This window comes from Saccopteryx leptura, chromosome 13 (genome assembly GCF_036850995.1).
Source record: "Saccopteryx leptura isolate mSacLep1 chromosome 13, mSacLep1_pri_phased_curated, whole genome shotgun sequence".
Classification (NCBI taxonomy): domain Eukaryota; kingdom Metazoa; phylum Chordata; class Mammalia; order Chiroptera; family Emballonuridae; genus Saccopteryx; species Saccopteryx leptura.
This window is the reverse complement of record NC_089515.1, coordinates 3509709-3581611: the sequence shown is the minus strand read 5'-3', so window position 1 is coordinate 3581611 and position 71903 is coordinate 3509709.

The window sequence follows — 71903 nt, the reverse complement described above, 5'->3', positions numbered from 1 at the left end:
AAGGAGCCCCCCGCGCTGCCCACTCTTCTCTCCTTCCCCCGAGCCCCAGTGAGCACCGAGGCCAACTGTCTTCTTTGGAGTTTTTGGGTTTTTTAAACCCTGCCAAAGTGCTTTTATGATGGACTGAGGACATTCTGAGGCTCTTTGATTTGTTTGTCCAGTCTCAGAACAGGCGAGGGGGAAGCTCTGTTTCCAGTCCTTGTTTTGCAGAGAAGCAGCGTGCACAGAGTGTGGACTCGCCCGCGCTCACACAGCTGGTGGTGGGCTGAAGCGAGACTGCGGTCCGCCCCGAGTCCTGGCTCCTCCTGTCCCCCTGGAGGGGCAGACGTTGCGTTCAGCTTGGTGGCGCTGCGTCCTAGTGGGGCGCAGGCGGGGAAGGGGACCGGCCATCGCCACGCCCCTCCCGTGTTCGCGGCCAGAATGAAAGGTTAGCAGGTTAACATCTTTTGCATGAAGACTCTCCAAGGGCAGCTCCCACATGATCATGCCGACCGTCCATCAGCAGCTCCGTTCGTGAGAGGGGCCCCGTGTCGTGGTGTCGCAGACACGGCAAACATCTGCTGGGCACTCACGGCCTGGCAGCCTTCTCCTAGCTTCTGACCCACGTCCTGTGCCCCTCAGAGGCTGGCACTGCTGTCACCCCAGGCCCTGGAATGCTCCTGCCACTCTCCGAACCTGAAGGACTGGCCACTGGAGTGCTGGGACGAGACCCGGCACCGCCGCCCTGCGCCCCCGTGGCGGCCCCTGCGCTGTGTTATGTCGGTACGGAGCAGAGGGGGCGCCGTCCACAGGGCATCTCACAGGCCCTTTGTAACCTGGAGGGCAGCCCGGGGTCACACGGGGGCACATCACAGAGGGGTGGGCTACCCATCCTTCCAGCCAAGTGTTTACAGAGAACATACTTCCATCGGGCACGGAAAGGGGTTCTAAGCATCCAGTGATATGATGAAGCAAAGGGAACATGTGTGTGAAGAACCAGGATGTGACCTGTGTGACAAGGAACCATGGGCAAGGCGTGAAACGGAGAGACCGCCCCCCGTTCGTGCTGGCCGCTTCGCACACGCTCCAGCTTGGGTGATGGGGGTCGTCCAGGGTGTTCTACGAGCCACGGGCGTCCCGTAGCGCCGTGTAAGGGAGAGAAAGGCTCAGTGGACGGTGTGATCCTAGTGCAGGGCTCTGGAGCATTCGTATGGTGACATCGTTAAGGATCACCGAGATCCGCTGATGGGACCCCAGGCCTCGAGGCTCCCTTCTCAAAGGACGCGCCTGAGGATTGCTCCAGTCGCTCCCTCCATGCTGAGGGCACCGTCGGGTTTGACCCCACCCTCTGTGACGGCGTGGCCTGTCTCCGCCTCCTCACCCCCAGCTTCCCTGCAGAAGTCCTTCCTGTTTCCCAGGGTTCGGGGACAGACACCCCCCAGCCCGTGGGCTCAGAGAGACCCCTGTGCCCTTCAGGCCCCGGGATCATGCCTGCGGACGGACGGCTCCAGGTTCCGCGTGGAGGGCTAGGACACCACCTCCTCGTCCCCCTTCCTGATCTGTCACAGGAGGGTCCCGTTACAGCCTGCTCCACAGAACTGCTGTGCCGGCAAAACTCGGGGTGGCCCGCAGACACAGGGCACCCCGCGGAAAGGGGCCCGCCTCGCAGGGACGTGGCCAGGAGCACTGTTGTGGGAGCACGTTCGACGTAGCACGTGGGCCCTCAGAGGGGACTCTGTTTAATCAGATTGCTCTCTGCACCTGCTCAAGATAGCTGGACCCAGAAAGCCATCCATGTGACTGACCGGTCCAGAGCGCCACACAGGAGACGCACCCAAGGGCAGCCGTCTTCCAGGCTCGGGCGCGCGCACACACACACACACACACACACACACACGGCTCACTGCCTGGAACACATAGCTGTTTTGTGGGATTCGGACTTGATCCTTCCCCACGCAAGTGCAACCTCTGGAATAAAACTCCTAAAACCTCCCGTTGCTGCCTTTCAAACCCCCAAGGCTCCAGAAGTTGCCCCTGGGAGCCCCGTGCCTTCTACGTCGGTCCTCGTTCTTGGCATGTCAGAGGGGAGAGGTGAGCGACCCAGCAGCCCTTGGCATGCCAGGATGTCATTGCCCCCCGGGAGAATGCCCTCTTGCCCAGAGTGGGCAGAGCAGGGCTTGCTCCCGGGGGAGCCTGCAGAATGGAAGCTGTGTGCCGGCTGACCAGGCAAGAAGGAGCACAGAAATGGATCAGAACTGAGCTGGATGACCGAGTGTGACTCCCACACCACAGCATTGGAATGTGGTTAGTTCTTTCTTTTGAGTCTGAAACATGTGCAGTGAAGTCCCTCCCCACCAATTGAACAGCTATACCTCTCGTTTCTTACAAAAGGCATATTCCTGAGAAGCTACATGGGAAGGGAATTTTTTTTTAAAAAAGTCAAACTACATTTTTCCAAGTACTTGGGGAGCTTTCTATTTTTAAAAATTTCACCAGGACTTCCTCCCCCCTCCCCACCCCACTCCACCCCACCCCTCGCTTAGAATCTTAGAATGAAGGATCCTACTCGAACACCGGATGACCGCTGCTTTGTAATTCATCTGTTTTCTGAAGTCAGAGAGACTCCCGTGTATTCAGAAACTCAGAGAACGGAGTCTGCGGGAAATTGAATATTCATGTGAATTTGGAATGGTCGCACAGGCCCTGGGGTCTATCACCAATTTTCACAACAACATACTAGAATACAATAAGACACCCTTCCTAGAGCAGTTCCCCTGAACTCAGCCTGATCCTTTTACTTTGGTAGTCCAAAGACTTCTCAGACTCAGAGTGTCCTTCGGGCACCAGTCTGTTCAGCCCTTACCCTGGCTCAGACCTGAGCTCCCAGGAAGGAATTAGGCTAATAGATGATGTTCTTGATCCCAGGACATGACCTGGGAGTGTCATTTTTGACATCAGTCTTTTGAATCAACTTTTTTTTTTCTTTTGCATTCTTTTCTGTTTCAAAAAAATAAAAATAAAAATCGAGGTTTAGAGTATATATATATCATCCTAGATAATATATATATATATTAGAGTATGTATATATATATATATATGTATGTATTATATATATATATATTATCACCCTAGATGTACACGGTTGACAATGCCAGCACAGGTAGGTCCCCTTTGCCGAGAGAGCCTGTCCCGTTCAGACAAATAAAGCAAGATTTAGCTGTTCTTCTCTGCTTGCAGTCTAATGAGGTGTAGGAAGGGCCAACCATTGCGGAAGAGGCCGCACTTCCAGACAGTGCCGCCCCGGGAAGAGACGGTGATCCTGATTCCACATAATGATGAAGGAAATGATTCGTTTCAAAAGCAAAGGGCAGGGACTCCATCCCACCCCCGGAGCACAGTGGCTCCCACTGCTGCCTTCCAAACACCCCTCTCCCACGCTGCGCCGGCTCAAACTTGTTAAGTACACTTCAGCCCGAGTTCTCGGGGCTTTTAACGCGCGCTCCCCTCCCTGCGGTTCTTTAACAGGGCTCTTTTCCCGAGGAGTCCCGTGCCCATCTATCCCGATTTAAGCAGATAAGGGTGAGCTACCTTTGACCATTCACAACTCAAACCGTCCTCCTAAATTAATTTCCCCCAAAAGTGATTCAAATAAAAGCTGGGTTGCCACCACTTCCTTGCTGAGGCACAAGATTGAATCAGGCATCTGAATAAAAATGGGTATTACAGCCTTCTTTAATATTTAAGCATGACATTCATTGATTTGTTTCTTGTTTTCTGCAAACCTTGACAACATGATAAAATAAATCATAAGAACAAAATATAGTGGTAACATCTTTTATGGACTTCCCAGAGCCATCAATCTCAAGCTGGGAGTGAATTATCAGTACAGCGAAAAGATCTATGTTTTAAGAGCTCCAATCTCGCACGGGCTGCAGTTTTTTCACGAGCCGACTCAAGGCGAGTGACTGATAAGCATCATTATTACTTTCTGAGAGTCTGGTTTATGGCGTGTTGTGGAGGTGTTGGCATATGTGTTTCGGAAGCCAAGGTTTGATCAATTCTAAGCAGACGTCTACGAACATATAAAAAAACATAACAAGGCTTCCTGCTGCGCGGTGGCGTGTTCCCACTGCTCCGTGTGTCGTCGGGGCCACCGGTCCCCATATCGGTGGTTGGTTCTGATTATATTGGATGCGGAATTAACCTCCCTTCCCGGGGCGGGCGGTGCGCGAGAGGCGAGTGACCCCGCAGATATTTTTTTTTTGGACCCTTTCCCCGTTTCGTTGTGTGACTACAGACCTGGGCAGCAACGTCACTGTGACTACAGACATGAGACAAGAACAAAGACGGGAACCTTGAGTTGTCACTTCATCGTAACCTCTTGGATGTAGCCCCCCACCACCCCCCTAACTAAAAAGCCAAGGAAGAGCCTTCTGTGTGGAAGGGAGCCCCCCGTGGAGCTGATGGAGGGTAGGGCACCGGAGGGTCTGGAGCCTGGGACGCCAACCACAACAAAGTGGTATAAAAAACTATTGGTGCCTGAAAGGATGAGCTCGTGTCCACGGCACAGCCTCTCGGTGACACGCAGGAGTCCTTCGGCTGACGGCCCAGCTGGTTGTGACCTTGCCGTGGGGGATCCGAACCTTCGGAAGCGCCTGATCCAGCATAGTCCGCGTACTGCTCTCGCAAACGTTTAGAAATGTGTTTACGCAGCCTCAGAGCCATTTTCCTCCTATTTATTTATTTTTAAATAAAAGCCACAACCCCTTCCCTGTGACGGCTGGCCCTCCACGGGCTTTACAGTTTGAAGGGGAAATCAGAAACAGGGGATCTACGGGCAGCCTCGCATCCTATGTGGCCATCTATCTACAGGGAGAGTCTCCGCCAAGGGACCCCCATATTGTGAGCAGTACCCGCTCCCAAGCACGTCACGGCCACGGTCACGCAGAGGGGACATCGGTCGCCTATGCGTCGGAAGCCACACTCCAGATGCACGGCCGCCTTGGCGGGCTTCCCCGAGCTTTCTAACTGGAAAATGGGTGAATGCCAAGCTGTCGAAGTTTTGGGGCTCCGGGCTCGGAGGGCCGGGCAAACCTAGAGATGGTTTCTGTCAAGCAAGAAACTGTGGGGTCTCCCACAATGCTTTGTGCTCCATCCATATTGCCTCTAACTGGTCCTCCAGGAAACATGAGGCCATGGTCCACTGGAAGAAGCCCAAGCCCCTGTTCCGCTGGTCTCCAGTTTCAGCGCACCCTCATTGATGGGGGGGGGGGGCGGGGGCATGACACAATTCATCACTCTGGTCATTAATTCAAGTCCATTACACCATCTTAAAATATCTCCTCTCCCAGGTATGGCGCAATTATTACCACCGACTTCTAAGCAAGATTACATTCAGACTCCCCCTAGTTGAGTGTCACTGATGGAGCCTTTTGTTTTTTAATTTTTTTTTTTAATTTTTTCCCTCTCTCCTCTTTTCGTTATTCTACCCAATTAGAGTCACTATGATTTTCTTTACTCGGCCTAAGAGAAATGCCATCGTGTTACTGCTTGTCTGACATTTTGGGTTTCCATTTATTAAGTTTTATTAGCAGTAGTGGAAATGTGAATTGCTGTGTGTGCGCTGCCACGACGCACGTTGGAGGGGCTCACGGGGTGTGGGGGACGCTATCCATGTCCCCCCGCAAACCTTTCAGCTTCGGCATTTCAGAGGGGACATGGGGTCGGCTCAGGGGCCAGCGCGCAGGTAACTAGGGCAGAAATCACGGCTCGTGTAGAGAATGTGAAGTGAGGGGTGGCCCAGGGACCCCTCCCGCCCAGGGACCCCTCCCACCCGGTGGCTGCTATGTGAAGGTCCCTGGTTTTTAGAGGCTTAAGAAAATGGAGCCTGTGGCCATTGGGAGTCCACCCATATTGCAAAATGTCTGATGTCCAGGTGGGCACAGTCTTTACTGAATTGGCTGACAAACCAGTTACAGGTCATTTACCTACAGACACATTCCTTTTCAGTTTCCCAACCAGAAGTCAGGAGGTAGCAGGAGAGATCCCCTTGTGTGAATGGGCATAGGGGGGGTATGTCCACCAGCCCCCAGCACACAGCACCCGCACCACCACCAAGGGCCACCAGGCAGACCAGGAAGACCTTGAACTGGGCTCTACCGAGTCCCAGAGTGCCCCCTCCCACACACACACACAGACTTCTACCTCAGTCATGTATTTTCCTGGGATGCCTAATTAACCTCCTGGAGATGTAATTAATTGGCTGAGTTTGGCTAGGGTGGTGGTGATGTTAGTCATGTTATCCTAAGGACTAGATCATGAAAAATATGCTAGAATGTTGGCCCCATGACGTCATGGACTGACTCCACTGTGTTCACTGAGTGTCCCCAACACCTGGTACACAGTAGGTGCTCAGTAGATACCTACCACATGAATAAACCCACCAGTCACCTGACCCAGGTGTTCTCCCACACAAGGTCAATGTGCCTGGACCCTTGGCTGGCTTCCAGCCATTCTGCCTCAGTTTCCTCATCTGAAAAATGGAGACATGAGTCATGCCTGACTCAGAAGAAGCTTGCTCTTGGACTAAATAACCTATAGGTAGTGGGTTTAGGTTCACATGCGTGTGTGTGTGTGTGTGTGTGTGTGTGTGTGTGTGTGTGTGTGTGTGGATGTGTGGATGCAAGGAGAGACAGACAGATACCCAGAGAGGAGAGAGAAAATAGCATATAGCCCACTCTCGGGAAAAGGACACTATTATGGATTTTATTGGTGTTAGCATTCATCACAGCCAGCAAGCATGGCCTGCTGAGCTGCCCCAACCTTGAGGGCGCCTGGAGATCCTGATGGGCCCATTTTTTATTTCTGGAAATCTCATGCAGGTCTCAGCCAATGTGTCCCCTCCACGTCCGGTAGTCCCCTTGACTTCCCGCGCCACCGTGCCGTGAGACAAGTCCGAGCTGAGACGCACCTGCAAACCGCCACATGGTTTCGCAGCGGAAGGCATCGGTGAAGCCCTTTGATCCGCTGTGGAAATGATAGAGTGGGGATTTTTTTTTCCTTTCTGAATACTAATCAGTAATTCTTGCAGCTGGAGAACCATGTGCCCCTCCTTCTATCGGTGGGCTGAGCCATCACGGTTAATATCGCATCAATATTCACGTAATAAACGGAGGGCACGTGCGTTGCTAAGGGTCCTTCACTCCATTCGGCTCTCGGATAATGCGGAGGAGCAGGGGGTCCAGCAACATCACTGCCTTGTCAGTCATTTAGTTAAGAAAAAAAACAAAACGTGCGCTATTCATTTTATTTCTATGTTAATGTTAAAAAAAAAGAATAGAAAACAGCTAGTAAATTGTCCCCTGCATATATTGGACACAGCGACAATTACTCGGGCAGAGAAGATGTAATAAAGGAAAAAATTTTCATGGTAGCCTATCCCATTAATTCTCTTGGGTTTCCGTGTCAAGGTACTGTCGAAATGAACAATTACTTCTCCCCGTTGCTTTTCATGATCTTTTTCTGTTATGCTTCTACCTGACTTAAAATAAAAAAAAATAATAATAATTTAAAATTACATTTTTTTAATTCAATTTACATGGTGCCCTGAGAGTTTACACGGGTAAGCATGAGGAAGGACTCCGAAAACTTCAGAATATAAGCCAGAGCTTCCCTCCTTTGTGTGTCTGACAACGAGTGGTGAACACGCCAGCCATTTGTACAGCTGACGTGATCTCGATTTCAACGCACAGAGCCACAGAAAAAGAAGTTACTGTCCACATCACTGTGTGGACGCACGTCTGCCTGTACCGATGAGTGTCTGCGGCGGGGGGCCTCTAACTCGCTGATAACAACTCGACTCTAAAGCAGTGAACTCCGCGGATGTGGCAAACTTGTCTAAGGATTTTCCCAGAATGCTTGGGGGGACACCCAACAAAACTAAAGCATTCTCCCATCCGTTGACATGTGGCCACGTTGGAAAGAGTGGACTTTCGATGAACAGCTTCCGTGTAAACTCTGGGACCTCAGGATGCGTGTAGGGACTGTGAGGTCGCTGGCAGGGTCCTCAGGATGCGTGTAAGGACTGTGAGGTCGCTGGCTGGGACTCAGGATACGTGTAGGGACTGTGAGGTCGCTGGCTGGGACTCAGGATACGTGTAGGGACTGTGAGGTCGCTGGCTGGGACTCAGGATACGTGTAAGGACTGTGAGGTCGCTGGCTGGGACTCAGGATACGTGTAAGGACTGTGAGGTCGCTGGCAGGGTCCTCAGGATGCGTGTAAGGACTGTGAGGTCGCTGGCTGGGACTCAGGATGCGTGTAAGGACTGTGAGGTCGCTGGCTGGGACTCAGGATGCGTGTAGGGACTGTGAGGTCGCTGGCTGGGACTCAGGATACGTGTAAGGACTGTGAGGTCGCTGGCTGGGACTCAGGATACGTGTAAGGACTGCGAGGTCGCTGGCTGGGACTCAGGATGCGTGTAGGGACTGTGAGGTCGCTGGCTGGGACTCAGGATACGTGTAGGGACTGTGAGGTCGCTGGCTGGGACTCAGGATACGTGTAGGGACTGTGAGGTCGCTGGCTGGGACTCAGGATACGTGTAGGGACTGTGAGGTCGCTGGCTGGGACTCAGGATACGTGTAGGGACTGTGAGGTCGCTGGCTGGGACTCAGGATGCGTGTAGGGACTGTGAGGTCGCTGGCTGGGACTCAGGATACGTGTAGGGACTGTGAGGTCGCTGGCTGGGACTCAGGATACGTGTAAGGACTGTGAGGTCGCTGGCTGGGACTCAGGATACGTGTAAGGACTGCGAGGTCGCTGGCTGGGACTCAGGATACGTGTAAGGACTGTGAGGTCGCTGGCTGGGACTCAGGATGCGTGTAGGGACTGCGAGGTCGCTGGCTGGGACTCAGGATACGTGTAGGGACTGTGAGGTCGCTGGCTGGGACTCAGGATACGTGTAGGGACTGTGAGGTCGCTGGCTGGGACTCAGGATGCGTGTAGGGACTGTGAGGTCGCTGGCTGGGACTCAGGATACGTGTAGGGACTGTGAGGTCGCTGGCTGGGACTCAGGATACGTGTAGGGACTGTGAGGTCGCTGGCTGGGACTCAGGATACGTGTAGGGACTGTGAGGTCGCTGGCTGGGACTCAGGATACGTGTAGGGACTGACTGTGAGGTCGCTGGCTGGGACTCAGGATACGTGTAAGGACTGTGAGGTCGCTGGCTGGGACTCAGGATACGTGTAAGGACTGCGAGGTCGCTGGCTGGGACTCAGGATGCGTGTAAGGACTGTGAGGTCGCTGGCTGGGACTCAGGATGCGTGTAAGGACTGCGAGGTCGCTGGCTGGGACTCAGGATGCGTGTAGGGACTGTGAGGTCGCTGGCTGGGACTCAGGATACGTGTAGGGACTGTGAGGTCGCTGGCTGGGACTCAGGATACGTGTAAGGACTGCAAGGTCGCTGGCTGGGACTCAGGATACGTGTAAAGACTGCAAGGTCGCTGGCTGGGACTCAGGATGCGTGTAAGGACTGTGAGGTCGCTGGCTGGGACTCAGGATGCGTGTAAGGACTGCAAGGTCGCTGGCTGGGACTCAGGATGCGTGTAGGGACTGTGAGGTCGCTGGCTGGGACTCAGGATGCGTGTAAGGACTGTGAGGTCGCTGGCTGGGACTCAGGATACGTGTAAAGACTGCAAGGTCGCTGGCTGGGACTCAGGATACGTGTAAGGACTGTGAGGTCGCTCGCTGGGACTCAGGATACGTGTAAGGACTGTGAGGTCGCTGGCTGGGACTCAGGATACGTGTAAGGACTGTGAGGTCGCTGGCTGGGACTCAGGATACGTGTAAAGACTGCAAGGTCGCTGGCTGGGACTCAGGATACGTGTAGGGACTGTGAGGTCGCTCGCTGGGACTCAGGATACGTGTAAGGACTGTGAGGTCGCTGGCTGGGACTCAGGATGCGTGTAAGGACTGTGAGGTCGCTGGCTGGGACTCAGGATACATGTAGGGACTGTGAGGTCGCTGGCTGGGACTCAGGATGCGTGTAAGGACTGTGAGGTCGCTGGCTGGGACTCAGGATACGTGTAAGGACTGTGAGGTCGCTGGCTGGGACTCAGGATGCGTGTAGGGACTGTGAGGTCGCTGGCTGGGACTCAGGATGCGTGTAAGGACTGTGAGGTCGCTGGCTGGGACTCAGGATGCGTGTAAGGACTGTGAGGTCGCTGGCTGGGACTCAGGATGCGTGTAAGGACTGTGAGGTCGCTGGCTGGGACTCAGGATGCGTGTAGGGACTGTGAGGTCGCTGGCTGGGACTCAGGATACGTGTAAGGACTGTGAGGTCGCTGGCTGGGACTCAGGATGCGTGTAAGGACTGTGAGGTCGCTGGCTGGGACTCAGGATGCGTGTAGGGACTGTGAGGTCGCTGGCTGGGACTCAGGATACGTGTAAGGACTGTGAGGTCGCTGGCTGGGACTCAGGATACGTGTAGGGACTGTGAGGTCGCTGGCTGGGACTCAGGATACGTGTAAGGACTGTGAGGTCGCTGGCTGGGACTCAGGATGCGTGTAGGGACTGTGAGGTCGCTGGCTGGGACTCAGGATGCGTGTAGGGACTGTGAGGTCGCTGGCTGGGACTCAGGATACGTGTAGGGACTGTGAGGTCGCTGGCTGGGACTCAGGATGCGTGTAAGGACTGTGAGGTCGCTGGCTGGGACTCAGGATGCGTGTAGGGACTGTGAGGTCGCTGGCTGGGACTCAGGATGCGTGTAAGGACTGTGAGGTCGCTGGCTGGGACTCAGGATGCGTGTAGGGACTGTGAGGTCGCTGGCTGGGACTCAGGATGCGTGTAAGGACTGTGAGGTCGCTGGCTGGGACTCAGGATACATGTAGGGACTGTGAGGTCGCTGGCTGGGACTCAGGATACGTGTAGGGACTGTGAGGTCGCTGGCTGGGACTCAGGATACGTGTAAGGACTGTGAGGTCGCTGGCTGGGACTCAGGATGCGTGTAGGGACTGTGAGGTCGCTGGCTGGGACTCAGGATGCGTGTAGGGACTGTGAGGTCGCTGGCTGGGACTCAGGATACGTGTAGGGACTGACTGTGAGGTCACTCGCTGGGACTCAGGATGCGTGTAAGGACTGTGAGGTCGCTGGCTGGGACTCAGGATGCGTGTAGGGACTGTGAGGTCGCTGGCTGGGACTCAGGATACGTGTAGGGACTGACTGTGAGGTCACTCGCTGGGACTCAGGATGCGTGTAGGGACTGTGAGGTCGCTGGCTGGGACTCAGGATGCGTGTAGGGACTGCAAGGTCGCTGGCTGGGACTCAGGATGCGTGTAGGGACTGTGAGGTCGCTGGCTGGGACTCAGGATACGTGTAAGGACTGTGAGGTCGCTGGCAGGGACTCAGGATGCGTGTAGGGACTGTGAGGTCGCTGGCTGGGACTCAGGATGCGTGTAGGGACTGTGAGGTCGCTGGCTGGGACTCAGGATACGTGTAGGGACTGTGAGGTCGCTGGCTGGGACTCAGGATGCGTGTAGGGACTGTGAGGTCGCTGGCTGGGACTCAGGATGCGTGTAGGGACTGTGAGGTCGCTGGCTGGGACTCAGGATACGTGTAAGGACTGTGAGGTCGCTGGCTGGGACTCAGGATGCGTGTAGGGACTGTGAGGTCGCTGGCTGGGACTCAGGATACGTGTAGGGACTGACTGTGAGGTCGCTGGCTGGGACTCAGGATACGTGTAGGGACTGACTGTGAGGTCGCTGGCTGGGACTCAGGATACGTGTAGGGACTGACTGTGAGGTCGCTGGCTGGGACTCAGGATACGTGTAGGGACTGACTGTGAGGTCGCTGGCTGGGACTCAGGATACGTGTAGGGACTGACTGTGAGGTCGCTGGCTGGGACTCAGGATGCGTGTAGGGACTGTGAGGTCGCTGGCTGGGACTCAGGATACATGTAGGGACTGTGAGGTCGCTGGCTGGGACTCAGGATACGTGTAGGGACTGTGAGGTCGCTGGCTGGGACTCAGGATACGTGTAGGGACTGTGAGGTCGCTGGCTGGGACTCAGGATACGTGTAGGGACTGTGAGGTCGCTGGCTGGGACTCAGGATACGTGTAGGGACTGTGAGGTCGCTGGCTGGGACTCAGGATACGTGTAGGGACTGTGAGGTCGCTGGCTGGGACTCAGGATACGTGTAAGGACTGCAAGGTCGCTGGCTGGGACTCAGGATACGTGTAAAGACTGCAAGGTCGCTGGCTGGGACTCAGGATACGTGTAAGGACTGCAAGGTCGCTGGCTGGGACTCAGGATGCGTGTAAGGACTGCAAGGTCGCTGGCTGGGACTCAGGATGCGTGTAGGGACTGTGAGGTCGCTGGCTGGGACTCAGGATGCGTGTAAGGACTGTGAGGTCGCTGGCTGGGACTCAGGATACGTGTAAAGACTGCAAGGTCGCTGGCTGGGACTCAGGATACGTGTAAGGACTGTGAGGTCGCTCGCTGGGACTCAGGATACGTGTAAGGACTGTGAGGTCGCTGGCTGGGACTCAGGATACGTGTAAGGACTGTGAGGTCGCTGGCTGGGACTCAGGATACGTGTAAAGACTGCAAGGTCGCTGGCTGGGACTCAGGATACGTGTAGGGACTGTGAGGTCGCTCGCTGGGACTCAGGATACGTGTAAGGACTGTGAGGTCGCTGGCTGGGACTCAGGATGCGTGTAAGGACTGTGAGGTCGCTGGCTGGGACTCAGGATACATGTAGGGACTGTGAGGTCGCTGGCTGGGACTCAGGATGCGTGTAAGAACTGTGAGGTCGCTGGCTGGGACTCAGGATACGTGTAAGGACTGTGAGGTCGCTGGCTGGGACTCAGGATGCGTGTAAGGACTGTGAGGTCGCTGGCTGGGACTCAGGATGCGTGTAAGGACTGTGAGGTCGCTGGCTGGGACTCAGGATGCGTGTAGGGACTGTGAGGTCGCTGGCTGGGACTCAGGATACGTGTAAGGACTGTGAGGTCGCTGGCTGGGACTCAGGATGCGTGTAAGGACTGTGAGGTCGCTGGCTGGGACTCAGGATGCGTGTAGGGACTGTGAGGTCGCTGGCTGGGACTCAGGATACGTGTAAGGACTGTGAGGTCGCTGGCTGGGACTCAGGATACGTGTAGGGACTGTGAGGTCGCTGGCTGGGACTCAGGATACGTGTAAGGACTGTGAGGTCGCTGGCTGGGACTCAGGATGCGTGTAGGGACTGTGAGGTCGCTGGCTGGGACTCAGGATGCGTGTAGGGACTGTGAGGTCGCTGGCTGGGACTCAGGATACGTGTAGGGACTGTGAGGTCGCTGGCTGGGACTCAGGATGCGTGTAAGGACTGTGAGGTCGCTGGCTGGGACTCAGGATGCGTGTAGGGACTGTGAGGTCGCTGGCTGGGACTCAGGATGCGTGTAAGGACTGTGAGGTCGCTGGCTGGGACTCAGGATGCGTGTAGGGACTGTGAGGTCGCTGGCTGGGACTCAGGATGCGTGTAAGGACTGTGAGGTCGCTGGCTGGGACTCAGGATACATGTAGGGACTGTGAGGTCGCTGGCTGGGACTCAGGATACGTGTAGGGACTGTGAGGTCGCTGGCTGGGACTCAGGATACGTGTAAGGACTGTGAGGTCGCTGGCTGGGACTCAGGATGCGTGTAGGGACTGTGAGGTCGCTGGCTGGGACTCAGGATGCGTGTAGGGACTGTGAGGTCGCTGGCTGGGACTCAGGATACGTGTAGGGACTGACTGTGAGGTCACTCGCTGGGACTCAGGATGCGTGTAAGGACTGTGAGGTCGCTGGCTGGGACTCAGGATGCGTGTAGGGACTGTGAGGTCGCTGGCTGGGACTCAGGATACGTGTAGGGACTGACTGTGAGGTCACTCGCTGGGACTCAGGATGCGTGTAGGGACTGTGAGGTCGCTGGCTGGGACTCAGGATGCGTGTAGGGACTGCAAGGTCGCTGGCTGGGACTCAGGATGCGTGTAGGGACTGTGAGGTCGCTGGCTGGGACTCAGGATACGTGTAAGGACTGTGAGGTCGCTGGCAGGGACTCAGGATGCGTGTAGGGACTGTGAGGTCGCTGGCTGGGACTCAGGATGCGTGTAGGGACTGTGAGGTCGCTGGCTGGGACTCAGGATACGTGTAGGGACTGTGAGGTCGCTGGCTGGGACTCAGGATGCGTGTAGGGACTGTGAGGTCGCTGGCTGGGACTCAGGATGCGTGTAGGGACTGTGAGGTCGCTGGCTGGGACTCAGGATACGTGTAAGGACTGTGAGGTCGCTGGCTGGGACTCAGGATGCGTGTAGGGACTGTGAGGTCGCTGGCTGGGACTCAGGATACGTGTAGGGACTGACTGTGAGGTCGCTGGCTGGGACTCAGGATACGTGTAGGGACTGACTGTGAGGTCGCTGGCTGGGACTCAGGATACGTGTAGGGACTGACTGTGAGGTCGCTGGCTGGGACTCAGGATACGTGTAGGGACTGACTGTGAGGTCGCTGGCTGGGACTCAGGATACGTGTAGGGACTGACTGTGAGGTCGCTGGCTGGGACTCAGGATGCGTGTAGGGACTGTGAGGTCGCTGGCTGGGACTCAGGATACATGTAGGGACTGTGAGGTCGCTGGCTGGGACTCAGGATACGTGTAAAGACTGCAAGGTCGCTGGCTGGGACTCAGGATGCGTGTAGGGACTGTGAGGTCGCTGGCTGGGACTCAGGATACGTGTAAGGACTGTGAGGTCGCTGGCTGGGACTCAGGATGCGTGTAGGGACTGTGAGGTCGCTGGCTGGGACTCAGGATACGTGTAGGGACTGACTGTGAGGTCGCTGGCTGGGACTCAGGATACGTGTAGGGACTGACTGTGAGGTCGCTGGCTGGGACTCAGGATACGTGTAGGGACTGACTGTGAGGTCGCTGGCTGGGACTCAGGATACGTGTAGGGACTGACTGTGAGGTCGCTGGCTGGGACTCAGGATGCGTGTAGGGACTGTGAGGTCGCTGGCTGGGACTCAGGATACGTGTAGGGACTGACTGTGAGGTCGCTGGCAGGGACTCAGGATACGTGTAGGGACTGACTGTGAGGTCGCTGGCTGGGACTCAGGATACGTGTAGGGACTGTGAGGTCGCTGGCTGGGACTCAGGATACGTGTAGGGACTGTGAGGTCGCTGGCTGGGACTCAGGATACGTGTAAGGACTGTGAGGTCGCTGGCTGGGACTCAGGATGCGTGTAGGGACTGTGAGGTCGCTGGCTGGGACTCAGGATACGTGTAGGGACTGACTGTGAGGTCACTCGCTGGGACTCAGGATGCGTGTAAGGACTGTGAGGTCGCTGGCTGGGACTCAGGATGCGTGTAGGGACTGTGAGGTCGCTGGCTGGGACTCAGGATACGTGTAGGGACTGACTGTGAGGTCACTCGCTGGGACTCAGGATGCGTGTAGGGACTGTGAGGTCGCTGGCTGGGACTCAGGATGCGTGTAGGGACTGCAAGGTCGCTGGCTGGGACTCAGGATGCGTGTAGGGACTGTGAGGTCGCTGGCTGGGACTCAGGATACGTGTAAGGACTGTGAGGTCGCTGGCAGGGACTCAGGATGCGTGTAGGGACTGTGAGGTCGCTGGCTGGGACTCAGGATGCGTGTAGGGACTGTGAGGTCGCTGGCTGGGACTCAGGATACGTGTAAGGACTGTGAGGTCGCTGGCAGGGACTCAGGATACGTGTAGGGACTGTGAGGTCGCTGGCTGGGACTCAGGATGCGTGTAGGGACTGACTGTGAGGTCACTCGCTGGGACTCAGGATACGTGTAAAGACTGCAAGGTCGCTGGCTGGGACTCAGGATGCGTGTAGGGACTGTGAGGTCGCTGGCTGGGACTCAGGATACATGTAGGGACTGTGAGGTCGCTGGCTGGGACTCAGGATACGTGTAGGGACTGTGAGGTCGCTGGCTGGGACTCAGGATACATGTAGGGACTGTGAGGTCGCTGGCTGGGACTCAGGATACGTGTAGGGACTGCGAGGTCGCTGGCTGGGACTCAGGATGCGTGTAAGGACTGTGAGGTCGCTGGCTGGGACTCAGGATACGTGTAGGGACTGCAAGGTCGCTGGCTGGGACTCAGGATACGTGTAGGGACTGTGAGGTCGCTGGCTGGGACTCAGGATACGTGTAGGGACTGTGAGGTCGCTGGCTGGGACTCAGGATACGTGTAGGGACTGTGAGGTCGCTGGCTGGGACTCAGGATACGTGTAGGGACTGTGAGGTCGCTGGCTGGGACTCAGGATGCGTGTAGGGACTGTGAGGTCGCTGGCTGGGACTCAGGATACGTGTAGGGACTGTGAGGTCGCTGGCTGGGACTCAGGATGCGTGTAGGGACTGTGAGGTCGCTGGCTGGGACTCAGGATACGTGTAAGGACTGTGAGGTCGCTGGCAGGGACTCAGGATACGTGTAGGGACTGCGAGGTCGCTGGCTGGGACTCAGGATACGTGTAGGGACTGTGAGGTCGCTGGCTGGGACTCAGGATACGTGTAGGGACTGTGAGGTCGCTGGCTGGGACTCAGGATACGTGTAAGGACTGTGAGGTCGCTGGCTGGGACTCAGGATGCGTGTAAGGACTGTGAGGTCGCTGGCTGGGACTCAGGATGCGTGTAAGGACTGTGAGGTCGCTGGCTGGGACTCAGGATACGTGTAAGGACTGTGAGGTCGCTGGCTGGGACTCAGGATACGTGTAGGGACTGTGAGGTTGCTGGCTGGGACTCAGGATGCGTGTAGGGACTGCGAGGTCGCTGGCTGGGACTCAGGATACGTGTAGGGACTGTGAGGTCGCTGGCTGGGACTCAGGATACGTGTAGGGACTGTGAGGTCGCTGGCAGGGACTCAGGATGCGTGTAGGGACTGTGAGGTCGCTGGCTGGGACTCAGGATACGTGTAGGGACTGTGAGGTCGCTGGCTGGGACTCAGGATGCGTGTAGGGACTGTGAGGTCGCTGGCTGGGACTCAGGATACGTGTAGGGACTGTGAGGTCGCTGGCTGGGACTCAGGATGCGTGTAGGGACTGTGAGGTCGCTGCCTCGGCTGAAATGCAGGAGACTGGCTTTCTCTTGTGAAGAGTCACTTGGCCTTGGTTCGGCAGAGGGCAGTGTCACGAGGAATGCTCGTAAATGCTATCGAGACCATGTTACGTGACAATGGGGAGGTTGTCCCGGTAAAATCTCACAAGAACCACTTTGAGACACGGGGCTGTTTGGGTTCAGTCATCCTTGGTTTTTTGTTGTTTCCCTCAGAGTTCTCCTCGAGACCTGTCAGCCCCCCGGCCCGGAGAGGTGAGATGCACAGCGCGGGGGGCCCTCCTCTGACCTGACCGGTGATTTAATCCACAGGGCTCTATGTCCACCTAGTCTGGGGAAATATAATGACCTTGTGGACACACAGGTTGCTTTCCACAGGTCTGCTGTTTCCTAAGAGCACCGTTTTTCCATTGCTGCAGATCAAGTCACCACAAATTTAACTGCTGGAAACAACACACAGTCACGATCTCATGGTTTCCGTGAGTCCTAAGTCCAGCCATGGCTTATCTGGGTCCTCTGCTGGGGTCTCAGGCTGCAACCAGTGGGGCGGTGGGGCTGCACGTTTCCGGAGGTCAGGACCTCTCTCAGTTCCTTGGGGTTGTAGGACTGAGGTGCCCCTTTCTTGCTGGCTATCAGCCATGGGCTATTCTCAGGCCCTAGAACCCTCCCCCCCCATGGAGACCTCAGGGATCCTCAGATGTCACAGCATCTCACTTCCTTGAAGCCAGCGGGAAGGTCCCAGTCCCTCTCTGAAGGGCTTTCATCTGATTCGCTCAGGAACATCTCCCTTTGATGAACTCAGTGTTAAGCTGATCTGGGTCTTGTTCCATCGCTAAAAGCCTTCCCCTTCACCGAAGACTGTCACCCTCCTATGTCACCTCATCGTGGGAGTGACATCATATCACCTCACAGGTCCTGCCCACGTTCAGGGAGGGGATTATGCTGGGGGTGGACCTGAGGGAGGTGGGCATCTGAGGAGCCATCTTGGCATTCTGCTCGCCACCGTGAACGCATTCAGAACGTTAACACTTTCTATGGATGAAGAAGAGTCACCTGAGAACATACCTATAATTTGCCTTAAACGCCAGGAATTTTCAGAGAGAGAAGCAAGCGATGAGTGCTGGTCCCTATTGTTTCTGACACCACCTCAGGGAGTAAGTTTACACGGCTTCCTCTCCCATATTCCAAGTCCCCTGGAAGCAGGGCTCCCCTCCGATGATCATGGAGGGCTCTGGCGGAGCACATACACGTCACGGAGGGGACGGACGGGAGACTCTGCTCGCTAACCTGGAACACCTGCTTCCAGCTCGAGACCAGCAGGCTGAGCTCTCAGAGGGATGGACGTCGGCAGGTAGCTCGGCCCTGCCGGAATGGGGTCCCGGACGGACTGGTCTGTCCTCACGCTGCACCTGTCCCCTGTCACTTGTCAGGTCCCACCAACTCGGCCCCTTGCGTATCTAGGAACACTCCCCCTTCTTGGCCTGTACCAACGGGTGCAGATTGGAAACCTCACAGTGTGTGAAGCCCATCACTACGCTCCGCCCTGGCCTCCTTCCTTCCACCTCAGTCCCTGGAGTTGCCCACACTCTGTGCAGGCTGTGCCTCACCAGCACATGTCCTCCATTAGATCCCCCCAAGGTCCCGAGAATCCATGACGACGTCACTTTACATAATAAAACGGATTTTGGTGTTGTGACGAAATCCCAGGTCTGGAAGTGGGGGGAGTATCCTGGCTTATTAGGGTGGGGTCCTAACTGCCATCTCCAGGATGCTTAGAGGAGGGGGGCAGGGTCAGAATGAGGAGTTGGGGGCAGGGGGGTGGGACACAGAAGTTGGCGTGATAGGCAGAAGGGGACATGAGCCAAGGGATGTGGGTGCTTCTGGAAGCTGGAAAGGGGCAAAGAAACAGATTCTCCCCCGAAAGCATCTCCTTCCTTCTTCCAGAAGAAATCAGCCTTGATCATAGCCTGGTGAAATAGATTTGGGGCTCCTGATCTCCACAACTATCAGACAATCAATTTACCTCAGTTTGAGCCCCTAGCTGAGTGGGGAGCTGTTACAGCAGCAGCTGCAACCTTATACAGATGACGACAAGTGGCTCCTGACCCTTCCACGGCAGAGGGCAGACACCACAGAGCAGAGATCTCCGCCAGCACCACACCTTCTCCTGGTCCCCACCCCCTCAGCTGCGGGAATAATCTCACAGGCAGTTTAAGTGTATTTAAAGGGAAATGCACCTAGCCAAGTTCCGTCTGCCCTAAATCATGCATGAAAAATATCTGAAAAACTGAGGCACTAACATATTCATTTCATAAGCCGGTCAAGAGACCCTGTTAAGATAATGGAATGAAGAACAGACAATTAGATGCATTCGTTACATTAATATAGAACCAACAGGAACAAGGTTCACGGTGATTTCAAACACCGGGACCCACCAGGGAGACTGGCTGGTCCAGGGCTGACGTCTAACAGCCCCAAGGCTGTGATCACCGTTCAAGTATTTAAATAGTTCAACAGGAACTATTGGAAAATAGCCCAAAAGGCCCATGTCCCCCCTCTCCCCGCCGCCCCCCACCATGTACCTGTCTCCTTCCTCTGGACTGGGTTCCCCAACTTGAGCGCCTGAAAGGTTAGCACCTGGCACGGTGAGCAGCTGCAGAACCCTGCCCAGCACCTTGGCCAGCACCCTGCTGTGCCTGCTGCACACACTTGATCAACGCAAAACGATCTCTTTTATTTCCATCTTTCCTTTCCATTTTTTCTTTTTGTTTCTTCTTTATTCGAGCAAATAGACCCCAGTGGTCAGAGCAGGAGACAGGGCTGCCCAAGGCGAAGCCTCTCCCAGATGCAGGGCTGGGTTTGTCTTCATGGTCAACCCCGGTGAGCGTCACGCCTGTTTTTAAAGCATTCCGCTCAAAAGCATCGTTTCCTGTGGAAAGAGCAAGGTGTTGGAGGGCGGCGGACCCGTTGGTTTCCAAGAGCAAAACACCTTCTGTCTCTTGCTTGGCTCTCTGTTGTCCCCAAAGAACCCTACCTGCTCTTTATAGAAAAGAAATGGCACCAATCTCTACATCTGGCAGAAGTGACCTGGGTAAAGCCACCCACTGCCGTCTTCTGAGGAACCTTCTGGAACCTTCTGACATGGTGCCGCGGAGAGAGGAGAACGAGTGTGGGGAATGTGGCTGGGCCTGGGATGTGGCCGGGGGGCCAGTAGGTCACAAACAGGCAGTTCCAGCTCAGAGGTCTTCTCCCTGCCGGCTCGGGTAGAGGCTGCCCCGGCGGCAGCGTGGGGGGGGAGGCAGGGAGCAGAGCAAGCCCGCAGCTGAGCCCTGATCCGGGGGAGCTCAGTAGCTGTCACGGAGGCTCTGCCGCCCGAGGTTCTGCGGAGGGGGCTCTCCCTCCCTGTCTTTGGGGCGCGTCTCTGCTGAGAGGCCTGAGGCCACTTTTCATATATTTTTAATATTCTGGTTATCATGCAAAAAAAAAAAAGTCGTCGACGAGAAAGTTTAAGCAGTGTGCAAACAAGGCGCCTGCTGGGCCGTGTTAAGGTGCCTAGCGCACCATGTCAACATGACAAGCCCCACGTTGTGTTTCTGATTATATCTAATAATACGAAAATTAGCCTTTCCTCCATGGAACGCATTGCCGGCGACGCTGTTTGTTTGAAAAGGCCCCCTCCTATCCTCCCGTTGTAATGAAAGGACGCATGGAGTGACCAACATTTCCAGCCATGTCCACACATTCGGAAAGCAGTACGGAGCAGAGCAGCGCTTCTCTGAAGCCAGCCAGCGCCTGGCAGGCCACATGAGACCCTGCTGCCCCGGGCACGGCGGTGACCCCGCACATCTGTGGTTGGAAGGCTCAGCCTTTCCTCGCCGTGGGACCCAGGCCACTCCATCCCTAGGGTGGGGTTCCCAGTGCCTGTTATCCACACCCCAGTCTTATGACAGAGCCACAATACCGTCAGCGGGCAGCAGGTCACCCCTCACCTACTCTGGGCCACTCAGGAGCCGGGTTGGGGGGCCCTGGCCTTGGGCTGAGTCTACCCTGGCAGTACAGGGGACAATGAGAGGGACTGTGGGGTCCACCGAAGTCTAGGAGAGTGGCAGCCGCACAGTGAGAGCGCAGGACGCTTGGCCATCACACGGCTGGACTGTGGTCCGCTCTGACGCTGGACTTGGCCACCGTCCCGTGCTGCCTCAAACAACTGTGATTTCGTCTGTAAAGCAGACTTTCCTGCTTATTCTTGAGCAGCAAAGATCAGGGTACGGCAGACCCTGAGGTTGGGCAGGACGGGTGGACGGATTCCCGGTTCCTGTGTCCCTTTCACCTCTCGGCCTCTCCTTGTCAGCGGTTCTCGGCACACTTTGATCGAGCGGCCACACCCGAGAGGACCCTGTGGGTGATGTGGTTATGCAGGGAACAGCATCACAGAGGGCCCGAAGGCCCCACGTGCGGTGAAGAGGCACAGCTCTGAACCGGCGACAGCAGACAGGCCCCGTCCTCATCACAGATGCGCTCCGACAGGGCCTGGCCCTCCACCAGGTTTCGTCAGGATTAAAAGCTGTAAGGGGACAGGAAGTCAGAACCACGGATGGTGAGGATGAGGATGACAGTGAAGAAGGCGAAGGTATAAGGTCTTTTCAGGGATGGGCCCAGGGAACATTCTAGCATCACAGCTTTCGTATGAACAGAAGCATGAGCGTGTTTCCCGGAGCAGCCGACCCAGGAGGCCTTGTCAAGTGGTAATTCCACAAACCCTGACTCTCTCTATTTAATTATCTTCCTTCTAGGAAAAAGCTGGAGAAGTCAAAGCTATTGTGAGACACTGTGCTTCAAACACTGAAGGATGAAGGAGTTAGTGTCATGCAGTTGATAGAAGGAAATGTTGTGTTTCCCCTCCAAGGGGGGGGGGGAAGCAACAAGAAAACAGAAATAAGAGTGTTGGGGAAGAATTTTCCCCGTCTCATCTGCGAGGTGCGTGTCACAGGCAACAAACCGTGTAACTGCAGGGAATCCAGACAGCAGAGAGCAGACTAAGATACAAGCCCCTAGATGCTTAAGAAAATCACGGTGTGACTTCACGTATATAATGAGGGGTAGACTCTTTTTTTTTTTCAGTAGCTGGTACTACATTATGGGTTAACTATGTCTAAAAAATAAAGCTAGATCCTGATCTCCCGCTCACAACAAATAAATTCCAGTGCAGTCATCCTCCAAATGAAAAATAATCTATACAGGCAAATAATGAATACACAGGATTTTAAAAACATATATATATATGTGTGTGTGTGTGTGTGTGTGTGTATATATATATATATATATATATATATATATATATATTTACAATTTGTGTGAGAAAAGCCTTTCCAAGCATGGGAACTAAATAAGAAAAGAGATACTGTGCCGGACCAGGTGGTGGCGCAGTGGATAGCGCATTGGACTGGGACGCGGAGGACCCAGGTTTGAATCCCTGAGGTCACCAGCTTAAGTGCGGGGTTGCTGGCTTGAGCAGGGGATCATAAACATGACCCCATGGTCGCTGGCTTGAGCAAGGGGTCACTCACTCTGCTGTAGCCCTCCAGTCAAGGCACCTATGAGAAAGCAATCAATGAACAACTAAGCATCTGCAACGAAGAACTGATGCTTCTCATCCCTCTCCCTTCTTGTCTCTCTGTCCCTCTCTCTGTCTCTGTCTCTCTCTCTCTCTCTCTCTCTGTCTCTGAAAAAAGAAAAAGAAAAAGAAAAAAAGATATTGCTAGAATTTTGTCTGCACCAAAAAACAAAAACAAAAACAAAACCTTATACAAGAGGAAATGCCTAATAAAAATTAAAAATGAAAAACAGTGGGAAGAAAATGTTTGCTAAATATCCTCCAGCCTGTGGCTATTATCCTTAAGGTCATCGCAATCAATGAGAAAAGGATAAGAGTCGAGTGGACAAGGGCAGACAGCGCGGCGTGGGGAGTCAGGGACAGGAGGCAGGAGCGGTCAGTGCACTCAGCACGGAGCCGCACGCTCTCCGGGGCGGGGTTCCTGCGCCTCCTCCTCCCCCTGGTTGTTTCCTTGGGGTCTGCTTGTTTGTTCCCGGATGGACTGTCGGCTCTGCTTGGCTTTGTTTTTTAAAGACAGCAGGGTCCTCACTAACCAGGTAGATGGGGAGAGCATGCACCCATCTCTCTGGGTGAACCTTGAGCTCCGGCCGGAAAGTCTTTCCAGAGGGGGGACTGGACCAAGTGCACCCACACTATTTCAAACAGGCTCGGTCTTTGACCCTTATGATTCCATTTCTAGGAGTTTCTTTTTTTTCTGCAGGGAAATGATGACCAGTTCAAAAACAACAAAAATAACAAAATGATGTGTGACTCAAGTTGAACACAGTATTATTTATAACATCTGAACTTTAGAAGTGATCTGAACATGGGGCTCACCTCTCAGAAACACGGTGAAGGCTCAAGAGCCCCAGCTCAGCGCTGGTTTGTGCTCCGTCATGCTCCTCACTGTTGTCGCTGCTCAGTCAGACCGTGAAATACTGGGTGCCGTTAAGAGAGACGCTGGAGAAATACACGTATCCACCTGGGGACATTTGAGATACAGTAAATGTGGGGAAAGCAAGCTGCATAACAACAATTACAGGGGAAAAAAATCCTAGTTTTGAAAAGAAAAATATATATGAATATGTATCATAAACACTCTGAGAAGAAATATACAAAATGTTAATAGCCTCTATCTTGAGGGTTTGGGGAATATACAGTAATCCTTTTTATTCATAATTTCCTGCATTTTCTTATTTATCTACGGTGATTATATATTTCTGCGATGATAAAGCAAAAACAACAACAAAGAAATGTTTTCCCTGTAAAGACGATGTAGCTACAAGGGAAATGTTTGTGTTACACCAGGAAGGGAGGAAGGAACTGACCAGGCTTAGGCACCCACTCCCGCCACGGCCCCCCACCCACCACCCACCCCCGTGCGTGTGGAGCGGGCTCCCAGGGTCGGGGCAGCAAAGTGAGAGCAATTAGGCTCCATTAGGCTGCGTGACGCAGTGTCTCCTAAGATGGGGGCAGAGGGCCTCTCACCCTGCACCCGGAACTTGGTGAGGTCCTGCTCCCATCCCCCACCTGCTGATTGATGGTCATGAGGACCCCAAGGTATAAACCCACCTGGAGTTCATGGCCCCGGACTGACCCCGGAGCTCGCTGCCACAGTGGCCCCAGCCCTCTGTGGCCTTCTCTGTTAAAGGCAGGCCACCCAGAAGGCATGTCCACTCAGAGGCAGAAAGAGTCCCCCAGGGGTAACTGTTGGTGTGGGGGGCACCCCCCCCTGGCCTGGCGTCGAGGTCTGCCCCCCACTCCCACACCTGTGTGGACACGCCCGGATCAGGAGGTTTTTCCTGGCCTGGGCTCCGGGCTCTTCCCGGGTCCACGAGTGTCACCCCAACCCTCACCCAAAGGGCCAGCGGCGCCCAAACACCTTTGGCTGCTTCAGGTCAAGGCCCTGGAGGCTTTTCCTGCCAGACCTGCATTGCTATCCCGGGAAGACGGGCAGATGCTGGCTGTCACTCTCCGTTGAGCAACTGGGTCGTGGGCATAAACGGTCTGCCCCTGCCGCCCTTCTCCAGAGGTGGCCTCCAGATATAAGCCAGGCTGCAACTGGGTCCAGCTACTGTGTGGCCGCCCTTAGGCTAGTCCTCATCTTCTCTCGTGTGTCTGCACGTGTGTGTGCCTGTGTGTGTGTAGGGGTTCGCACACAGGCACACGCACATGCACACACAGGAGGGAATGAGATGCTGTCCCTGGTTTTCCATAGCGTGCCTGGCTTTCTCAGACTCGGGGTGGCGTCGATGCCGGGACTACTCGGGACAGTGACTGTGAGGGGGGGACCCTCAGTGACCCTGGCTGAAGCGGCAAGTGTGGTGGCTCGGACAACACTGAGCTCCCTGGACTGTGCAGAGCGGCCGGCCCGAGGGCCCAGGGAGCTCTGGGCACAGGGGCTGATGGGCTCAGGATGTAACATAGTGGCTGCTCCATAAATGCCAGATGGATGGCGCTTGCTCCGTGAGCTCAGGATGGGAGGCAACGACCGTTCCAATGTCCCCAGAGCAGCCCTGGCTGCCCGGATTCCGCAGGCAGACATGGACACCCCTCCTCGGGCAGGGCAGACATGGTCGTCCCTACTCAGGCTCCAGCCCAGAGGGCACTCAGAGGTCCATGGACCTGGGTGGGAAAAGTAACGATGTGGGACTCTTTCTGCCTCTGAGTGGACATGCCTTCTGGGTGGCCTGCCTTTAACAGAGAAGGCCACAGAGGGCTGGGGCCACTGTGGCAGTGAGCTCTGGGGTCAGTCCGGGGCCATGAACTCCAGGTGGGTTTATACCTTGGGGTCCTCATGACCATCAATCAGCAGGTGGGGGATGGGAGCAGGACCTCACCAAGTTCCGGGTGCAGGGTGAGAGGCCCTCTGCCCCCATCTTAGGAGACACTGCGTCACGCAGCCTTAATTCTGAGCGTAGGCAACACCCCAGCAGTGTCTGCAGGGGTGACAGGAATCAAGTGATGCTTTGAGCTACCGGCCACGACCGCAGTGTGACACGGAACGGCCGTGTTCTCACGTCCCCTGGGCAGAATGTGGTTATCGCCCGCTGGGCTAGCCCACGAATGTGCTGGAGGCGTCCATCACGAATTTACTATATTGTCCATCCATCAGTATGTTTGTTTCAAGATCGTATGACTCTATTTTAATAGTTGGTTTTATTTAATGGGTTTTAAAAAAAAAATTTTTTTTCTGTAAAGGGAATCCTGAGGCTACACCACGTGTCAAAGGTGACCAGGGCACAGAAAAATGTCACACACAGGGCCCTGTCCTGGGGTGCCGTGTGCTCAGCGCCCCAATATTAGTCAGCAAGCAGGCGGTGCGCTGGGCAAGATGAACGCCTTCCAGGGTAACCAGCCCTCGGTTTATACCTCCCAGCTTCCTACATTGAAGTGGCGACTTCAGCTTCGTTCCAGCACTGGGTGCCAGGCACGCGGGGTGAACGAGCACCAGGCAGTGAAGCCATCCGCAGCACGGCCTCCAGGCCAGGCAGAGAGGACGCAGAGCTGGAGAAGGAGCAGAGGGCTTGGCGATCAGGACGGGCACGTGGGCTGTGCAAGGGCACGTGGGCTAGAGACCGCTCGGGGTCACCCGGAAGCTCAGAGCTGGGACCCATTTGCTCGGGAGCCAGAGGCACAGGAGACATTGCCAGTGCAGTCATTCTGGCTGGCACCGCTGGGTAATGACCTGGGACCCGTTTGTTTGTTTGAACAGTTCAAGCCCAAGGCGGTTAGCTGAGATGCTGCACTGTTCACATCACACTGGCCCGCTGCCTGAGCCTCAAACCAAAGGCACCAGAGGTTGGAAGAGACACCTTTCTCTCCTTCTCTCCACGTGGGCCGCATTAGGCACAAAGGTTCACCCAGGAAGCAGCTGGGCCAATGGAAGGAAATGACCAGGTCACCAAGTTGCTGCTCAGGCTGGCACAGGAGTGACCGCAACCCTGCCAGACACACATCTGAGCCAGAGGCTGTGCTGGGGTCCCAAGATCTCCAAAATCAATTCTCCCAAGGGGAAACGTTTGCAACATGTCTTTCTCCATCTGACGTAGGGGTTGTGGGGCCCCGACATCTAGCCTCTATTTGAGGCTTGCATGTACCCCCCATGTGGCACTTTGAGGCTATCAAAAAAAAATGTATGTATGTATCTCAATCAGTAAAACAAAATCCACAGGAAAACAAACAGGATAGGACTCTTTCCAAAATATCACACCCCAGAGCCCATGTAGCTCATCCCCCCCACCGCCCAGGTCCATCCGACGACCAACTGCGGCTACTCGGATTCAGTCCAAAGCAAGATTTGAAAGAATTTTAGGGAAACTCTGAGGAAGAAGTAAACATTTCTGGCAAAAGCAAGGTTACCTATAGCAGAGTGATGTGAACTTGACATTGAGGTTGGATAAAAGCCGGATCGGAAAAAAAAAGAAAATCTGTGTAAAGACATTGGAAACCAATCAAGACAATTAGGGCTTAAGGGGATGAGATCTCAGAGGGAAGGAAGGAAAAGGCATTGGGGTGAGCTGAGGCTTCACCCCCGGGGGTATTTGCCATTGTACAGCTCAGAGAAGAGGGGCGAAAGAAGAAAAGGAACCTAGGAAAAGCACGGAGGGCCGAGAAGACAATAATCAGCATACGCCCCGGTCAGAAAACGAGGGGCCGAGATTCCAGTGCGACGGGAACCACAGAGAGGGAGCCCTGCAATCCTGCCCCCAGCACCCCCAGGACCGTTGTCAGAGCGGAGCAACGACAGGGAAGTGGGCAAAGGGGGGGAGATGAGCAGCTAAGAAGCTTAAAAGCTAATCGGGGATTTTGGCAGAGTCTCAGTGCTGGAGAGACAAAGATTGAGGTTCAGAGCCCACGGAGGAGGAGGGGGCCCTGGGAAGCACGGCAGAGTCTGTGCTGAAATTCCTGAAGGAGACAGCCTGGGAGTCGGAGGGAAGCATGGACGGTCGCCCCTCCCAAAGCGGGGACCCCAGCCCAGAGAGGGTCAAGGTCACCTTCCCATACTCCACCCGCCTCCCTGGGAGAAGAGAAGGACGCCTTGACCATTTGCATGCCAGGTTGGTCATGCAATTAAAGACGATCAGGGAAGATGTGGAATGGGGGGGGGGGGAATCATCAAACATCAAAAAGAAGAAAAAAAATACTTGATCATAAGAACAGGCTTCACTGGTGATTGAGGTATTGGGTAATCAGACCTGAACTTGAATCATAATGAGCAGTATATATATATAAGAAAAACAATAACAAATGGAGAATGGCACAAAAATAAACTAGAATCCATTAAGAAAGAATCAGTGGAAAAATACGATACAGAGCTTAAGAACTGAGTCCACAGATTTCACTGGGGATGGGTTCCAGCAGAAGAAAGGATAAGTGAACTGGTAGACAGGCCAGCCTGAGATACCCAGCACTGGCTCAGAGAGGGGACAAGGGAAAACAGCAGAGGAGGTGGAGAAACGGGGTGAAGAAGCCCAGCATTCAGCAACTGGAAAGGCCAGGATAGAGCACCTTTTGAAGAGATTTGGGGCGAGAATTATCCCACTCTGACTAGAAAACTTCAAAATGCTCTACAGGACCCCCAAAGGGGTAAATATAAAAACCATATTAAACTGAAACTGAGAATTAAGATGGAATAAAATCTTAGGATTAGAAGCAGCCAGAGAAAACACAGTAAGATCGGCAGCTATCATTTCCGAAAAAATGAAGACAACCAGAAGACAATGGGGAGAAATCTTCAAAACGCTAGAAGAAAATGAGCTCCTTTAGGGATTCCTGCCCATGGCGGTATCCCCTGAAAAGGAAGACGACATCAAGTTTGAAAATGAGAGTCTTTATTCCTGCTAGAACCCAACCTTAAAGGAGGTTTAGAGTAAATTATCCAGGGCAAAAGGAAAAAGGCCTGAAGTGTATTTACAACGACACAGAAAGAAAAACCAGCGTCAGACAGCAGAAGTAAAAAGATCAATCTACAGGAACCGTGTTTTGTTTAAAACAATCATGACAAAGTTCTAGAATTCAAAACATCAGCACAGAAGAGGGGAATGGTGGCAGGGGTCTCCAAACTTTTTACACAGGGGGCCAGTTCACTGTCCCTCAGACCATTGGAGGGCTGCCAAATACAGTGGTCCTCTCACTGACCACCAATGAAAGAGGTGCCCCTTCCAGAAGTGCAGTGGGGGCTGGATAAATGGCCTCAGGGGCCCGCATTGAGGCCCGCGGGCCATAGTTTGGGGACGCCTGGGTAAGGTGTGAGGATGATGAAATCCTGGTCTGGGGAGGGAAATGGCATCAGACCAAATTGGAGGTGGGCTCTCCGAAGTGGAGAATGTGTCTGTCACCCAGGTCCACCGACAATCTCAACAGGAACCATGCAAAGAAAAATAGAATTAACAACCTCATCGACGGTAAAAATTCAAAAGATGAAGACTATGTCATGAAATTCACTGTCATCGTGATAGGGGGAAAAGAAATAGAAGAAGCCAATAAAAACCACAGTGTAAGTGGTCAGATATAACCCCTACCTATCAAAGTGTTTACTCCATGTACACGGGTAGTTATACCCAGAAGGGACTAAGATTTCCTCTGAAATGAATTGTTGAACACCTAACTACCAGCTGATCCTCATCTGGATCTGGTACTCATTGTATTTATAGGAACCCCATCGAGTGGAGAGTAGAAGAATGGAAAAAAGATCCCACGCCAACAGTAACCCAAAGAAGTCGTTGACCTATTTCCAATCAGACCAAGTAGACTTTAAGACATAGCACATTATTGGAGCTAAACAAAAGAGAGCTGGTGCATGAAGCTGAAGAACGCAACAGTGAGACAACGCCATCCCAAATTTCTTCCACTGAATGAAGGGGCAAACTAGACAGGAGTAAAAATAAAAACATAGAAGTCTCCCAATTTAGGATGGGATTTTAATATCGATGTCCCGGTGGAAGAAAGAATAAGCAGAAAAAAATAAAATCAGTGTATAGAGAATTTAAAAACCACAATCAAATAATTTGACCTATTTGACATACGGACAAACACCACACCCAACAAGTGTAGAGTGCATGTTCCTTACAGGTGCACAGAAAACATTTTTTAAATAGGAAGTATGTTGGATGACAAAGCACGTCTCAGCAAATGTCAAAGGACTGAAATTAAATAAACTGTGTTCCGTGACCAGAGTAGAATTAACCTGAAAATCTGTAACAGAAAGACAACCAGAAATTCCTTTGTTAAGTGTGTGTGGAAATGCATCAGTACAATTCTAAATAATACATGATCAAAGGGAAAAAAATCATCATAAAAATTAGAAAATATTTTGAACTGAATAATAAATGAAAGCAAGATATACCGGAATTTTACAAGTCAGGCAGCACCGAGGAAGAAAAATGCAGTCTTACGTGCATATATTGTAAATATATAAAACATCTGAAAAATTACGGTCTAGATCAAAGGCACCTAAACTTTTTAGTCTCAGGGACCCCTTTTGGTCTTAAAAATTATCGATGATCCCAAAGCATGCTTGTTTGTGTGCATAATACCCATTGTCATTGATCAACGTCTGAAGTGAAATGGAGGTATTTTTAAAAACACATTTATTGACTTCTTTAAAAATAAGAGTAATCAATGTATGACATGTTAACATAGATAAGATAATTTTAGGAAAAAAATATATTTTCTTAAGCAAACTACTTTGTGAAGGTTTGGCGTTGTTTTTGCATTTTTTGAAAATTTCTGTAATGTCGTGCTTAATATGATACAGCTGGAGTCCCCGTGTGCAGCTGCAATCCATCTGTTGTCATGTTTTGTTTTGGTTGACGGCTATAAAAAAAAATCTCTTTTCACTTCAGACAGATATGTAGTTAGGAAAGGAAGAGCGTTTTAACAGCCTCGTTAGATGATGGTGTATGGCTTTCTTTGATATTACCCCAAAGTTTGGCTGGTGCAGTTTCTTCAAGGTCGATTGCATCTGAAATCTGACAGCACATGAGACCCTGTTCCGTACTCTGTCCCGTTAAAGCCCCATTGGTCCCTCTCACACACTGAAGGGACCTTCCACTCATCTACGATTTCATAACATGATGCAACGGTCATTTGGAAAGCCTTGGTTGACTGAGTTGGGAAGGTCTTCCAAACACTGACACATGCCTTTAGAGAATAGTTTAGAATTCTATGTATTTATATCTCAGTATATCCCATCCTGTAAGCCTGAAAGTGTTGGAAAGGTATCAAGTTCACAGTGAGTGGGACAAACCTTCCCACTTCTCTTGGGGACTGCTCCGAGGGTAGCCCCTAAATTCCTGCAACCTGGGAACCCCCACTGTCCCAGGTACATCAGCATGGTGGATCAATATAGCGCATGGATAGAAGTCTTCCAAAATTTTCAGTTGTGCTTAAAAGCTTGAATTTTATCGTTGGCAATAAATACTCTGTGTTTATCCTTGAAATGACAGGCTGATTTGATCCTTCTTTTGAAAAATGTCTGCTAAATACACCAGTTGGAATCACCATAACTCATCTGTCAGTTGTTGTTGCTTTTTATTTTTCTTTTCAAGTGAAAATTGTAATCCACAGAAAAATGAGGAGTTGACTTCGCATCTCAGTCACAGAGTGCTGTCCTTTGAGTCAATCATCGGACTTCAGGCTTCAGCAGACACGTGTGAGGGGTGCTTCCTGGTGTGCCGGACAGAATGCTAAAAGCAAAAGAAATTAATATATATATATATTTTTTTTACCACTCACCAAATATATTTTTTAAGTGAAACAGGCATTTGGTTTGCAAGGATGGTCATCACAGGCCCCTCCTCACTCTGCCTGGAACTCCAGGTGTGTAACTGGAACTCCAGGTGTGTAACTGGCAACACTGGGAGTTCAGTTTCTTTATTGTGGGTTACAAGATGCTGCACCAGTTCTGTCTCCAACATCTTGCAAACTTGATCCTCAAAACTGGCCTGTCCCACCGAGGCCGAGGTCCGACTAGGAGACCCAGAGACGGGGAGCAGAAGGGGCTGGGGGAGGTGTCAGAACTTGCGCTCACGCGTGGTTGCCCGTACACTGCGTGCCCTCAGGGAACCGCCGGCCGCCGAGGAGGGGCCAGGCTGTGCCTCTTAGCAGAGTGGCCGGGCACCCCACCCTGCCTCCTTCTCCTGGGGTGAGGGCCTTGTGCCCTGCTGTGGCAGCCCAGCAGCCCAGACACGGTGGTGTCAGAGAAATGATATCCGTGCCTAAAACGATTAACATCTGAAGCCAAATTTCTCCTGCTCAGAGAAGGGGAGGGAATTTCGACCATGTTCTCCAATTACTGCTGCTCAGTGCTATTTGCTGGAGTTCCAGGCAGAAAAGACTCATCTCAGACGCAGCCCAGGAGGCCAGAGCGCCAGGTTCCTGACTGTGCTGTTTTCCCTGCAAATCAAGACGCTTGGGAGGAGAGACAGAAGTGGACGCAACCTGAAACCGTCTTACCCACGGCTCTCTGGAACCTGAGAAAAATGAAGAATAAACGTTTTCACCAATCAGAAGCTGCTAGTTGGGGCCCTGGGCCCCCAAAGAGCAGAGCTTCCTGGGCAGTGAGGGCTCCCAGGGGTGGCAGCTCGGCCTGTCCCCAGACGCGGTGGCTTCATCGGATGGGAGCGGCCGGTGGAACTGGAGTGGAGTGGAGCTTGAGCCCTTAGCCTCTGCGAGTCTGCACTTGAACTGCCCTTTGTTCTGAGGGGTTTATTTCACCCATAATAGACCGTGTTGACTTCAAAGCAGCCCCTTTGCTTGTGGGGTGATAGGCTAAGAGAACAGAGCTCATTAACAGTCATCCCTTTCAAATGGAAATCGTCCTGTCTTTATGGAGGGGCGGCTGGAGAGCCCTTGTAGAATTAATGCCACTTTCTCATTCCTCTCTCTGGCTCCTTGGGTCCTGGCCAGGATCTGGAGAGGGGGGAATTAAAGGGACAGTCCCACGGCTATGCTCCTCCGCACCGTGTGAAGATGGGCTGACCACGGATGATCAGAGGTCCGAGGGTTGGGTTCCTCCATCCCTTCCCCCAAATAAGAACAGAAAAAGAAGACATTCTTGCACATCAACCAGTTGGCCATTGGGGCTACGGGCACCCATGTGCCTGTGAGCACGCACATACACCAGCCGGACCCCCCCCTTCAATGACCTCTGATACTGTCACTTGGGATACTGTGTATTCTCTGTGCTGCAAACAATGGTTAAAGATTCAAGCTCAGAATACCACAGAGTTTATGGAAAGGTGGAGCTTCCCCTCATGGCTAGGGCAGGAGTCCTCTTAGAGATGCCCATTGATTTGATCAACCACCAGGTCAAACTGCAGCTCCAGGACCGGCCTTCAGGGGCTCTCGCCCCAACATGACTTTGTCCTGGGTTCCACTCTCCAAGGGGTCCCACAAACCTCTGGCTCCCACCTCTGTCTCCCCAAGGGATCCCCTCCCCACGGAGACATCTCACAGGGAGTCGGGCCTGCAGACACCCGGCTCGTGAGGCGAGAAAGGTGGACGGACCTCAGCCGTGAGGGGAGGATGGGCTCCCCGGAGACGCAGAATGTGGGGCGCAGAGGAATGGCAGGGTCGGGTGCCTGAAGGAAAAAGCCGAGCCCGGGGAGGGACTCTGCCCTGGTGGCGGAATGTGGCATGTCCCCCTCCCCACCACCACCACCTCCTCCGTCCATCCAGGAGACGTGCCCATGGATCCAGAATGTCGAACGCAAATATCGACGCTGGCTCCCAAGAAGCCTTTAATTATTTATCTTGAATAATCTGATCCCCGAGCGCGCGAGTGCAGGAGCAACTCCCCGTTTGTGCCGAACCAGTGCCTCTCAGTGGGAACTCCGTCCGCCTTTGCCGGCAAGTGCTCACTCTCAGTAGGCAGTCCGTTTCTGCAGAGTGCTATTAAGTTAATTTCAAAAAGAACCAGTAAAGGTATATGGAGCAGGCAGTAATAGCATGGAAAATATCCAAAATTACTAGAGCCAGCCACAGAACTTGCCTGCTATTTTCATGCACTAATAATTTGTAGTCTACGTGTGGAAGGTAACTATATACCGACGACTTGCCTTCCGAGAGCCTTCAGGTCATTAAAAAAGGAAAAATACACTGTGTGTTGTCGGCTACCTTTCAACATTTCTGAACGAGATGCCTGCTTTTCCTTTTCTTTTCTTTTTCTGTTTTTCTTTTCCTGGGTAAATGCACTTGGCAGACTGTTATGCAAAGCAACGCCAACGTCTGGTGGCACAGAGATGATCTCAGTGTCCATTATTTTTTTCTCCCGGGAGTAGAGAGAGGGCAACAGCGGGGGTGCCCACCCGCCGGGCCAGGCTGGTGGGGGGGGGCAGGGGAGACAGTCGGGGAGGCTGCCGCAAAACTGGGTTCGTTTCAGATGAACCATTATGTTGGGTGCTTGGCAGTGAGGGCAGTTTCGTGGATGAACCGCATGAAGTGCAACATCTGATATTAGAAGGGCCCCACAAAATGACATCTTATGCTTTTGTTTAGGGAGAGGGCAGTTTTTATTTCAAAAGAAAAAGAAATACATGAGCAAGAAACAAGGGTCCAACAACAATGTTACCTTGCCGGGGCCAGGTGGAAACCAGACAGGGTGTCTGAAGTGTTTCCACACCGCACGTGTCAGTGCATTCCCTGCTGCTTTGTGGATTTGCCGGAGGAATTTCTCTTTCTGCTTCTCAAGTGCCCACCAGCAGCCACTGGAGAGGCTGTTCTCCTAAGCTGCCTGTTTCTCTAAGTCCCTGTAGGAAAGAGGTCGATTTAACCACGAAAAGTTAAAAGTAAAAAATAAAATAAAAATTTTTTAAAAAGCCATCTCTTTACTATTCATGGAGGATCTCAAAACCAGAGGGAGCAGACTCAACCGGCCATGATCCCTCCCCACTCCTGGAGAAGGTCTAATCTGAACAGGAAAAGCCATTTAACTATTAATTGGGTCTGAGCTATCACCGCACAGTCAGTCAAGTCTTCGCTCCAGAGGACAGCGGCTTTGATGTTCAGAAGGAGGAGAGAGGGGACGACAGAGGCCGAGTCGCCCTCTGGATTTCTTCCGCGCCACCTGCGTTTGCTGCGCCTCGAAGAGGCTGTCAGTCCTTCCGTTGTCACGCTGATACATACGACGGCCCAGAGGACCGTGGTGTCCAGGCCCCCCCAAGCACTGTCAGTATGGTGGGTGTGTGGAAAGCTCGATCTAAAAGTATCAGGTGGATGTGGGTATGTCTTGGCACATTAAAGGAGGCAGCCCAGAGGCCTTGAAACCCAGGAGTGGGTGACTGAAAGGCAGGTTCCTGGCCACACTTGCATCCCCTGGACTCAGAGGGGCCTTCATGTCTCTGCCTCTGATGTCTCGCCTGTGCTGGCTTTTCTCTCTGTCCCGTCCTCGTCACTTCCTCCTGCTCAGAGCAGCTCTGCACCGACCCCGACACCAAAGCTCACAGGACATGGCATTTTAGCCCACAGTAGGGCAATGTTTTCTAAGGTTCTGGACTCCCTGCCTTCTGGATGGGACCCCTGACGGATCGGGCTAGGTGACACTGTTGCACATGCATGATGCGGTCTGTGGCTGGGAACATCCATGCCCTGGGTCCCTGGGGCAGCCCCTTGGGAAGCTGGAGTACCCATCCCAGCCCAACAGACCCAGGGGCAGGGCTCACACTCACACTCAGACGTGGAAGACTAGTCGAGGGCCTTCCCAACTCCACTCACACAAACCCAGGCATCCTCAGAGCTAGCGACGTTGTCCAAGAAGAAGTGGGGGTGTCACTGGGGTGGAGGAAGGGTCCCTTCCTCTCCCTTCTCGGGTGGCAGACATGGAACATTTGAGTTCAAAGGCCCCTGAAATTCTCCTTGTCAGAATCTCTTTCTCACTCTGGGCCTGACACCAAACGAGAGATTCCCACTGCAGGTCTCTGCTTTAGGCTAATACCGCGTGTCTGAACCGTTCCAAGGAGCGGCATGTGGGAGGGGCAGCCCACTAACTCAGGATCCGCCATTAACCCACTTTTCCAAATTCGCACTCAGCGGGACCCAAAAGGAATTCCGTTTAGTGCTAGAACATCTGGATGGGGGGGGGGGGGAGGGAGGGGAGGCGGAGGAGCCACGGTGAGAAATAGGACAGGGAACCTCCCCCCCCCCCTGGAGGTGAGACGCCTTCGCAGGCGCCAGGCGCCTAGACCGGACGGCAGAGGCTGGCCGGACGCCGCGGGAAGCTCGCGGCACCATCTCCGCTGCCCTGGAACGTGACACCACCCTACAAATCCAGCCCCGGATGTGACCAGGGTCATAAGATAAACTGCCCGGGCGTGTCTCCTTCTCTCTCCCTTGTGCGAAGGACAGCATCCCAGCTAGCAAAGGCACAGAGCGAAACACCCTTTGTAAAACCGTAAGGTGCTGTTCTCCCGAGAGTTACCCCCCCACAAGATGTTCTTGAGGGCATTTTCCGAGAGCCTTTCAGACAAGCCCCGGAGTGGGGTGTTATAACTTGGGATGAGGGCCTGGGTCCCGCCAGACAGAGGGGCTCTCCGCCTCTCCCCATGGACGGCAGGACTATTTTGATCTGAGTTCTCATCTCTCTGCGGGACCCACCCAGGGCTCTCGAGTAAAACTTGCAAATGTTCCCTGCAGACTTGGTGAGGACCCTTGGTCACACCCCAACATGGAGGCTAGAAAATTCATCTGTAAGTAAAATGAGGGTCCGAGACAGAGCACCCAGGTCTAGTGTGAACCCAGAGCCGTGAAACCTCAGATTCCCGACAGGCGGAATTCAGACATGGGGCCAGGGTTCACCGCATAGGGTGTCGGAAGGCATTATTTAATTCTGCAAAGCCAGGCGGGGGGTATAATTTGTGTGAAATGTATTCACAGACTTAACATAGGAGCATACTCCGGTCCCATAATACATGAAGTTAGTCCTGGGATTCTTATGGGATTCATTCAAAATACACACACACACACAAGAGTAGATTTTCTTATACCCAAAGCTTTTACTGCACACAGACAGACAGCTGATGGGCTATATTTTATCTAATACAACAATTTTCAGACATTTTTGGCCTGCCTTCTCAAACAGCAGGATATTCTCAAAAAAATATCCTTCGTGGGAGGAAAACAGTTTACGCGGAGTCGGGTACATCCTGCCGAACGTACACAGATCGTGTTTGGAGGAAGAGACAGAGAGACGGAAGGTCAGAGCCCCACACCCCTTCTCCCCGGCTCCCCCGTAGGGATGGGCCAGTGGGCAGAGAAGAAAAGAAAGTAAAGTAACCACTAAAAGTGGGTTCCGTCGTTGCTGCTTTAATGAAGGTCCACGGCTGCGTGGCAGCCCACTGTGCAGTCAGAGGAAGGAGCCGCTCAAGGCAGGTCAGCAGCTGAGCAGATAACAGCCCGTGAGTCAATTACGATGAAAATAACGTGAGAGTGAGTACGAAACATGCGGTACCACCATAACTCTCTCCAAAAGATCTTTGGAAAGATGACTCCCCCGGAGCGTGTCTGTCCATCGTCTCCTACGATTCTCATCCGGTTCCACGAGCGTGGCTCTCGCTCTATAAAAAATGTTTCTGATTGGCCTTTATCTATAGATATATATATATTTTTTTCAATTGGTAAATGAAAGAATGATGTCATCCGACAGCATTAACTACCATTAAACAGACCCTAACTAACACGCGCCGTATAAATGATACATAGGCTGACGCTTCTATGCCGTGGGTAAAGGATGGCTGCGGGGGTTCATGCGATCGTTTCTAAAAACAAATTCCACAAGCAGGGCACCTGGCGGGGGGGGGACGCCCCACGGCCACCGATTGAGGGGACGGAATTAGCGTTCGTGTATCAAGGTTTCACTGGGAAGCCTTCTCATTCCCACACCTGGAGATCATCGTTTATTTTTATTGGAGGCATCATGTTTCACCTGGTGCCTTTGCCAAGATCAATATGGCAGGAGCCAAGCCCTGTCTCCCCGTCCCCCACGGGCGCCCTCCTCTGCTGGGCTGCCTGTGCCTTGTGCCCTTTCCAGCTGGGAAGGTAAACACCTGGCTCTGCCTCCTCCTCGTACTCACTGCCAAAACGCTGAGCGGAACGTTATTTTTATTGATTGATTCATTTATTTTTACCAGTTCGGCCCACTACACTTAGGACTCTGTTCAAGCCTTTTTTTCCACAGGCTTTCGCATCTTCCACACGGAAGGCGGGCTCTGGCTGCATGGCATAAGGCCCAGCTATTCACTTCTGACTCACGAGGAAAGCCCGTACTCACGGTGCTGGGGACACTCCCGGGTCCAAGGTAGCCCCGGAGCACGGAGAACGTGCAGAGGCTTGGGAAATGTCACCGCTACCCTGATCCCCCACCACCACCGCCACTGCCGGTCACGCCGGCGTCACCTGTGGCACGTGGACACTTGACCTCTATTCCAAACACAGCCGGACAAAGGATTCCCTTCCAGGCACGTGCAGACCGTGGACGGTGTGGCAAGAGCAGCACCGCTGTGTGACTGTGACAGGAGCGTGCGGGGCCCACAGAGGCTGACAGAGGGGACGTGCTGTCATAGACACCCAGAAGAGAAAAGAAGAAAAGACGGGTCTTCTGTGGGTTCACATTTTCCGAAGGATCCCAGCGAGGTTGCGAGGACTTGAGATTCTAACCCTGGGTTTCATACGACGAAGACGCACCTCTTCCTCTTTAGGGGTCCAGGACTGGACTTTCTTCTCTCGACTTTCTGAATTCCAGACGGTCCCCCCCACACAGGGGACTGTGTCCCAGCAGTCACACCTGTTCCAGACGTGGCCTGCCAACCTCAACCGAGGTACTGTTGTGATTGACACTGCTGGAGTTTTAACTGACAAACCTGTTACAGGCCAGGTTCAAACGCTGGGCCGCGTCCACTCCGGAGCAGCAGATTTGTGTTCGTCTCCAAGTGGGCGAGGAGACACTCCGCTGAGCCCGTGCCAACCCTGCCCCGGCCCTGCACGCTTCAGATGGAGCCCAACTGCTCGAGCAAATGCTAAACCCAGCCAGGATTTTACTTTCCCCGACGCATATGACCGAAGAGAAACGTCCGCTCACGGAGGACTTCCTGCGGCCTGTCAGCCCACGCCCAACGTGGGGACCTAGGAACCCCTGATTTTCACCCGTGCAGAGGCTCCAGTTTATAGCGGGCTGGGGGGAGCTGCCGTGTTCCCCGACTGCTGCTCGGAGCTGGGGGAAGTGAGAGAAGCCAGGCGTGGCCCGAGTCTCTGCTTCGATGGCTCTGTCCATTAATCAGGCTCAGATGGAAAAGCCCGGAACGTGAAGAGTGCATTTGACGGCTGTCCTCTGGTTAGGGAGGGTGCATGCAGCCTCCTGTGTTGATGGTACATCAGGGCTCTCGTAGGCTGGGAGAAGGGGGGAGTCCCCTGAGTGCAGAACCACCCCGGCACAGAGCAGCATCCCACTCCCTACGTGTGTGTCCCCGGCCCACTCCTGCCGGCAAGGCAAAGGGAAGAGCAGACGGCAGCCTTGCTTTTAGACTTGGCTGCAAAGCAAATCCACAACGAACCGTCGGCCTGCAGACACGCACAGCAGGCAGACCGTCGGAGGGCCCCGCCCCAGAGGATGGGCTTGCATTCCTGCGAGGAAACCAGGTCTGCGCAGCCACTGGTGGCGTGCCAAGGCAGCAAAGGGTTCCTGCTAAGACCCTCTCTTCATCCGGTTCAGTGGGGCAGGCAGGCGCTCAGCCCGAAGCCTGCCGCTCATAAGTGTGCGTGTGCACACATGAGCGTGCATGTGTGTGTGCGTGTGCGTGCGTGTGTGCACGTGCGTGTGTGTCGTGCAAGTGTATGCGTGGTGCAGGTAGGCGGCCTCAGATAGATGGGGACTTCTTGGTACAAGACGAGAAACTGCTTCAGGGTCCAGGAAGGGACCCCTGTCTCATGACCTCTGACCTAGAACTGGACCTACCCCACTCCTGTACGAATAAGATGGAACAGACATGCCTGTGAACCGTGCAAGTGCCCGGTGTGCCCGTCCGGATGCCCCTCCCCCCGCCACGAGGCGCTTCATATCGTCAGAGGACATCCTTTCCTGCTCTGTTTCCCACAGTGACCTGCAGCCGTTCTGATACTGCTCTCCCTACATCAGGACCCAGTGCCCCCCACTCCGGATCTTCATCAGGGGGGCTTTCCAGAGCTGAGCTCATTGGGGCCCCCAGTTAATGCTCATCGGAGGGAAGGAGGGAGGGAGGGATAGAGGTAGGGAAGATATTTCTTGTGATACAGACATCAACTCCACAACTCCAAGCCTCGCTTGAGGACAGCACTGCCCCCCGATCCTTCCAGTGACCCCAACTTCTGACAGCAACTAGAGTGAGCACCTGGAGTCTGAACGCCCCCTCTGCCATCCGGGTCCTCCCGCACCCAAGTTCGAACCCTGCTCCTGACCTGAAACCCTCCCCCCTCCTGCTGGGGGCAGCCGTGCGTGCCTGGGCTGCCCCCTCCCTGCTCCTGACCTGAAACCCTCCCCCCCTCCTGCTGGGGCAGCCGTGCGTGCCTGGGCTGCCCCTCCCTCTCTCTAGGGCGACGCTGAAGGACGCAAGGCTTCCACTGGACTCCGTCAGTCACTGCTCAGCGCTGGCTTCCACTGGACTCCGTTGGTCACTGCTCAGCGCTGGCTTCCACTGGACTCCGTCGGTCACTGCTCAGCGCTGGCTTCCACTGGACTCCGTCGGTCACTGCTCAGCGCTGGCTTCCACTGGACTCCGTCGGTCACTGCTCAGCGCTGGCTTCCACTGGACTCCGTCGGTCACTGCTCAGCGCTGGCTTCCACTGGACTCCGTCGGTCACTGCTCAGCGCTGGCTTCCACTGGACTCCGTCGGTCACTGCTCAGCGCTGGCTTCCACTGGACTCCGTCGGTCACTGCTCAGCGCTGGCTTCCACTGGACTCCGTCACTCACTGCTCAGCGCTGGCTTCCACTGGACTCCGTCACTCACTGCTCAGCGCTGGCTTCCACTGGACTCCGTCACTCACTGTTCAGCGCTGGCTTCCACTGGACTCCGTCACTCACTGTTCAGCGCTGGCTTCCACTGGACTCCGTCGGTCACTGCTCAGCGCTGGCTTCCACTGGACTCCGTCGGTCACTGTTCAGCGCTGGCTTCCACTGGACTCCGTCGGTCACTGTTCAGCGCTGGCTTCCACTGGACTCCGTCGGTCACTGTTCAGCGCTGGCTTTGGTTTTTTTGGTGTATTTTTTTCTTCTTTTTCTGCAATTATTTCAGCTTCAACAAATCCGATGTGCTAAACCGATTTAGAAAATACACCCTGTCACCAGCTCTCTCCACCACTCCTGACTTCACAGAGACAGAGAATCTTGCATCGAATAAGCATTGATCCACTAACTATGTTACCGGGCACAATAGGAGCACAACGTTATGGGGCATAAAAGCAGGAAAATACTTCGCTAATGACCAGAGAATATCTCAAGATGAAAACACTGTTGTCCTGTCGACGCGGAGTAACTCATTCAGGGCACACGGAAACCCAGTGAGACACTGGGGTCGTGACCTGTCCTCTTGGCTTTCCGAGCCTGGGCAGGGTCCCGTGGTGTCCACGTGCCTGAGAATACACAAGTCCCCAAAAATCTTTAGCATGAATTTTAAGTGCAGGAATAAGAAGAGTTTCGGGACTAGTGACTGCTTATCCTGAAGTTTATTATTTGTTTTTCTTTAACTTCATAATTCCTCAGACATCCTATCAGTCAAACCACAGAAAGATTCTGTATCTTATTCACATAGAATAACAGACCGCAGCCTTAAAATTAAAATAACAAAAACACTCCAGCGACTCTTGATGTTGTTAAACACAAGATAAATATTTGGGTGTTTCTTTTTTTTGGGGGGGGCAGCATGTTTTGCATATTTGTGGCGACGCCCAGGGAAAACAATGTCTTGTGAGGAAGAGAAATAACACAGAGAGGAGCGTTTTAATTGACGGTCTCGTACTAAATTACTCCCTGCGTGCACACACACAACGCCCCCTTCGCAGGGAAACCACAGCATTTTAGGAGCCAAATAGCCCTAGAACTCTGGCACTTCTTACTACTGTTCACAAATAAATATAAAAGAGAGAGAGAAAGAGAGAGAAATTCCTTGGTTAAGATTTACCTCAATGCACAGAGATTTATCTCGGGCAAATAAACCGACTTTGTCCCTTGCAGGGGTACAGATTCTTTGGTTCCCTCGTGGCTTCCCGGGGCAGACAATGTCCCACCACAGAGGCCAGCGGCACTCCCATCAGCCTCCTCCAGGGCCGGGGGCGTCGGAAGATGACTTGAGTAACAGGGCAGTGTTATGGAGCTGCCCCAAAGTGACCTCCAATCTCAGCAGCCGAACTAGCCGAATGACTGCGGTGACCAGCCAGCCACGGGGGCAGAACCAATTTGAACCATTCCTTTTCCACCGCGGATTCTGACCTCAGGCGCACGGAGTAATTCCTCTGACAGGAATGCTCGCTCCGGTTTCTATACCTCCATCTGTGGGAAATTCTGTAACACACGTCATTTTCAGAGTAAGTCACAACGGCACACCCAGAGAAGATGGTGGCTCCCAACCAGGCAGCTCGGGGCTTTGTGCTGCGGCTTGCTCATCAACAGCAGCAGGATGAGTGGCTCTCCGGTGAGACCTGCCTATTGAGATGCGTAAGCTTGGACCAACTACAGTTCCTAGCCAATCACGGATGGAGTTGTTCAACACGTCTGCCTGTTGAGAAGGACAGAAATCAAGCTGGTTTTAGATCAGTAACTGCGCCTCCCCTGTAAGAGATTCAAGTTGGATAATCATCATTAACTTATGTACAATAAAAAAAGATCCTCCAATGTTATCATTAGGAAGAGGAAAAAAAAAGAATGCCAACCATGTATATTAATTTTATTTCTGATGACAAAAACGCTGAATTCTGTTAGTTGGGTAGATTCCCAATGAACAATGCAGCAATAAATGAATTGAATGGGTCAGGAGGTATTTCCACGTGTTTGCTAGTAGTGTCCCAATAACACACAGTGTTTAGGAAGAATATTAGCTTTTGAAAACTGAGAAGGTAACACGTTCAGACAGTTATTAATAGGATGCTTGGGGTGGTTAATATGCGAGCGGGTGGAAAAGAAAGACAACATATGTCTCAGCATCCTCTGGAATAGACCTACCCAAGGACCAGATTAGAACCAAGGAATGATGGAGTTACAGAGTGAACAGAACCAATGAAAGGCCAGGCATAAAGGAAACGCCAAGGGGCATGCTTTGAGCATTCACACTGGCTTTCTGTCATTTAAACCTTGCTACGACAGGTGGCCAACTGGCCGCCTGATATAGGCTGGTTAGCGACTGCTGATGATAAAATGAACACTGTCTTCATCTTGCAGATCTAGTGCAAGTGGGAAACAGAAACCACTAGGTTCTCCCCGGGGACTAATTAGAGAACCTCACAGTGACGAGACATCGCTGGCTTGACATCCCAAAGCACAAGGGCCATCAGGTAGGCCATGATGACAACGGCTGCATCGGTGTCAAGCGTGGGGAAGCCCAGGGGGCTGTGGGTCGGGGTGGAGGCAGACGTAGGTAAGAACGTGGGTGTGGCTGTAGTCGGGTGGATGTGGCCGGAGGTGTGGCTGGGAAGGTGTGGGGGTGGCAGTGAGGATGGGGACACAGACCTGGCGGTGGGCACGGGTACAGATAGGGACAGGGAGAGGGTGAGCCTGGGGACAGGAAAGTCCATTGGATATGCTTGTGGCTGTACGCAAGGGCTGCAGGTGAGGTTGGGATAGTGCTTTTCGGAGTGAATGTCTCACGTCCAAATGCAGGAGCTGAGGAATCTCAGCCCCTCGCCTGACCAGGATTCTGTTTGGCTGACCTGTCTTCCCTGCCTCCCCTTCAGTACTGGCTTCTTCTCGGGGTTGCTGAGGTGGTCTAACCCCCTTTCTTCTCACCATCCAGGCTCGCGTCCCTACGCCCTGAGAAGCCACTGACGAACAGTTAGGAGCCCTCATGTCGTGCCTGTGTCTTCAGAAAGCTTGGATCCTAACACGGATGACAAGACAGACTAACGACATCGAAGAAATTTGGTGGTTGGGAAGGTGGAAAGGCCTACTGTGTCCTTAGCCAGCTACAGTGCCGGCGAGAGCTACAATTTTTAAAAAAAAACATTTAAATACCGAGGACTCATCCTTGATCCGTTCAGACAATGGTCTCAACTCCCATCAATAAACGAGCTGAGACACAGCTGGTCAGCCACCTCCCCCCATACTGCTGGAGACAGTCAACCGGTCCACGACCTATCTGACAGGCGTCGTGACTCGGTGGGCCAATAAGAACCTTGTAACCTGTGTGCTGCCCAAACGGCACAGCCACACACGCTCCCCACCCGCTCTCCTGACAGCAGTGTCACTGGGAAGCTATCTCAACATCGTATATGATTTACAGACAAGTGTCCCAACTTCACTTTGCTGGCGTCAGAACGGCACGCCTCTGAGGTCCTTCGGGACTCTCTGTGGGTCTCTCAGAACCGCCGTGGACACGACACACCCCGGTTGCCATGTGGGTCCCCGCTGCAGTGTGGCTGGAATCACATCGCCTCCTCCATGCCTGTCAGAGCGAAGAGCCGGGGTTCTCCCGCTGAAGACTGGCGCGGAGCGGGTCAGGTTCTGAATTTCTTCCACATGACAGCTCGGGACGCTGCTCCTCTGTACTGAAAGGCCACATGACAGATTTGTTTAGGCGAACGGAGCTCTTCAAAGAAGGGCCCCTGTCCTGTCTTCGTGCCAGCGTCTCATGTGAAAGATTCTTGCCGCGGAATTTACCATTATTAATACTATCCTTGTGGAGACTATTCAAGGGTCACATCAGAGAGGTTGGCTTTCAAAGGCATTCCATATTCTGCGGAATAATTGCTCTGTTTTCTTCTGCAGCCTGCCTGCCTGGGGTCTGGCTGACAGATCTGGAGAAGATAGTTTGGGTCTGAGGACTTGGGGGAAGGTAGCCGGGCCGTGAGCAGTTGAGCCGAGGCCCCCTCCACTGAGTGTGTGGGTGGGAGAGACACGTTCGGATCAGAAAGAACAGGAAGATGAAAGAACTGGGCTGCTCCAACCCGGCCGAGCCACTGGCCAGGGCGCTGAGTCCAAGGGCGGCAGTGACAACTGGGTCACTTCCCTTTCCCGATGGGTCAGTCTGGGTTCTCAGAGACACAGAACCAACAGGACGTGTGTCTGTGAGAGTGTGTGAGTGTGTGTATATGGGATTGTGTGTGTGAGCGTGTGTGTGTTTGTGTATATGGGATCATGTGTGTGTGTGCATGTGAATATGTGATGTGTGTAGGAGTATATGAGCATGTATATGAGTGTGCGTGAGTGTGTGTATATGGGATTGTGTGTGTGAGCATGTGTGTGTTTGTGTATATGGGATCATGTGTGTGTGTGCATGTGAATATGTGATGTGTGTATGAGTATATGAGCATGTATATGAGTGTGTGTGAGTGTGTGCAAATGGGATTGTGTGTGTGAGCGTGTGTGTATTTGTGTATATGGGATCATGTGTGTGTGTGCCTGTGAATATGTGATGTGTGTATGAGTATATGAGCATGTATATGAGTGTGTGTGAGTGTGTGTATATGGGATTGTGTGTGTGAGCATGTGTGTGTTTGTGTATATGGGATCATGTGTGTGTGTGCATGTGAATATGTGATGTGTGTATGAGTATATGAGCATGTATATGAGTGTGTGTGAGTGTGTGTATATGGGATTGTGTGTGTGAGCGTGTGTGTGTTTGTGTATATGGGATCATGTGTGTGTGTGCATGTGAATATGTGATGTGTGTATGGGTATATGAGCATGTATATGAGTGTGTGTGAGTGTGTGCAAATGGGATTGTGTGTATGCGCGTGTGTGTATATGGGATTGTGTGTGTGAGTGTATGAGTGTGCGTGTGTGTGAGTGTGTAGGAGAGAGGTTCCCTGTGAAGGGCTAGCGGGGGCCATTGTTGAGCCGGCCACTCTGCCGTCCAGCAGCCAGGCCAACAGTGGGAACTGAGCGGGGTTTCTAGCTCAGCCTCCATGCAGACCATCTTCCTCTCTGAGAACCCTGAGGGCCTCGCTCTGACGGTTCCAGGATCCTCTCCTCTACTCAGATCACCGCTGGTCCCTCCACTACTGTCACAGCGACCCCTAGACGTCTGCCTGAGCCAACAGCAGGGCACCATCACTCCGCCAAGTGGACACATAGAACCTAACCACCTTCCCTCCTGACAGGGCTGTAGGTTTCCAGGGATGAGGGGTTGTTCTCTGCCACCCCCACCTCAGGCCCCGTGCTGTGCCCTGGCGTGTCCCTCCCTAGCCTGTCGGGATGCTGTGTGGCCCTGGGGATTCCTTGCCCCGTCACCTGCCCATGGGTTCTCCTAGCAGTGAACTGGCCGCCCCCTCTCCATTTGACTACAGCCAGCCCATTCCTGAGCTGGGGCCGGGTCAGCCAGGTCGTGCTGAGGTCCAGCGTGCTGCCCCATGATTGTCATCCTAATGCTCCCACATCCTCTGTCACACAGTCACCCCTCCACCCCGCTCAAGCGGCAGTGTGTGTGGTCACCAGCATTGGTTCCCATCCGCAGGCCTGACTCAGAAATCAGCGTGGGTCCACTCAGCAGGGTGGGCCGAGGAGGCCGCAGCGGGCACCCCAGGCGTGGGAGAGCTGCCCGGGCCTCCGTGACGGCCAGCTGGGAGGACAAGGCCGAGGGGAGGAGGGTGCCTCTGGCTGGAAGGGGGTGACGATGCCCCCCCACGAGCTTCCACGTGAGCCTCAGCGCACTCCTCTCATCCATCAGACGGCCGGCGTTCACGCGTCACTCCACTCGGGAGTCCGCCCTCGCGGAGCTCCTGGAGGCCCACACGCCTCTCTGGAACAATTAGAAAGTGAGAGTGGGCAGGATGGGGACCCGGGCTGACCGGCGTGGGTCTCCCAAGCAGGCTTTTCCTTCAGATGGTGACGTGCTCACGTCTAAGAGATGGGGGCCCCCGAAATGCCACGATCTCCCAGAAGACGCTGGATGAGGCTGGGCTGGACGAGGCCGGGCTGGACACCTGGAGGACCAGCCTGCTCACCTGCCTCGGGCGCCTGGCCCTGCAGCAGGGGCGACGGTCAGCAGTGAAGCAATGGTCTCTGAGCTCAGCCGGATTCACGCCCCAGGTGAGCAAGCACCAGAGTGCACCTGTGATGAGCCACAGGGAGGTAAGGGGGGCTGAGGAACCAAATCTCCTCCCCCACCCACCCGTGCAGAGACCCGGCACCACGGGGAGGTGGCCCCTGGCCAGGGCAGTGGTGCAGCCGGGACAGGGAGACCTCTGTGCGGCAGCCTGGGGTGAGCTGAACAGCAGGCCTCCCTCAATGTGTACGCTCGTTTCTCAACGATGGAAATTAACTCCTTTTTATACACCTATGCCTGTGACTCTGTGCACATCCCCTGGTGTCCCTGGTGGGGCTCTGGGAAGAAGGCTCCTGTCATCAGCCCCCGAGCTGATGAGAATGGCCACCTGGAAGAGGGGACGGAGACCCCCGCCACCCACTGGGAACAGATCCTCCTTCCATCTGGTGAAGAAACCCCCCTCCCCCCATGCACCCAGGGTTTCCCACCCGCGAAGTGTAGAAACGTTGGTTCATTGTTGGAGCTACTCTGCTTGTCTGATGGTGGGGCTGGCCGGGTCTCCCTGCTCCACGTGGAGCAGTGGCCTCGCTTCCACTGGGAAGGGCGCAGGGAAGACACTGCCAAGTTTCAGAAGATATAAAACCAGCGGTAATAAATTATTACCATGTGTGGGCCGCCAGACCCGAAGCAGTGGAGTTTACGATGATGATCAAAGCCAGGGAAAGAGCGGCCGGTTCGTCCCACAGTCCCCCACCCTGTAACTCAGGGGGCGGGGCGTGGAGATCCTCCGCGCAAGTCCCCTTAGCTTAGCGGGGGACACTTTTCAAATGGTGGTTGGGCACCGGGAGAGTCTTGCAAAGGTCAGAGTGGTTACCTGGCCCTGGGTAGGGACGCTCGGGAATGCCCTCCGGGAGTCTCTGTGGCCGAGCATGCCCCGCCCTAGGCGGCGGGTGGGCAGAGCGGAGCTGACCCCAGCCTCGACTGGAGGCACTTTGGGAAAGAACGGGCCCCGTCCTCTGCCAGGATGACTTCCGGAGCAGCGGCGGTTGGAAGCGTCTCTGCGGGTTTGGGGAAGCAGAACTGGACCCATTCCTCCAATGCAATGGGGGGTCGGCACTCACCCATGAGAGAGAGGGGCTTCCTGCTGTCTCAGGAAGAGAAGGAGACCAGCGGCTGTGGGGCCCGTGGAACCACAGCTGGGGGCGGGCAGAGAAAAGGAGAGAGACTGGAGAAAGGAGGTTGGTCTACCTGGCATCGCCTGCAGTGGTGGAATTGAGAAATCACAGGGAGCTCGAAATGCTGTGTCACCTAAAAGTCACTCCTCTTTGGCCACAGATGCATCGCAGAGCTCCCAGCAGCAGTCGCCCTTCTGAATTTTATTTGTTGGTTTGTATTTGAATGAAAATGTGTGAGGGGGTGCCCATGGCCAGCTCCAGGAACAGATGTGGAGCCCACAGGAACTCAGTCCACCCCTGACTCCAAAATACTGAGTGGGGACCCTCGGAGGAGAAGCAGAGTCCAGGCACAGAGCAGGACTCACCCACCTGCTGAGGGCACAGCCTCTGGAGGGGTTCCCAACACGTCCCTGTGAAAGCTGAGGATCACTCAGGCACCTGGCCCCCAATCCCAGGCTGTGACTCTGACCAGGCTGGTGGTGGCTGGCAGTGCCTACCTCCGCACTGTCAGTTCTCCTGAGAGGGTCACAGAGCGGGGAAAGAGGGCCCGTGGCCCAGGCATGCACTTGCCCTGCTTGGGTGTGGGACAAATGGAAGGTCACTGTGGGCAGGGCCACGCTGGAGGGCTAGAGAGCACTGTGCAGACACTTCAGCATCTCAAGGTCCCTGCCCTTTGCCTCCTTCCTGCCCAGGCAATTCTACCCTATAGGTGCCGTCCTCTCTGTGCTTTTCAACACGACCGATAAGAGTCAGAAAGGAGAAGGCCTTGACCTTGCAGCTGAAAGGGACCAGACTGAGGGGTGGTGATGACCATACACCCAAGAGGAGGATGCAAGATGGGTCAGCAAACCAGAGGAGAACAGAGGCCTGTCCTGGGCACCCAGCAGCCGGGGGATGGCACCAGGGCCTCCCACGTTCTATGAACACCTGGCAGCAGCCTGGAGACATGGGCTTTGGCTGAAAGGGGGCACTTATGTGTTTCCTTCAGCATGTCAATGGCAGGTAAGGACGGGATGCAGGGGGGGAAGCTGACCTTGTTTAAAATGGCCAAGGATAGAGAGAACACAGGTGGCGGTGAGTCTCCCAGTTTGCCAGGCCAGGAAGCGAAGTCGGAGAATGTAAGCAAGCAGTTGACCCAGATTCAAATGGGTGCCACGCAGAGTCCCAGCAGGAGGTCTTCCATCCCCTCCTCAACGATGCGGACGGGATAACTCCTGCCCCTTTCCTGTCACGACATTGTGTTGACAGATCCACCAGAACACCGGCGGTCGTGCCTGTGTGTGAACGGGGCCAGGACCCAGCCCAGTGGGGCGAAGTCCTCACTGGTCGAGCAGCCTGATCAATGAGTCAGCAGCCGCCCAGGAGAGAGCCCTGACGTGGGGCCAGCCGCTACGCTCTGCGCCGGACCTGAGCTGGAGCATCAGTTCCAGATACTGAAGACATGAAACCGTGGGCCACGCAGCACGGGGAGGCAGGTGCTGCTCTCATGCCAGATGAGGGCACCTGAAGAGCAAGCTGAGCTGAGTGACAGAGGACCCAATACAATGTAACGACAGAGGACCCAATACAATGTAACGGCAGAGGACCAAATACAATGTAACGGCAGAGGACCAAATACAATGTAACGACAGAGGACCCAATTGTAACGACAGAGGACCAAATACAATGTAACGACAGAGGACCAAATACAATGTAACGACAGAGAACCAGATACAATGTAACAGCGACACGTGAAAGGCTCTGTATTTAGGTTTCTTGGTTTTGCTTTGTTTTGTTTTTTTAATCAATTATCCGAGCACGAGCAACGGGAGGGCGGCGGGTCTTACAAATGTTTGCAGGAGCTAGCAGGAAGGATTCACGGGCACCAGGGGAGGCAGCGGCTTCGCTGGCTGCGTCCTGCTCCGGGCGGAGGGACGGAGACATTGGAGCAGGACACTCCATGGCAGGTCCTGAGTGGCCGGGCAGACGCTAACGCCGTGGACTGCATCCTGAGGCAGGTAACCCGGCCAGCGGAGAGGCTGGAGCCCACTCTGTTTGAAGAACGGGGTGTGGAGTGGGCTGGTTTGCGGGGAGGCGGGACGTGGGGAGGAAGGTCAGTGATGTCGTCTCCATTTGCAGGAGGCGGCAGACACCTGTGCTGGTCAAAGAACCCGCGAGGGCAGACGGCCGAGCTCTGACACGTGATGGCATTTGGATGTGTCTGGGACCTTCCTGCTAGGCAGCATTGTCCCAAAAGCCTGAGAGAACTGGGGGCATGAAGTGGAAGCGGGGAGACCCCCCTTGCCTTGTGCAGAGCAGTGGGGGCCCCTGCACCTGTGTCAGGAGTCCCCCTCAGTGCACACCAGTTCTGCGGGGGACCCTCAGGACCCTGGCCTGAGGACCCATCCAGAAGAAGGCAGCCCCCGTAGAACATATGATGCTCACCTGTCCTCCTGCCCAGGACCCACCGCCACCAGGGTCTCTTCCCAGAAGGGTCAGAATCAAAGTTGCAGGGCAGGAAGCATGCTTCCCTGACGTACAAGTGGGTCGAAACCAAGGTTCAGTGATGACTCACCTGCTGCCTTGCCTGGGCCCATGGAGCCCTCTGTGGTCAGCTCCAGCCACGGGTCAGGGAGCTATGAGAGCAGGGGGGACCGTGCTTATTTCAGAATGCCTGCCCCATATCAGCCACCCATCCATTTTGCAGCTTGGGTAGGACCAGCCGCCTGAAAATGATCTTAAAGAAACTTAAAAGCCCTGGCCGGTTGGCTCAGTGGTAGAGCATCGGCCTGGCGTGTAGAAGTCCTGGGTTCGATTCCCGGCCAGGGCACACAGGAGAAGCGCCCATCTGCTTCTCCACCCCTCCCCCTCTCCTTCCTCTCTCTCTCTTTCTTCCCCTCCCGCAGTGAGGGTCCATTGGAGCAAAGATGGCCCAGGCATTGGGGATGGCTCCTTGGCTTCTGCCCCAGGCACTAGAGTGGCTCTGGTCGCGACAGAGCGAAGCCCTGGAGGGGCAGAGCATCGCCCCCTGGTGGGCAGAGCGTCGCCCCCTGGTGGGCGTGCCGGGTGGATCCCGGTCGGGCACATGCAGGAGTCTATCTCTCCCCGTTTCCAGCTTCAGAAAAATATAAAAAATAATAATAATAAAAAAAAAGAAACTTAAAAGTTTTTACCTTCTTTTTTTTTTTTTCTAATAGGAAACATTTTCATTAAGGTTCTTCTCATGGTCATGTAATTATGTTTCACCTATCATGAAGGTCCCCAGTCAGGTGGCAAGGAGACTCTTTGTTGCCTCAATGGCTTTCTCTCCCATCACGTGGGGGCTCCACAGCTCTGCTTCAGCCCTTGGGCAAGCGATGGCCCTGTAGCTCTGAGAAGCCGACACACGGATAATTCCAGAACACCCCCGGCCCAGACAGCGCTGCCGCAGTGTGATGAATGCCTCTCACCCCGCTGGCCAGGTGAGCACCGGCATGCTGTTGGCTGCATTTATTGTTTGAGAAGGAGGGTGGAGGTGTTCCTTTGGTAGCTTTGTCTCCATGAGGCCGGGATGCTGGCTTAGAAACAGGACCATAAATCACACTGCCCCGGTGGAAAGCAGGGACCTCCCAGTAACCAGCACTTGTCATCAGGGTGTCTGCCATGGAGGTCTAGCCCCGCGTAGGACACCCCACATGGTTTGTCTGGGAGCTGTGGGCCTTTGCTTAAACGGAAGCAGAACAACAGCACCATGAGACCCACCCAGCAGCTCTCAGCATCCTCTCCTCAGACCTGTAACGCGGACGTTAAACCGATGGAACCAACATATCTGCTCTCTGAATGAATGAATGAATGAATGAATGAATGAGTGAAATTAACTACTTGAAGAACTCATGGTCACCATGCAATCAGACATGCCTTTCCCCCCAGAAAAACTTCATCTTGGACACCTGAGGAGATGACACCCAGAGAACAGAGTGCCAAGTTCCTTCCCCCTTCGGTTGAACCATTCATCCATCCACCCGACAAATATCTTTAAAGCCCCTACTTTGTGAGAGGCACTACTATGTGCCGGAGTCGAGGCACAGACGTGGCCCCTACTCTTCTGGAAGGAACGGAGGCGAGCAAACAATGTCAAGCCAAGGACACATGGGGTTACACAGAGGCTGCGTGGACACACAGATGGTGAGGATCAAACTCAGTGGCAAGAAACATCTCTAGGAAGAGGTGACGTTCCCATCAGACCCTGGAAGGAGAGCGGAGGTTCGGGCGTGAGGTCAGAGGGTGGGAGAGCGGCAGGCGCAATGCAGCAGAGGGGCAGGGCTGAGAGACTCAGGGTTCCGGGTGAGGACGGCCAGGGTGCCTGGCCCCACAGCGGGGCTTGAATCGGGTCGGAGCCACTGGAGGGAGGCAGAGGTAGGGTTACATGTGGATCACAAGTGTCCTCCTCTGTGCTACTGGGGAGACTGGACTTAGTCCCACCGACCCTGGGGAGTGACAAATATTTCAAAATGCAGTAAGGGACCAGCATGAACCATTTTCATCTGAAGACCAAAGACATGCACCTACTTTAGGGACATTTCAGCTCCAAAAGAAAAAATTTTTTAAAAGGCATCCTTGCTCCTAGGGGTCACTGTAAGTTCCTACGTTTCGATACCATGTATCATGGGCATCGAGTGAAAACTCCAAACCATCCCAGCTTTACCAGGCCAGCTGCCAGCCACAGAACAGCAACGGGTCCCCTGTCATCAAAGACGCCCTCCCGGTTCACACTGGTAACTGCCACACTTCTTCTGTGGGCTTTGTCGTAGCTCCCGGGCCTGTTACATGGTGGGGAGGAGGGGCAGGCTTTAAATAAAATAAAAATTCGTCTTGCTTCTTACAGATTGGACTTGATTTAATATTCCACAGATAAAGGGTAAGCAAATGTCAGCTTCAATATCATAAAAAGAGAAAGGAGAGTTCATACAAGCAGCAAAGCAAACAACCCCATTTTCATACTTTATTAGAAACAGTTATTGCCATAATGACAACATTACATGATACAAGCAGGTGCAAAGGTGTTTCTTGCACTTTATCTTCCAATATCTTTATTTTTGAAGGTCTTGCCTCCCCAGTGTTTAAACGGATATTTTATTCCCTCTCCTAGAGCCAGGGCACAAGAGGCTGTGATTTCAGTTACTGCGTAAGCCCTCGAAGGTCATGCCCATTCTGTCCCACGCTACGTTTTTCTAACTCTGCATGTGGGAAGCTGGGGTACGAACTGGCGGGACTCCCTGCGCATGGTCCAGCGTTCTGCCAAAAGCCAGAGCTCACGTTCCAAGGGGCCTCTCTATTTTTCCAATCCTCCCATAATTCAATAACGACATAATTCCGATCCCGAGTCTGTCTACAGCCAAAGGATGAAGACAGGGCTGCCGTGTTGGCGGGGTATGTTGAAGAGGAGATTTACGAGCCCGCCCGTCTGTTATCTGTTGTGACTTATTGTCTATCTATTATCTACTCCGTTCTAATAACAGAGATACCACACACTTAGTGGCTTAGTCCGCATAATGATGTCACAGTTGTGGGAGCACCGCTTAGCGGGGTCCTCTGCAGGGCTGCCGGCAGGCTGCTGGTCAGGGCTGGGGTCTCCCTGGAGGCTGGACAGGGGAAGAGTCCACTTGGAACCTCACATGCATTTTCTTGGGGCTGAAGGCCTGGGGTGCTTTGTTTTCTTGCCAGCTGTGAACCAGAAGCTGCTCTCAGCTCCCTGGCACATACCTCTTTTCGTATGGCCTGCACAATACTGCCGCTTGCTTCTTCGAGGGTATCTCAGCAAGGCACAGGTCATAATTGTATGTGAGACATTCACAGCCATGAGATCACATACTTCTCACCATCTATACTGCATTCTTTGGGGTAGAAGCATGCAGAAGTCTCACCCATACTCTAGGGGAGGGGACTCCCCCAACGTGGCGAACACCAAGAAGGGGGGCCACCTTGGTCTCACTCCACACCTTCCTTGAATCCATTGATGTTTCAGTAGAGCAGTTGGAGCAGGTGTGGCCAATTTTAACCACAATTTCCTATGACGGAATTGAATTCCTTCCAAATCTGACAAGATAAAAATAAATCCACATAGATTAATAAACCATTTCCTCCTTTCCTGTCACAAATTGAGATTTTTATCCTGGCATAATGTCCCCATGCATAGGAAAATCCCAGTCTACATAATTCTGAAAAGTTTAATGTCTGCTCTCCTTGGGCAAACAAAAGTAAATGTATCAGAGAGTCTGGTTAGGAGCAACAAAAATAAATGTATCAGAGAGTCTGGTTAGGAGGCAAAGTAGAGTGTTTGGACTCAGCCAAATAGCAAACATGTATCGAGCACTTGCCAAAGCCTTGCGAAGTTGCCCCCACTCCCACCCGGGGAAATGAAGAGAGAGAAATCAAAATGAGGCATCTGCATTGGGAGGTTGAAGAACGCATGGAGCAGGGAGGCCTCCCGGATGCCCGAGTGTGTGCAGGGGACTGACGCGGCTGCTTCCCTCTCGGTTTATAAATCACATAATCGGGAAAGTACATCTCAGCTATGCAAAGAAACACCTTGCACCGACTGTAATTAAAATGAGAAGAGAGCACACGACAGAGACGGCAGCACGGCTTCTGTTTTCAGCAGGAGGTTAGACTAGGCACACATGCGTGTCCTCCATTCAGGATCGCCAGGTCCTCTGTCAAACATTAACAGCAGGAAGTACAGGAGGAGCCAGTTACCCCCGAAAGGTGGGCTTGAACCGGGGCAGTGAGAGCAGGGGGTGGAAGTAGGGAGGAAAGGTGCCGTGCGGGCGCACGGGGCGGCTCAGCCTGCTAAGGTCAGCCCTGCACTTGGAGGACTAAACATCGGTCCTCTGGCAGGACGTAGGAGCTGAAACCGACTTGATGATTCAGGCTGAGATTCTAGAGTCAGACTGAAACTGGTTTATGTCCATGGTGACTCCCCACTGGCTCCCAACCCAAATAGAACCAAGTGAATATCTTCTAAGGAGAAAATATATACTCAGGCCACCAGGATCATCAATGAATAACACGCATCACATACAAGTTCACTGTCAAAGACGGCCCATGCATACAAGGAAACGAGACTCCACAGAAAAGCGCCAGGTTTAAACAAAGGGACATTGTTCAAGCAGCAGGAAATGGAAGCAGATCGCTACAAAAGGACACATCTTGGGCTGAGAGCAGACTTCTCAGAAGCTACAGGGAAAGCCATCAGTCCATGGATTAGTGTTACAAAGATGCTAAGGGAAAAGTGACAATGTCACCCAGAAATACATATTGTTCTTTGTAAGAGTGATGATACAATAAACACATTCTTCAGGTTAAAAAAAGCTAGCAGAAAAAATCAAAAGTTTCCTAAAAGAAAGTATGAGATACAAGAAAGAATGAGAAGCAAAGGAAAATCTAAAAGTGCATTATATGAATTAAGAAGCATTATAACATCTAACTTGTGCGATTAAACAAGGACAGACTTATAATACTTCAAATTGACATATCACAGTCAGAAGGGGTCATTCACATTTGTTTTCTGACACTTGTATTGCTCCAGAAAAGAGTTCAGAAATTATCTTTAGATTTTTCTGAAATTTATAATAAATAATAAGTTTTCCAGAATAACCACTAATAGGGGAAATATGAGGTATAAAACTTCAAAGTCAGTAGAGATGAAAACATAAAAATTTTAAAAACCCTTAAATTAAACAAGCAAAAACTAAAAATTTAATAGCAAAAAATAAAAAATGCCTTAAAATCAGACAAATAGAAAGCAAATTAAAATCTTATGAACAGGCCTGACCTGTGGTGGCGCAGTGGATCAAGCACCGACCTGGAATGCTGAGGTCGGCGGTTCAAAACCCTGGGCTTGCCTGGTCAAGGCACATATGGGAGTTGATGCTTCTTGCTCCTCCCCCCTTCTCTCTCTCTCTCCCCTCTAAAATGAATAAATAAATAAAATAATTAAAAAAAAAAAAAAAATCTTATGAACAACTTAAGCATATGACTTATAAAAATAATTTTTTACTTTAATTTCCAGTTAAATTGCACAGATTATCAGAGTAACTTTTAAAATCTAGATATGAATACTGCTACAAGAGATATATATAAAACATAAGAATATTTAAATGTTTAAAATAAAATGTTGAAAAAATATACCTGGGAAATAAACTTTAATATAAACAGCATTATTGGGGATATGAAAGGGAGATACACTATCTAGCAATAAATGTTTAATTTACTAGGATGATATACATATTCTCAAGTTATGTGCAAAATAAGAAAAAACCTCACAAAAGTAAAAAAAAACAAACTATTTATAGTTCTCGTAGTAGAAATGCACAAATACACCCTCACAATGAAAATTTTAATATACTCCTTTAATTTTTATATAAAATTAAGATTAGAAGACATGGACATTACAATTAATAATGATAGAAGTAAAACGGAATCAAACTGTAGATCCAGAAATATTTAAAAGATATTTTTAAAATACCATGATCCACTTTATGCTACTAAACTTAGAAACTTTGATAAAATAGGGGTATTTCTAAAAAAAAAAAAAAAAAAAGTCTTACTCAAATTGACTCAAGGATAAATAGAAAAACTGAAAGTTCTTCGACCTCTACAACTTGAGTCAATGTTTTAAAATATTTCAAAAGAAGAAAACAGGACCAGGTGGTTTTCTAGAGAATTTTACCAAAACATCAAGGAGGATATCACTTTAAACTACAGAGATGCTTCCACAGAGTTAACATTTTTCAACTCATTCTATTAGCACAGAACAGCCTTGTCACCAAAATTTACCTAAACCGGGACAGTATCAAAAAAGGGAAATTATAGGCCAGTCTAACTCATGAGCATAGTATACAAACCCGAACAAAATATTAGCCCATCAAAACCATTAAAAGAGTTATTATAAGCCCCAGCTGGTTGACTCAGCAGTAGAGCATCAGTCCAGCATGTGGAAGTCCTGGGTTCAATTCCTGGTCAGGACACACAAGAGAAGCGCCCATCTGCTTCTCCACCCCTCCCCCTTTTCTGTCTCTTTCTCTCTCTTTCTCCCTGCCTCCCTTTCTCCCTTGCTAAAATCAATCAATAAAAAAGAAATAAATAAAATTAAATTAAGAGAAAATTTTTTAATTAAAAAAGTTTTTTTTTTTTTTTAAAAAGAGTTATTTTAACATGAACAAGGTAGGGTCCTAAAAAGCAGGCATGCTATATTTTTTTAATCTATTCATGTCATTCTTTACATAATTATATTATAAAATCAAAATTATACGATTATATCAATTGATACATGCAAATTTGGCAAACGTTCAACACAGATCCTCTATTAGAAGCATTTGGTAGTAGAGTGTGCAATGCCAAATTAAATATCATTCTTTTTTCATTTTTATCAAAAATATATCCAAACTCCCATACATGCAAATAACAAAAAGTGTGTACACCAAAGTAGAAAAGATAAAACCACAAAGCACGTAGAAAATAACAAAAGGACATACCTCAGTAGATTCAGCTTGGGAAAGACTTCTTATACAGGATACAGAAAGAAAGCTCTGACCTAAACAAAAAGATTGATTAAAGGAAATGAATGACAATGACAAATTTTTGTACATCCAAATAGCATTAAGAGAGAGTCAAAAAAGCAAGCCATAGAAATATACAGCCCTTAAAAATTCTCATATCTAAAGTATATAAGGAATTTCTATGAATCAACAAAAACAAGAAAAATTAGTAAAAGAAAAAACAAAACAAAACATGAAGGCACATTTTACAGAAGAGTATCTCCAAGTAGCCAGTAAATATAGGGGAAAGGTCTCATTCTCATCTGTGATAACAGGAAGGCAAATTAAAACCCAATAAAGACCTCGTGCACTCAACAAAACATGGCTGGAATTCACAAGACTGACAGCACCAAGTGTTGACGAGAACGCGGAGCGCCTGGAACTCTGACTCACTGGTGGTTGAAAAGTCAATGGATTCAACTGCTCTGAAAAGCTATTTGGCATGACCTCCTAATTACATATAAGCAGACATGCAAACACAATGACCGAACCATTTTATTTTGGCATCTTCCCAACAGAAATGCTGGCACATGTGCACAAATGTTCCAAGAACCCAAAGCCTATCAAAGGTGTCTGCAGACATAAATTGTGGTCGATGTGTACTATGAACAATATAGCTTGACCAAGCAAAAACAAGTTACAGCTAGATTCAGAGAGCGGACACTCTGAAGTTTTAAAAAATGAGCAAATGAAAGCTTGGCAAAAATACATGAACAGATCTTTTGCGGAAGTGTAAATAATATATAAAAATGAAAAAGAAAGGCTCAGTCTCGTTAGTAGTCAGCATAGTGGAGGCTACAAGGAGATCGACTCCATCACTAAACTGGCAAATGTTTGAAGGCTGCTAACACCTAGTTGATTGGGGATGGATGTGGATGTGATATATTGCTTGTAGAAGTGTCAATTGGTACAACCATGGAAAGAACCTGGCAGTGTCTGAAAATGTCCACAGATGTGTGTCCCTGAGTCCAGCAGTTGTAGTGTTAGGTAAACACCCTAGTAAAAATCCTTGCACATATTTACAAGAGTGCTCACAACAGTTCGTTTGTTTGTTTGTTTGTTTTAATTGTAAGAAAGGGGGAAAAACATAAAACTGAAACAATTCAAAAGTTCCCTGACACAACAGGGATAAACAGATGTGGATATATTTACTCCAAGGAATATTATAGACAGCATTGAAAATGAGTGATCTGTTCTGGAGCTACACCAAAAAACATGCATGAAAATCATAACGTGAGTGAAGAAACACCCATCACTGAGGACTGCGGGCTGCCCCCTGGAGTGCGTGCATAATCTCCCTGGCAACAGGCCTGTCTCCTCAGAGCCTTCGCGCAGAAGGGGGCGGCTGTGAGCTGTTAGCCGTGGACCTCCCAACAGCCGGGGAATGAGCTCACATCCCAGAAGGGGGCCTGGGACCCAGTACAACCTGCATCCACCACATCAACCCTACACGATGGCACGGGTGTTCACCTGTCAATCTGAGTTCTCTCCCGGTCACTTTTGCTACATGTTGTGTGATGAAAACGTGGGCAAAGGACTGTGGACCTGTGCCCACATTCACCGCTCATCTCTATTTCTCAGACCCTTTGACAACTTTCCGACCCACTGAGATTTTTGCTTCTCCTTTCAGCGTTTTAAGAGAGTCCCAATTTTTTTTTAAAAGCCTGTATGGCTTTTCATGGCGTCCAGGCAGCCCTCAAGTTGTAGGACGTGCCCGCTCAGCCCACCGCCTGGCTCCTCGCTTCCACCGGCCTCTAACTGGACATAGAGCGCCCGGCGCGAAGCCCCGGAGTCCGTGGAGTCCCAGCTGCGTCCAGTTCTTAAACGTCCCTGTGGGAATCCCATTCTCTAACTTCACGTCAAGCAGTGCGGGTTTTGTGTTATGCCGAATGGGAGCACGCATTTCGAGAAAGATTCAGAAGTAGTCTCAGTTTGATCCTTTTTCCTGTTTGATTTTTTTTTTTTATGGCAAATCTCAACAGCCCAGGTATGATGACTGGACCATTCTCAAACCATCCCAACAGCGGGGATGGTGCAAAAATGGGGCTCTGTCCTTCAGAACAGAGATTTTACTTTGAGCTCATTTTCCTTCTCAACGTTTTTCTTCATGCCATAATTCATATAACTTCAGCAAAGAAGCCGTTTCCAAGAGAAATGAAAGCCATCAGCCTCATGTGTAATTCTGTGGGAGCGTGCATGTGTGTGTGTGGATGTGTGTGTGTGTGTGTGTGTGTGTGTACATGTATAATAAGGCATATTCCATACATGGGTTTTAGCATTACTTAGTGTTCCATTTACTATGGAATCGAGCCGGCTTTTTTTTTTGTATTTTTCTGAAGCTGGAAACGGGGAGAGACAGTCAGACAGACTCCCGCATGCGCCCGACCGGGATCCACCTGGCACGCCCACCAGGGGCGACGCTCTGCCCACCAGGGGCGATGCTCTGCCCCTCCGGGGCGTTGCTCTGTTGTGACCAGAGCCACTCTAGCGCCTGGGGCAGAGGCCAAGGAGCCATCCCCAGCGCCCGAGCCATCTTTGCTCCAATGGAGGCTCGGCTGTGGGAGGGGAAGAGAGAGACAGAGAGGAAGGAGAGGGGGAGGGATGGAGAAGCAGATGGGCGCTTCTCCTGTGTGCCCTGGCCGGGAATCGAACCCGGGACTTCTGCACACCATGCCAACGCTCTACCACTGAGCCAACCAGCCAGGGCCATCGAGCCAGCTTTTAATTTTTAAACTGTACATGATGTCCATCCAAGTTATATTAGTAAGACAAAATACAAGGACAAGTTCTTGGCCAGCACCCTACAGTCCTCCAAGCCCTCTTGCATTCTGCAGAATGAGAAGCCTCAGCCAGGAAAGGGTGAAGGAAAGCTGAGTTTAAAAAAATGAATATATATATATATATATATTCATTTATTAGAAATGTGTGAACTTCAGACAATTTAAGTAAACTCCAGATTCTCTGACGCTGAAAAATCTCATGAGAAGACCCAGTTGGCAAACGTCGGGAAGCCTACAACTCAGGAAGTGGATGATGAGAGGAGAGAAGAGCTTAGAGAACGCACTGGGAGATTGAGTGACACTCCACAAGGCTGTCCAGGGCCGTGAGAAGCTGCTGTGACTTGCTTTATTCTGGGACAACATGGCGGTCACCCCTAACCCATTAGCTCAGGCGTTCTAAGGAGGTCGAGTTCCGAGTTTCGCTGGAAACCACAGGCAACGCCGCTCGCTCGGGGCGCAGGATCCAGTGGCCGCTGGGCCGTTCTCTGTGCCCAGCTCTGCATGGAGGGCGGATTTACGATCGGGTTTTAAGCAATTTCCCCCGCCCCCCGGGGCCAGACTGGGCTTGCTCTCCAGGCCCCTCCCAGCTCCCGTTTCACAACTACTGCCGATCCCACAGACCACTGAGGAATGGTGTGTAAATTTCACACAGCTCCCACGTTTGGGTTGGAAGAGCATCTAAAAACGCAGTTGCTTACCCAGAATCTATCCAAACATGGTGAGTTGGACAATCTCACATGCTCGTCTTTTCTCCTGAGACCTCCCTGGGTTTCAGCCCAGCCAGAAATACTAATGGGGCAGCCAATGCATGAGTACAAAGACACACATGTTGTTGTTGTTGTTGTTGTTTCCTTTTTAAACAGCCAGACTGTAAAACCGACTCTCTCGAACCTCTAAAATGACGGCGTTGGCCCGTGCTTTCCACAGAGATCAGAGTCTGGGCTGTGTTGTCCCCACACACCGTGTGACTTTTACCGGAGGAGTTGAAGAAAGATCGTGAAGCCCAGGCCCCTTGAGGGACCTCTGAGGTCCTGTGAGAATAAAAGGGTCAGAGTTTCCCTGGAGGGACTCACGCTATTCACAAGCATTCGTTTTCTGTTGCTACTGTAACAAATGGCCAGAATCGAAGGGGTTTAGAGCAACAAAGTTATTCCTCCAGTCCACGGTCAGAAGTCTGACATCCAGGCTCAAATCAGGGCTGCGCTGTCCCTTTGGGACAGTCCCCGCCTTCCCAGCTTCCAGGGATGCCTCCTCCCTTGGCTCACGACTGGCCTTGGAGTCATTTCATCTTCTTGATCCTCCTGCCACCGGTGGTCCTATTCACTAAAATCCTCCTGCCCGTTTCTGGGGAACTTGTGGTGACATCACAGGCCCGACCCAGGGATCCAGGACCTACTGCCCATATCAAGATCCTTAACTCAATCGCCCTATGCCAAGCCCCTCTGGCCACGTAAGGTGACGCTTACAGTTTTCGAGGATGAGGACAGGGACATTCTGTGTGGTCCTCGGTATTTCTCCAGAGGAGTTGAAATCCTCGTCCGCGCGCACACACACACACACACACACGCACACACACACAAAAAAAACAAACAAACAAAAAAACCTGGACGTGGGTGTTTACACTAGTTCCACTCGTAATCGCTAAAACTCGGGAGCAACCAAGATGCCCTGTGGTAGGTGAATGGATAAACCGGCTGCATGCGGGCAGCAGGCTTTTATTCTGCAATAAGAAGTGAGTTCTCAAGCCACGAATGCACGGGGGGGGGGGGGGGGGGGGGGGGGGGGGGGGGGGGGGGGGGGGGGGGGGGGGGGGGGGGGGGGGGGCACTTCAATGCACATCCCTGCAGGAGAGAAGGCAATCCGAAAAGGCTAACTGTGTTTGATTCCATAAGCAGGACACCCTGGAAAAGGTGAAACCACGGAGACGGTGAAAGATCAGGGGTTGTTAGCGGTTGGGGTTGGGGGGGTTCCAGTGAACAGAGAGAACACAGAGGATTTTAAGGGCAATAAGCTCTTCTATGAGACCAGCACGGGGGATACATGTGATGATACACTTGTGTGGCCCACAGAGTGCACAACACCTGGCGTGAACCCTCGTGTGAACCACGGGCTGTGTCAGTATGAGTCCATCCGCTGTAACAGACGTACCCCTCTCATGGAGACATTGAGAGTGGGGGGAGCCATGTGCATGGGGGGGGTGGCAGGGGGTCTATAGGAAATCTACAGGCCTTCCCTTCAATTTTGCTGTGAATCTAAAACAATTCTAAAAAAAAATAAGGTTTTAACATTTGTTTTAAAAAGAGAGACAAATGTTGTTACTAAATGTAGTTTATATTAACCCACATTGCAGATTTTTACCATAGTTCAATATAAATTGCATTTTATTTATTTGAAAATGTCAGTATATACTTAAATGTGTTTTTGCTTTCTAAAGAGAGTATACCATAACATTGGGAAGAAAGGAAGGAAAAGAAGGAGGGAGGGAGGGAGGGAGGGAGGGAGGAAGGAAGGAAGGAAGGAAGGAAGGAAGGAAGGAAGGAAGGAAGGAAGGAAGGAAGGAAGGAAGGAAGGAGATCCAGACCCCTGGTTTGAATGTGCAGCAGCATCGGAGCCCCCCCCCCCCCTGCCCCTCCGGTCTCTCTCTCTCTCTCTCCCCCCGCCCCTCCGGTCTCTCTCTCTCTCTCTCTCCCCGCCCCTCCGGTCTCTCTCTCTCTCTCCCCGCCCCTCCGGTCTCTCTCTCTCTCTCTCTCCCCGCCCCTCCGGTCTCTCTCTCTCTCTCTCTCCCCGCCCCTCCGGTCTCTCTCTCTCTCTCCCCGCCCCTCCGGTCTCTCTCTCTCTCTCCCCGCCCCTCCGGTCTCTCTCTCTCTCTCTCTCTCTCCCCGCCCCTCCGGTCTCTCTCTCTCTCTCTCTCCCCGCCCCTCCGGTCTCTCTCTCTCTCTCTCTGGGTCACTATGGGTCTGAGGTGTGATCAGGAGGTGAGTGCAGCTCAGATGGGAGAAGGCTCCCCGGGGCCCAGAGAGGTGCTGGTTCCGAGCCTGGTGTCACTGAAGAGCCCTGTCACGCCACGTCAGGCTGACAGGTTGTGGGAGAAGCTGCGCTCTTTGGCCAGGATGGCCGGTGTCCTGGGTCTCTCCGGACAGCATGTCTGGTTTTCCTCGGATCCACAGTGACACAACCACCTCTCTGGGCCTCAGTGCTGGGCCTCACGGCCTCCGGCCTGCCAGGTGGTGCCACGGGGGGGACGAGGCGGCGTGCTGTGCCCGTGCAGAGCATCACACACAGGATCAAGTGGTTCCCCCACGGAGCCGTTTTTCTTCTCCTCTGGTGACACGTGCCACAGAACCAGGCGGGGAGGGCTCCTGCCGTGGCCAACAGGACCGATTATGGAGACAGCCACTTATCTAATCTGTCATCTCAGCACAGCAAGGCTGCGCCAGCGTCCCCAAGAAGAAGGGATGATGGACGGTCTTTGCCACTGTGAGAATATTCGGGAAATGTGAAAACCGAGGCCAGTCGGGAAGTCCTTCCTGTCTCTGCCTCTCACTCTCTGGATGAGACTGGAGAGGAAGTCGGGCACCAGCCCCCCCCCACACACACACACCTTGAAGTCATTTGAACCCGAGGATGTTGGGGCCGGGCCCCACACCGGAGGCCACAGCACCGATCCTGTGAGGAGTACTGCCCCATACCTCAGGCCCTGTGACCAAGGCATGTCACAGCTGGGAGAAACAATAAATCCATTCTAATATCAACTCATCGAGTTTTCTTTATTTTCTGTTTGCACAGACGCTCGTCGCTTTCTGTGGGTAGTTTCTGCACTTGGTTTAATCGGGTTCCCATGATATCGCTCCTCAAACACTGTGGACCCCTCCCCCCGTGGGTGAGCAATTAGACTTCATACATTGACAGATATTTGGATGAATCAAGTTACTTGAGGAGAGAGGGTAAGTCGCTTCCAACTCTGCTACATCTTTCCTTCAATGCTTCCTTGAAAAGATTATGCCCTAAAAACTAAAAAGAAACAGAGAAACTCACCTTCCCCACCCCCACACAGCTGTGGCTGTCTGACCCCAAGGTGACGGAGCTCTCGCAGGTACCGGAGCCCCAGGCCCCAAGGTGGCAGTCAGGGGCCAACTTCTCAAGTCCCCCGGGGACGCACTAGCGTCATTTCTCAGAGCCCCGGTGCTGGGCTGGTGACAACTTGCCGAGGATGGGTCAGGGACAGCAGCAGGCACTGGGGAGTGGGCTGCTGAGATGGCCTGAGACCAAAAAGGCCTCGAGTTCCCTGTCTGGGGAGCTCCACAGCCCAGATCAGAGGGGGACAAAATGGGGCGCTGCAGCTCACTCTTCCTCTCCCTCCCTCCTTCCCTCCCTCCCTCCCTCCCTCCCTCCTTCCCTCCTCCCTCCCTCCTTCCCTCCCTCCCTCCCTCCCTCCCTCCTTCCCTCCCTCCCTCCCTCCCTCCTTCCCTCCCTCCCTCCCTCCTTCCCTCCCTCCCTCCTTCCCTCCCTCCCTCCCTCCTTCCCTCCCTCCCTCCTTCCCTCCTCCCTCCCTCCTTCCCTCCCTCCCTCCCTCCCTCCCTCTCGCCTTCCCTCCCTCCTTCCCTCCCTCCCTCCCTCCCTCCTTCCCTCCCTCCCTCCCTCCCTCCCTCCTTCCCTCCCTCCCTCCCTCCTTCCCTCCCTCCCTCCCTCCTTCCCTCCCTCCCTCTCGCCTTCCCTCCCTCCCCGGTCATGTTCAAATGAAGAGTTAAAGAGGCATCTCAGTCCAGGTGGCCCGTGGTGCCCCGGACCCAGAGCTGGGCGTCGCGTGAGCTCCTCCACCGCTATGACTGCTCCTGCTCTGCCCACGCCCAGAACGTGGGGAGCTGGATTCTGAGACGATCTGTGACCATGGGGGCAGAGGGGAGGGCTGTCCGACCTCAGGACGCGGCACAGCAACTTAGCGATAATGTGTGAAATAAAGCACCAGGGCCCACCCGTGATGGGCACATGCAGCACAACTCGCCGTCCTGCTGTGCTGCGCCCGTCCTGTGCCCAGACACACAGACGTCGGCTCCGTCAGCAGCAGCCTCCCAGAAACCAGTGCACCCCCCGGAGTCGCAGGTAAAATACAGCTGGTGAGCAGGCACGCTGTCAGTGAGTCTGAGTGGGGGACAGAGGGTGCTGGGAAGATGGATGTCCACACACACAGGTACCCAGGGGCCCCCCCACGCCCCCCCAAGTCATCGGATCCAAGCGCCTTCCAAACAGCCAAAAAAAACCGGCCATCTTTCACGAATGCTTAAATGGGACTGCTCATTGCACTTTGAAAGGTGAATGAGGGCTCTGAGGCTGTAAACAGAGGTGAGCTGTTTTTGATGTCTTTGTCCCAGCTGTAAAATAAATAAAAGAGATTATTATGGAGAGTTTCTTCAACAGGAAAAAGAGAGAGGAATAAAAACAACAAAAATTCAGTTTAAAGGTGTTTAAAAAAAAAAAAGAAACTCTTTAACTCTGAGTTGTCTCTTTTCAAATGTCAGGAATTCCTGACCATTAGTTTCCCATGCACTGCGCAGCCGTGGGGTCTCACAGCCCACCTCCCCTGCCGGCCACCAGGTGCTTTCAGGGACAGACACACTGCAGCGCCCAGGACAAAGACAAAAGGCCGGGGCCAGCAACCTCACCCGGGCCCCAGGCCGCGGGCTGGAGGGCACATCCACAGTGAGGCAGCCGTCTCTGCAGCAGGGTGACAGAGCGGAATGATCGAAAACAGGCAAACGGCGCCAAATAGTTAGCCATGGCGCTCACGGGCGTTCCAGCTGCATGAGGGTGGGACGGCACCCCCAGGGGCGGGCGGCAGCAGGGGAGGCTGAGCGTCTCACGGTGCCGTCACAAAGCAATCCACAGCGTCGGGCAGTTGCTAACGTCAGAAGCAGGGTGGATGGGACAGAAATCATAAATCCAAGTGACAAGCGCTCACAATGGCTTCAGTGCGCCGTTCTGGCAGCTCTAGAAAGGTGGACACAGCCCCTCCGTTGGAGGCCTGGCCGGGTCCAGTCCCGACAGGCACTGGCCACGCTCGTCTGAAAAAGGACCTGTTTTTCTACGTGAACGGCGTTTTGGTCTTTAATAACAGCTTACTTTTAAACAGCGTGCTTTCTGTAAAACCTGATTTATTCCAGATTTCCCGTACGTGTATACAAAAGACGTCTCTACGTCTCGTAGAGAACGACCTGTGTACGTCATGAGGACCTGCCCAGGCCAGTCAGCTCATTCACGAGTGCTTTCATTTAACAACCGCCAAAGCACCCCAACATGGGGACCGCGTGCCCTTCTTCCTCCTCTTCCCGATGGGGGACGGTGCTTGTCCGTTTCCCGGACAACTTGTGACTCCGCAGTTACTGCCCAAACAGCCAGCGAGGCATCCTGCGCTAATAAAATCATGGCCTGATTTTTTTTTTTAAAGCCATCGCCCAGGCAGGGGGTAGGCTCAGACACTCGCTGGTCGTGCGTCCACTGTTCTACCTGAAATGGTGACAAGGCTTATTGGGTGAAGGCAAAAAAAAAAAAAAAAAAAAAAAAAAGAGAGTAAACCCTTGGCCTGATTATCTGTCCACTTTCTACACAGAAGCCTCCACTGGAAACCAAGCTCGGGTTTGAACCTGATCTTCCAGGTGAGCGGTCAGGCTGGGGGTCCAGGAGAGCTGTGCAGACATGAGGAACACGGCCTCCGGGTCATTCCAGGAAGCCGGGGGTGGAGGGAGGGAGACCTCCCTCTGCAGAGCCTGACCTGACGCACAGCCTCTCTCCAGCCCGGGAGCCTCACCAGCTGCTCCCATCGGAAACGCGCTCTCCTCCCCGGGCAGACGCGTGCAGACGCGGGCTGGCGGATGGGATGTGCCCGTTACGGTCATCAAGACACAAACGGCTGTCTCGGAGGCTTCCCGGGTTAGAGACTCAGGCCCCACAGACTCCGTGTTCTCAGATGTCTCCTGCGTGTGCTCCGGTTTTCCCAGTTAGCTGTCTGCATCGAGTCATGTTTTTTGTTGTTGTTGTTGTTGTTGTTGTTTTGAAAGATCAGCCTGAGAATTTTGGGGAGAAAGACAAGGACCAAAGACAGGCCATCTCCCTGCCCCCAGGTCCCTCCTGTAGACCCCCGATGTCTACCCACCACCAGGCCAGCAATGGGAGTCGGGGCCGCACTGGAGTGGGGTGGGGGGACAGGACTCCGTTCACAAACACATACACACAAACACCTTGCCAGCAGGTTCCACACAGTCGCTCTGCAAAACCAGAGAGAAAGTATCTTTTTTTTTTTTTCTTATGTAAATTCCAAGTAGCTGTGACCTGTATTTTCTTGAGGAAATAACACCATTTCCTAAAGGCGTGTAGCACTGGGCTCTCGGGCGGCACCGCAATTTCCTTTCTTGTTTGCTAAAAAGCCCCTGTTTTGACTGTACTGTCACACCTAGCATATTGCCTGGACTGGCATGTGTGCGTGCAGAGAGCCAACTCCTATTCCCCGTCCCCCGGCCAGCACAGCTGCGCTCCGGAGGGTCGTACCTGAGCTGCATGCTGTGAAGAAAGCCATTTTCCTGGTGCCAGGTCTCCGCACTCCAGGGCCACCAGGACGGGCAGCGGCTGAGAACTTGGCGCCACAGCGGCAGACTGGGTGAAAATGAATCAGATATGAAAATGTCTGAAGCCATAAATTAACACACAGCAGGAGAAGGTGGGGGGCGGGGAGGGGGGAGATTGCTTAATCCCATCTAGTCCAAACACTACCTGACACCCAGGATGGTGGCAAAGGAGGTGGGCAACCCAGTGACAGTATTGGAGCGAAAATGAGCATTCCCCCCCTTCCAGACGCGAAGCCCCCTGCAATAGGTATGTAATGTGATTCCGCGAAGGGAGCCCACAGGGTCCTGATAGCGTGCATATGTTGAATTCCAGGTAACCTGTCAGCGGACCGCTCTCTCTCATCCGGTTTTATCTCACGCAAAAGGAAATCTCTCTGACATTTAGAAAACAAAACAAACAACAACTATGGAGCACGTGGGTACTTGATAAAAGCTTATCCATGTTATTGCCTAATACAAAATACAAATAAAGTCGGCTGGTCTCTCACTGTCTTCCTAAAGGTACAGAACAGCAGGCTTGGCAAGAAACAGTGGATGAAACAAAAGATAAAATGCTCTCAGCATTCTGTCCTGGTTTCTTTGCCAGGTACCTGAGACGAGCACACAGATACTGCCAGGTACCAAGTCCTTAACTGCATGCATTCTCTGACGGATAATTGACCAAAGTCTACAGTATTTTTTTCTCGAACAAACATTGTGAGAAAGATTCAGAATGTACCACACTCCCATCCCTCCACCCCACCCCTCACCTCCACCACCGATGGAATCTGGAAGCAAATTCACATTCAAATTGCTCTGAGTAATATTTCTCTCCTTGATATTCTGTTTGGAATATCTCATGTTCCAAGGTCTTCAGAGGTAAAATTCTAAAGTGCACATTACTATTATTTTAAATCAATAAATTGCTTCTGGAGAGGCACAGTACGCACGCTCAGACCTTCAGCACCTTCTAAAGGAAAAGCAGATTTGAAAAATAACATTTGTTCCTCCCCGTAAGGTTGAAAACAACACATTTTTTATAGACACTCTGTTTTTATTGTTCGCAAGGCTAACCAATGAATCTTACATTTTGATGCTTCTTTTTAAACAGGAGGTTAGCCCTTCCAATGAACATTGTGCAGTTTTAACTGTAAAATAAATGCACGCCCTCTGTAATGAAAAGAAATGACATTCTGCCTCATACTTTAACTTTCTGTTTCTAAAAAAACTACATAAACATATTTATATTAAGAATGGGACTTCAGGGAGCGTTGGTAGATTAAACAGAATCACAAGATGGTGATAATTTATGTCACCTCTCATTTTAACCATGCCAGAAAATGAATTTCTATGGTCTTATTTTTCTATGGGTTTTTTTTCCTTATTTGCTCAAATAGTTTTCTTATCAGTAATTTGAAAAGCGCTCACTGCTTTTGCCCAAAATATTTTAAATGCTCGTTGCAGCAATTATAACCTAGCTAGTTAAAAATCAGATAATTAAACACACAGAGATAGACCACTTTTTTTTTTTTTTTTGCATTTATCCTTTGGAGACTCGAATTTTAGCACCGCTAAAGCTATGCAAATTGGATTCAGTTGTCTGTAGATTTCTTGCTGCATATTAACACCACTTGGTCTCAATTCGCTCCTGCTGGGGGAACAGTAGCATTTCTTGAAGAACAGAATTGTATATTGGGCCATGATACCCAGAACTTCTGCCCCAGGAAGGTTTAGCAACAACAAGAAAAAAAAAGTGCTGAGTTCAGGAAGGATCACATTATAAACAAACATAGCTCATAATGGAGGTAAATTAGTCAGAGAGGTGATCAAATCTCCCTGCTGTGAAAACCCAGCACACACAACACCTATTTCAACAGGAGAAAGAAGACAAGACGGCTGCTTCCCAGGGAGGGAGCTTTTCGGGGGGGGGGGGGGGTCTGACGGTCTGACTTTTTAAAAGTTTGTAGCATTTCGTGGGCTATCATTTCTTTTCTTCAGCAGACAGTTTGGAACATCCCAGGTTGACTGACCACTCATATTTTTTTTTTCTTCCATATTTTGAATGAACAAAGCCAGGCAGCTTTGCTACTGGGGCTCCCGGATTATTTCAAAAGAGGAAAAAGGAACAGTTGTTTCTGTCTCAAGGGCTGTCTCCCGGCCCTGGCAAAGGCAGGCACCCACACCTGTCCCAGGGAGCACCCTGCAGCCAGGTGCCAGGGCCCCTGCAGCAGAAACCCTACTGCTTGGCACGCAGCCGGCCATTCGTGCCTGCATGTGCATGCGTGCGTGTGTGGGTGTGTGTGTGTGCGTGTGTATGCATGTGCATGTGTGCGTGTATGTGAGTGTGTGTGCGTGTGTGCGTGTGAGTGTGTGTGCATGTGTGTGTGGGTGTGCGTGCGCGTGCATGTGTGGGTGTGCATGTGCATGCGTGCGTGTGGGTGTGAGTGTGTGTGCATGTGCATGTGTGTGTGTGGGTGTGTGCGTGAGTGTGTGTGCATGTGCATGTATGCATGTGTGTGTGAGTGTGTGTGCATGTGTGGGTGTGGGTGTGTGTGCATATGCATACATGTGGGTGTGAGTGTGTGTGCGTGCATGGGTGTGATTGTGTGTGCATGTGTGTGAGTGTGTGTGGATGTGTGTGCATGTGCATGTGTGTTTTGGTGTGAGTGTGTGTGCATGTGTGTGTGCATGTGTGTGTGGGGTGTAAGTGTGTGTGCACGTGTGTGCGCATGTGTGTGCGTGTGGGTGTGAGTGTGTGTGCACGTGTGTGTGGGTGTGCACGTGTGGGTGTGAGTGTGTGTGCATGTGCATGCGTGCGTGTGTGGGTGTGAGTGTATGTGCGTGTGTGGGTGTGAGTATGCATGTGCATGTGTGCATGCGTGTGTATGCATGTGTGTGCGTGTATGGGTGTGAGTGTGTGCGCATGTGCATGAGGGTGTGTGTGTGTAAGTGTGTGCGCATGTGTGTGTGGGTGTGGGTGTGAGTGTGTGTGTGTGCGTGGGTGGGAGTGTGCCTGCATGTGCATGCGTGTGCGTGTGTGCGTGCATAGGTTTTGGGGGGATGGTACATGCAGAGGCTGTGGGGGAGTTGGTGTCGTGTGTGGGTGCCTTTGCTCCTCGTGTATTGCCTTCTGCTTCCAGTCCCTGTCCTCACTTCCCAAAGGTAATTTTGGTCACAGATGAGGCATCATTTATCCCTGTTGCCGTGTTCCCCCCTCCCGCCCTCCTGCAGGCATCTCTGTTGTCTGCTGCCTCGTCTGAGGATGCGGGATGGGAAAAGAAGTGAGGTTTCCTTCCGGCTAAATACAGGCTTTCTACACACACACACACACACACACACACACACACACATACACACACACTTGATTTTAAGTGAGTGGCTGTCAAAAGCGGACCAAACCACCTCAACTTGTGTAAGTCCAGAAGGGACCTGCACTAACCTCACCAGGCTAATCACGTCCAATGGACGGGGCTTTTATAAGACGTGCATGGCGGCTGAACGTCCCTCCTTCCCCAGCTTTTCTTAGCTCTGCCCAATCATCCCGAGGTTTCCATTGGCACTGTCATCTTCGACAACAGCCTGCTCCACCACCCCCGCGCATCCTGTGCGGGGAAAGGGGCCGGCTGACCCTGTCCCCACCCCGCCCACCCGCGAGGCGACGCGCAGGGTCCTCATCCGCGAGAGAAACTCGGTGGTGCCATCCCGGAACCTCATTGCCCGTGATTGAAACATGCTCCGGGCCCACGTGGGAACTGTGTGGCTGCCGACTCTCTGAATACATTTCACGACATTGATTTTAAATACTCTGCCATTGTTTCCCTTTGGCTTGTATGATCATCACGCTCATTTAGAGGCCCCAGAACTCACATTGTAAAAATCAACTGACTGTTTCTGACTTGCTGATTTTCCATGGGAAAAAAAAAAAAGAAAGAAAGAAACAGGGAAAAACTCCAATGTGTTAGGGAGGAAATGTGTGGGCGTGATGTGGAGT